A 71,717-nucleotide genomic window follows, 5' to 3' on the forward strand; every position below is an offset into this window, starting at 1 on the left:
CTTGTGGCCGTGGATCCACTCTGGTTTTGCATTCCTGGTTGCGGTGTTGTGCTGGGTGTGACCCCTACTGCCCTATGCTGCTCTGCAGAGACTCTGGCTGTGTCTAGACTGGCCAGTTTTTCCGGAAAATCATCTGATTTTGCGGAAAAACTTGCCAGCTGTCTACACTGGCCGCTTGAATTTCCGCAAAAGCACTGACGATCTCATGTAAGATTGTCAGTGCTTTTGCGGAAATACTATGCTGCTCCCGTTCGGGCAAAAGTCTTTTTCCAAAAAACTTTTGTGCAAAAGGGCCAGTGTAGACAGCAGAGATTTGTTTTCCGCAAAAAAGCCCCAATTGCAAAAATGGCCATCGGGGCTTTTTTTGCGGAAAAGCGTGTCTAGATTGGCCATGGACGCTTTGCCGCAAAAAGTGCTTTTGCGGAAAAGCGTCCTGCCAATCTAGACGCACTTTTCCGAAAATGCTTTTAACAGAAAACTTTTCCATTAAAAGCATTTCTGGAAAATCATGCCAGTCTAGACGTAGCCACTGTGTGTCTGTGTGCAGCGCCCAGTGGGGGAAGGATCCCTGAGGAGAGGCACGTAGAAAATGACCCAGCCTGGGCTAGGTGGAGGAATCTGAACTAAGCCAGGGGCGTGGCCGGCTGGGGGCTGAGGGACCAGTTGCTGGGAGTGTGGGTTAGTCTTGGCTGGATAGGATGCGGAGAGTAGACCGAAAGCAGGAAAGGCAGGTTCAGGGCCAGAGAGCCCCTTTCCCCTGAGAGGAATAAAGCTGTCTGCCCCGGCTCCTGTGTTAACATCGCTCCTGTGCTTCTCTGAGAAGCAATAAAGCTTCTACTGGCCGGCTGAGAGTGACATCTGGCTGCAGATGGGGGTGCAGAGACAGGGGCTCCCCGACGCGCCGTCACACTGAGATGACAGGTTGAACCTCTGTAGATCAGGACTCCCTTGTCTGGCAATATCCATGGTCTAGCAGGATGCTCCAGGACCAGAGAATGCCGGTGGAGCACCGGTGGCTAGAAGGCCTGTCGGCTGGCAGGGCTGTAGCCTGGGGCTGCTCGGTGGGGCTGCCTGGCGCGGTCCAACCGGACTTCCTGGTGGGGTGGAAGCCTCCATCATGGCAGACAAGGTGGGACAGGGACAGGCAGAGCAACGGGGCTTGTGGCCAGTCCAAGGCTGGGAGGGTCAGTAGGAGAGGGGGCAGATATGACCTCTGGTCCAGCAAACTCCCTCATCCAGGACCGGTCCTGAGGGTGCCGCACCAGGGCGGTCTAACCTGTCGTGGTTTTTACTCGTTAGCCCAGCAGAGACTCCAAAAGCTAAGAGAGGGTCCTTTCTTCTCAGCCGGGATCAGTAAGTTCCTATCCGTTCTACCTGTGCCTGTCTATAGGAGGTAACGGGAAACTGGCCCAAATTGCCCTGCAAAAAACGTGATTGCTGGAGAAGAACTGACCCAGTTTGACTCTCGGGAATTTGCAAAGCAGCAGCCTCTCGCATGCAAGCTGAGTCCAAAAGCAGGCCCAGCCCCGCAAGGTCAGATTAAAAAAACATTTCCCCTTTAGAGGCTGGTCGCCCTGCTCCCACCTGCTTTCCGACCTCCTCCTCTCCTGACCCTCTCCGCCCGCTGCCTGGCCTACTCCCCAAGTCATTTTTGCATTCGCCTAGCGACACAAATTGCAGAGCGGCTCCGGCTTGCCCAGTGGCGGGGCACTGCGAGCGTAGTGAGCGCTCCTGACACAGACACCGGCCTGCCGAGCTGTTTGTGTCGTTAAAACAAGCCAAACCCTGCACTGCCAAAGACATCACCAAGTTAAAAACAGATGGGGAATGCTGGCAACAGAGGGCTTTTTTTTTTCCACGAGTGATTCAGAAGGCTGGTAGCAGAATTCTGATGCTGGCATGAACCCAGCGTATCCTGTGAGTCATGGCTCTATCTTAACACATGCGGACGGGCTTGTTGGAACTTGTCGTACGTCCCCGGCTACCAAAATACCCACCTGCTTGACCTATCTCATGTATTGAGCAACATAGCTCAAGAGAGTGAGTGGCTGCAAAAAAAAGAAAGAACGCACATACGGATGTGAGCTGTAAAAATCCCTAGGACTGAAAATTATAAGGAAGGGGAAAAGGGAAAATTGTCCTTCTCTCTTCCCAGTCCTACTTTTCTTACTAGCCACTCAAGGCAAAGAGGTGCCTCAAGGCAAAGAGGCAGACTTTGAAGGTTTCAGCCACCCTACTCAATTAAATGGCTCAAGTTGCATCTGGCTCAGACCATTTTAACAGCTGTTGGGAATATTATCAACAGCCTTCTAACCAGTCTGTTTTCTACCACTGGGTGATACTCTATATCCACAGACAAGATAGGGAATCAGAGAAAACTGTAGGGAAAACGCATCTCCATTTCCTGCAGCATCCTCTGAGGTTCGAGTTAGTGGGTCTAGTAAAGACCCACGAAATCAAATGCTGAGGGTGTCCCCATCTTAGTCCTCGCTGTCATGAGGAGGCAGGGAAGTCAATAGGAGCATTTCTCCCATCCATCTCCTGCTGTGCGGCTGCCTTGAAAAAAATCGATGCAAGACACATCAACGCCAACTACGCAATTCACACAGCTGGAGGGCTGTGTCTAGACTGGCCAGTTTTTCCGGAAAATCAGCCGCTTTTCTGGAAAAAACTTGCCAGCTGTCTACACTGGCCGCTTGAATTTCCGCAAAAGCACTGACGATCTCATGTAAGATTGTCAGTGTTCTTGTGGAAATACTATACTGCTCCCGTTCGGGCAAAAGTCCTTTTGCGCAAAAGTTTTGCGCAAAAGGGCCAGTGTAGACAGCTCAGCTTTGTTTTCCGCAAAAAAGCCCCGATTGCGAAAATGGCGATCGGGACTTTTTTGTGGGAAAGCGCATCTAGATTGGCATGGATGTTTTTCCACAAAAAGTGCTTTTGCGGAAAAGCGTCCGTGCCAATCTAGACACTCTTTTCCGAAAATGCATTTAATGGAAAACTTTTCCGTTAAAAGCATTTCCGGAAAATCGTGCCAGTCTAGACGTAGCCGAGTTGCATATCTTGCATTGATTTTCTCCACCGGTGCAGACCTGGCCTTAGGAAATTTTTCCTAATGTCCAACCTAAACCTTCTTGGCTGCAGTTTAAGCCCATTGCTCCATGTGCTGCTATCAGATGTTAAGGAGAACAATTTTTCTCCCTCTTCTTTGTAATACCTTTTTAGGTACTTGAAAGCTACTATCATGTCTCCTTTCAGTCTCCTCTTTTCCAAACTAAACAAGCCAAGCTCTTTCAGTTTTCCCTCATAGCTCATGTTTTCTAGTTCCTTCATCATTTTTGTTGCTCTTCTCTGGATCTCCTCCAATTTCTCCACCTCTTTCCTGAAATGTGGTCCTCAGAACTAGACACACTACTCCAGTTTTGAGTAGCCTAATCAGCACAGAGTAGAGAGGAAGAATGACTTCCCATGATTTTGATATTTGGAACCAGCTGGCTGCCTTTCTAACCTTTTTCAGGGAGATCTCAGGACTGGCACTGGTCCGTGGATTGTTTGTTAGAAGGTCTACTACAGGTCAGATGAGTCTGGTGGCTTGTTTCAAGTACGTACTGTGTATTATTACGTCACTGTTACATTTCCTCCTCGCTTCTGCTGAGTATGGCAGAAGACATACAGCAGAAAGTATGTCAGAAAGGAAATCCTTTGCATTTCCTGATCTTATGTCATTGGGATAACACCATCTCCTCCAAGACAGATAGATCTCTAGGTCCACAACTGTGCCATCATGTTGAGCTGCCTGCTAAAAAAAGTGCCAAGATCAGACGTGCAAAATGTGTCACACTACCCTCCGTCTCCAGACTGGGGTATTTTGGTAGGATGGTACCACTGTAAAGCACCTGTGGCTGGAAAAAAGATTGTTTGTCTGATCGTTTGGGATCTTTTTCAAGACCCACTTTTACTGGGGACTCCTAGAGTGTATATTGATTAATAGGTGATTAGAGTGTTCCGGGTGATGCGGCTATAATCACCACATAGAGGAGTCCAACTAGAATTTAGCGTTATTTGGTGTCTTTCAGGTTTCCCGGACATCAAAACTTTGAGTGGTAGACCTGATGAAACATTTTCCCTTGAATCTTTTTTTTACTAATGAAAATTTGCTTTAAAAAAAAAAAGGCTCACGGACAAATTTTGTTTCACTAACAATTTTCTAGGATTTTTCCCCCCAATAAAAACAGTTTATTTTTAACCCAAAGCACGATCCCTATTTTCCTAATTTTGGGTTTGGGGTAAAACTCAAAGGGAGTTCTTTTGGGTTTTCAGTGTTGTTTTTAAAACTGTACAGGTTTTTCCCCAAATCAAAAACAGTCGAGTTTTCATTTGTTCTTGGGGGGGAAAAAACAAAAGGTGTTCATGAAAAAATTCCGACGCAAAAGAAATATTTTTGTTTCATTCAGAAATGTCCTCGGAATCTATTTGGCATGGTCTGGCCTGCTCTACTGAGCAATATGTTCATTGCTGAGCGTTGAGTGATCGTAAACCCAACGCAGCCATTAGCTGCTCAGTAATAGTTTAAGCAGAGCTTTTAACTACTGTCCTATTGAGAGCAAGAACACAGCTGAGATAGCAGAATTACAACAAACAGTAGGAATAATGGGTTGAGGTGAGAGTCGCCTTATTCTGCCACATGGAGCTCAGGTCATCTGCTAGTCTGACTGGAGTAAATGGTAGATTCTCTGTAACCGCAAGTCTTCAACTCATGAGACAGGAGTTTGGAAAGGAGAAGATTGAGAGGGGACATAATAGCATCTTTCAAGTACCTAAAAGGGTGTCACAGGGAGGAGGGATAAAAATTGTTCTCCTTGGCCTCCGATGGTAGGACAAGAAGCAAGGGGCTTAAACTGCAGCAAGGGAGGTTTAGGTTGGACATTAGGAAAAACTTCCTACCTGTCAGGGTGGTGAAACACTGGAATCAATTGCCTAGGGGGGGTGTGGAATCTCCATCTCTTAAGTCAAGTATCAGAGGGGTAGCCGTGTTAGTCTGGATCTGCAAAAGCGACAAGGAGTCCTGGACCTTGTACTGCAATACATCTGTTAGTCTATAATGGTATGTCAACACTAGCCACCCTAGTTCGGGCTAGGGTGGCTAATGTAGTCATTCAAACTTGCAAATGAAGCCCGGGATTTAAATATCCCGGGCTTCATTTGCATGTTCCCGGGCGCCGCCATTTTTAAATGCCCAGTAGTTCGAACTGCCTGCCTGCGGCTATACACGGCACGGGCTAGGTAGTTCAAACTAAAGCTCCTAATTCGAACGACCGTTACCCCTCCTGCAATGAGGAGTAACGGTAGTTCGAATTCGGAGCTTTAGTTTGAACTACCTAGCCCATGCCGCATGTAGCCACGGGCAGGTAGTTCGAACTACCGGGCATTTAAAAATGGCGGCGCCCGGGAACATGCAAATGAAGCCCGGGATATTTAAATACCACAGGACTCCTTGTTGCTTTTCCATCACTGGAGATATTTAAGAGCAGGTTGGACAGACACCTGTCAGGGATGGTCTAGACCAGTGGTCCCCAACGCGGTGCCTGCGGGCGCCATGGCGCCTGCTGGGGCATTTATGTGCGCCCGCCGAAACTTCTGGGCTGGCCCCATGTGACGGACCGGGCCGTGTCTGGGCACAGCTGAGGGCGTCCGCTCAGGGCGAATTGCTCAAATCCGGGGTTCCTTACAGCCCCCAGACTGGTGACCTCTCCGAACAGGCCACAAACCAGTTCCACAGAGCGCTTCAGCTGCCTGCCTGAAGCCTCACGAGCAAAACCCCTCCGACACCCCAGCAATATCCGTGCCTCAGATGGCCCCGGGCCTCATACACAGGTGGGGGGGTCCTAGCACCCAATCCCACCTACCGCGAACAAGTTCTGTCCGGTTCCAAGAAACCAGCGACAGATCCCTGGTCAATTTACCCTCTGGACCTTACCCACAAATCACGCTGGGCCAATCCTTTAGAATCTATAGCTAAAGGTTTATTATCACAAGAAAGAAAAGCCTGAGAGTAAGGTTATTAAAGTACAGTACGTTACATGCACCGAATCTCCCAGTCCTCGATGCAGGCTCTAGCAGAGATGTTACAGCTGCTGGTTTAAAAGTCCTTGTTGCACATCCTAGCATCAGGATGGGTTCACAGGTCTTCCGGGCTCTTCGATCCCTGCAGTGCTGCCTCTGGGATGAAGTGCTGAGCTGAGAACAAAATGGCATCGACCACATGGCCTCTTTATACCCCCTTCCTGGCCTCTTCTGGTCTCAGCCAGTCACCTGGTCCTCAGCCTCTCTCTCTGGCAGCTCTTAGGTCTCCACCCTCATTCTTTAGGCGTGTCCGTGGCCCATTGAGAGCCATTGTCCCATAGGGCCTCGCTAATTAGCATGTCCATAGGCCAGGCTCTGCCCAATGCTTAACCACATGCAGAGAAATATTCAGCTTCCACACAGATTACAGATTCCTACCTATACACACAGACATTATACACTCACATAAATAGCGTACACAGGATCAGCAAACAGTAAGCTCCCATTCAACACCCCACATGGCCCCCTTTTATATCATTTTTGGGGCCAGCACCCCCACCTATGGGTGCAGCCATGATCTGGCTGCTTCCCTCAAATTCCAGTAACGTGACACCCCGCTCCTGGCGCACGGCACATGCTCGGTGCCAGCCCTGGGCTCAGGGCGCGTGGGCGGCTTCTACCCCCGGCGCGCGGCACATGCGAAGTGCTGGCGCCGGTCGCAGAGCACGTAGGCGGCCCCTGCCCCGGGCGCGCGGCACATGCTCGGTGCCAGCCCTGGGCTCAGGGCACATGGGCGTCCCCCACCCCCTGGCGCATGGCGCATGCGTGGTCCCACCCCCGGAAGTGCGGCACGTGAGCGGCCCCGCCCCCGGATACCCGGCACATGCGTGGCCCCGCCCCTGAGCTCCTGGCAGCCACAAAAGGTTGGGGACCACTGGTCTAGACAGTACTGGGTCCTGCCATGAGAGCAGGGGACTGGACTCGATGACCTCTCGAGGTCCCTTCCAGTCCTAGTGTTCTGTGATTCTATGATGTGAGGAACTCCATTACTCAGCCAGCAGCTATGGGCCAGTGACGTTCTGTGGTTTGCGATGGGCAGATTAGATACGCACAACGGTCCCTTCTGCCCTTAAGGTCTAAGTCAGAGTTTCAAGTGGCTGATGATGGGTTGTGTTAGGCCTGGAAAATTATTTCCAGGTTACAAGGCCCCAAGCCCTCGACTTAACTCTTTCCAGGCGTCCCGTGAGGGTTGGAAGTTTAAGAACGAAACCGAATTTGCCTCTGGGTGGATGGGGGACTCCGCAGACGAGCAACAGCTCCCTGAGCAGCAGGCAAATGGAAGGAGACTGATGTAGGACGAGCTCACAGGTTCGTTCTTGTTGCAGGAGTGGTACCCCCTCAGGACTTGGCTGTGTTCTGCATGGCGTGTATTTCCTTCCGCCCCACGCACCGAGCCAGCTCAGACTTTGAAGGCTTCCGGTGTGGCTCCCGGCAACAGAGAAGTGTCCGCCTGCCGTGTGCAGGCCTCAGCCTTAGTACCCAGCAAGGAGGTCCCATGACTCCGTCTAAAGGTGCTATGGCAACCTGGTGCCCAAAGTCAAATCTGACTCGTCTTTTCTACTCCGCTGATGCTACCGCTATTCTGGTCCCTCCCTGTCTTTGCTGGGACTCTGAGAGACACCCCATTTTTATCCACATTTCACCCTCTATCTTTCAGGCTTTGAATCCTGCCTAAGAAGGGCCCACAGGCCAGATGCAGTCTGACTGAATTAGCCTCTGGTGGACCCCTACAGCACCGTATTTACCTGCGCCTCCGACGGTACAGGGGTTCACAGTTTCCGTTGGCTGTGGATGGGAGCTGCAGTTGTCCGTACCTGTAGCCGCGCAGGTAAATATAGCGGCAGCGAATCATCACTCTGGGGAACTGCAGCCGTTTTATTTCCCACTCTTGCATTAGACTCTTCCCTCCGAATATCGCTCCTCAAAACAGTCTCATCTGCCCTCCACAGCTCTCCTAGGTCTTGCTGACCTGGAAATCCAGGCTTCAGGGCTGTGGAGCAGGTTGGACTAGTGGTTTGAGCAGGTAACGGCCTGCGTAAACTCTGGGGGGTTGTCTTCCTGCCTGTTGTTACTCATTTGTTTGTGTTGCAGTGGCACCATGAGGGAGGGTCAGTATTAGACCGTGGCCCAACTGTGCTAGAGGCTGTACAAACCAAGTGCTAAAAGAGAGTTCCTTGTCCTGAGAAGCTTAGGGTGTGTGACCCTGGGCAACTCACAGCACCTCTGTTCCTCAGTTTCCCCAACTTGTACCATGCCGATGAGGTTACCTGTGGCCTGAGGAGGCTTTATATTTTCACTGCTGCAAGCTGACAGCTCCCCTCAGGAAACTCCAACATTTCAAAATTTGTTTCTGTGCCTCATCAGGATGCAAATACAGATTTTTTTTCAAGGAATGGGAAGTTCAGAGAATATTTCTAATAGAAAATGTTTCACCCTTCCCTTATCAAACGATTGGGTTTCCATTTCCTGCATGGAATGGAAACGTTTCTTGTCCGTTTTCTTCGGCATGAAGCTGGGGCCTACAGAGCTGCTGCAAAGTCTCATGGGAGGTGTCATTCGGATGCCTTGACTCTTCGTTCTTCTGTATAGATTGGGCTTCCTGGTCAAACTAATTTCCCACAATGCACCTGGGTCATGGAAAGTCCCACAATGCACTGCTTCCATTGAACCTGAGGGAAGAAACGAAGAAGGGGTGGCTTTCCTTGGAAGGTAAATAGGCAGACCAGGGTGCAAGCAAAAAAACCAACTCAGACCCAGTGCAATATTTAAAAAATCCCAAGTTTTTTAAAGCAAAATTTTCCAATTTTGGGGGGGGGGGGGAGAGGGGGAGGGAAAACTCATGTTTGCTCTAGTTTTGTTCTCCTCTGACTAGAACCAAGGTCAAGCTGACGAAAGCTGTGTCTCAGAAATGCAGCCATAATCAATACCAGAAAGATAAGTCGTTGGAGGGAATTCAGTGGAAAGCGCCCAAGATAGAAAAATGGATCGGAGGAAATGACTTCTAAGGATAACATTTAAAAATGAATCATAGAATCTCAGGGCTGGAAGAGCCCTCAGGAGGCAATCGAGTCTAACCCCCTGCCAAAGCAGGACCAACCCCAACTCCATCATCCCAGCAAGGGCTTGGTCAAGGCAAAAATCTCTAGAGATGGTTACTTAACCTCCCGAAGGAACCCATCCCAGGGCTTCCCCACCCTCCTAGGGAAATAATTTTCCTCGTATCCAACCTAGGTCTCCCCCACTGCAACGTGAGTCCATTGCTCCTCATTCTCTCAGCTGTCACCCCTGAGACCAGGCTAGATCTATCCTCTGTGGAACCCCCTTCAGGAAGTTGAAGGCTGCCAGTACTCCAGCCTGGTGTATAAACGTAGGCTTGCGATCAAGGAGGCACGGGCTGGAGTGAAGCAAAGGAAGTTTTCAGCTGAATTATCCGGAGCTATTTCTCAGTGGTGAGTCAACCTGCCAGAGTGTTTCGGGAAAATCTTGGTAACCCAGTCACTTAACACCGGACTGAACAAAGAACTCAGGAATGTACAGTAGGCCACAGCCCAACAAGGGCAGCTGTGGGTATGAACGAGACAAAGGGGTTGTCTACTGGGGTTGCCTTTGACAACCAGCATTTGCTAAAGAGATGCTTTTTTACCGTGGGTCGCTGTAGGGACAGAATCCAAGAACACAAGCATTAAAAGCACAGGCCTTTGTCACTTGAACAAAAAAAGTAACTGCATTATAGGAAGGAATGTAAAATCCCCTTTAAAAAGGTAACTGGTATGTTTAACCAGTTAACCGGGATCCCGTAGCAGCCAGGCCGGGCCATTGGTTAACCAGTTACCCTCATAAGTAAGGCTAATGCTTACCAGGTAACTGGTTAGCCGATTAATCCTTTACATCCCTAATTATTTGTGGCACATTATAGTCTAGTTTCTGGTGGGCTGTAACACTTTGGTCTTATATCAGGTGCTGGGTGGCATTAGTTCAGAGTAGATACTGTTGTGGCCCTAGGAAACTGTGATTACCTGGTAGCAGTAGTAGGCTCTTATCCTCTCCTGTGGAACTACCACTAGGATGGGTGGGCCTATCAAACAAGCTGAGAGTTGAGTGGAGAAGGGGCTTTGCGTTCCATGGAGGCCTTTGATCTTTTGAAATCTGGTTTCTGCCACGGGATGTACTTACACGCCATCGTGGCTCTGAATGGGTTGATATGGGCCTGCCAATTAACCCATCTGGCAGCACAGGGAGGGTGAGCCCGACGTAAGTCTGGATGAAGCCCATCTGAGGAAGGAGCGGAGGGATGTCCATAAAGACAGGGAGGCTGAAGCAGAAGGGGGCTGCCGGGAGAAACTCGGCAAGCTAGAAACTCTGGGACTAGAGCGTGGGGAGACCAACAGAGTCAAGGAGGGAGCTCAGGAGAAGGACTGGTTTTGGCATCTTCTCCAGCAGCCACTGGGGAGGAGCAAGCTCTGGTGCTGAGGAACCTGAAGAGCTCAATAAGGGAAAGAAAGATGGGGACCAACCAGGGCAGAAATTGGGCTATCATGGCACTTTGGGGTTGTGGTTTAGAAGGGGAGCTGTGTGGCTCCCGGCCTTCAGAGAAGGGTGAACCGGGAGAGGCAGGCTGTCGGACTCTGGGTAAGAAGTCGTCCAGGGAGGCAGTAGAAAGGAGTCTGAGGGAGCAGGCCTTGGCTGTTCGTTATGGGGTCACCTAGACCAGAGCCCGGTGTAGTGGGAGAGGCTGGGTTTCCCTATATCCACTGGGAAGCGGGGAAGCCCTGGAAAGTGGCCTGAGATTCTTGAGTGAATGAGTGTATGAACCATAGGGCCCCGATCGAAGAACAGCACCCCAAACAGGGAGTTTGGCCTTCTGGTTTTGTCTGACTTTGTTCCCTCAAAAGGGGGTGGGTCTAAACATGAGCTGGCCATGAGAAGAGGAAGAGACCGGGGGGGACCTGGCTCCGGAGCAATTCAACCTGGCAACCTACCTTGTGGAAAGTCCAGAGGGGGAACCGTGTTAGTCTATAACTGCCAAAACAGCAAGCGGCCCCGTGGCGCCTTAGAGATTAACAGATTTATTAGCACATCAGCTTTCATGGGTAAAACCCACCACTCCCATTCATCTGATGAGGTGGGTTTTACCCAAGCTTATATCCTCGTAAATCTGTTAGTCTCTAAAGTGCCACAGGGCTCGTCGCTGTTTTGACATCCCAGAAGCCCATTCTCCCACCAGCCAGACAAGTGAGCTAGCAGGAAACGAGGAGGATTTCTGTAGGACGTCTCCCCGGCTCCCACTGGAACTTCAGCAACATTAAACCATCTCCACGAAACATCTGAATGTTGCTGACCTGGCAAATACTGACAAAAAACCGTTTCATCAGAATTTTTCCGACAGGGCTCATACCAACTCTTAATCTTGGTATAGTGTGTTAGAAACTCCAGTTTTGGCCGACATTCAGAAAACTGTAATAACTGCGTTGTGTGTTGACAAATGTTGACTATTTATTGGCAGTCATGTTCTAATGTCTATCGTAATACTCCCTTCCCAACTACTGAATTCCTGTGTGATCCGTGACCTACAAAAGGAGAAAGAGAGAAACAATGCTGCCTGTTACATCGATTAAGGGGCAAGACCTTCAGGGGTTTGCAATCCATGCACAAAATAGCCTGGATCATTTAAGTCTGTTTGGATGCTGGCAACCTGCAGTGAAGAAACCCACAAATGAGCTCTTGATGAGCTCGCTCTTAAAAAACGTAGTCTGCTCCTCTGAGATAAATCAGTTGATGTGACAGAACATTGATGGATGTTCCCAACCCTTTGGAACCAGGATATATGTTGACAGCTGCTATTGGATATTACAGGCTATAGTACCTGAGTGAAGAGGAAGAATCTCTTTGAGAAAGACCTAAATAGAATCTCCCTTCACCCACATTCACACCTCTTATTCATTTGTTTGTATAAATGTTAATGCATACATTCCAGACCAGAAGGGAACATGGATCTAGCATCTTGCAGAAGCACATTAATATTTAGAATCATAGAAGACTAGACTGGAAGGGACCTCAAAAGGTCATCAAGTCCAGTCTCCTGCCCTCACAGCAGGACCAAGCTCCATCTAGATCATTGATGTTGATCCAACCTGCTCTTAAATATCTCCAGTGATGGAGATTCCACAACCTCCCGAGGCAAGTTATTCCAGTGTTTCACCACCAAGACAGTTAAGAAGTTTTTCCGGATGTCCAACCTACATCTCCCTTGCTGCAGTTTAAGTCCATTGCTTTTTGTCCTGTCCTCAGAGGCCAAGGAGAACAATTTTTCTCCCTTCTCCTGTGATACCCTTTTAGGTACTTGAAAGCCACTATCCTGTCCCCTCTTGGTCTTCTCTTTTCCAAACTAAACAAGCCCGATTCCTTCAGTCTTCCCTCTGCAACTGAGGCAAGTTGGATTCATCTCATTCACTAAGGATAACGTTTTCTGAAGTGTCTTGATGTTGAAGCCTGAGTCCACTGGTTTCTGGGGAGATGCAGGCACCTCAGTGCTGGCGCGCCACCCCTGATGCTATTCATTTATCCTCACCAATCACCCTGGGAGGTAGGACAAGAGTTTCATTCCCATGCACAGAGACATTTGGCCATCGCTGGCCCCACGTCACACCGGGAATCCATAGCACAACCGGGAACAGAATTCATGTCCTTTGGATCCCACTTTCATCCCCTTTTTTTCCAGAAAGAGAATTCCTCCTTCTGCATAGGCCAGGAATCGAGCCCAACTCTCCTGTCTGGACAGTACAAATCCTATCCCTGAACCCACCAGACTGCTCCAAAGGCCATTTTTGTTAAACTCTTCCTGGGCTTGTGAGCCAGTGGGGTTCATTTCTTCTCTTGTTGCAATCCTTTACCTACCTATTTGGCATTCCCTACTCCTTGCCGACAAATATGTGTGTAGCACCTAGAATTCAGTGAGGGTACGTCTAGTCTACAGTCTTTTGTCGACAGAAGTTTTGTCAACAGATATTGTCGACAAAGCTTCTGTCGACAAAGAGCGTCTAGACGACATCCAGTTCTGTCAACAAAGCAAGTTGCTTTGTCGTCATGACAGAGTAGATGCAATAACCCCTTCTGTCGACAGAACTCTGTCGACAAAAGGTGTTATTCCTCGTAGAATGAGGTTTTCAGCCGTCGACAAAACTGCTGAGTTCTGTCGACGTTATGTCGACAGAACTCAGCGGCAGTGTAGCCGCAGGTATAGTTTTGTCAACAAAAGTAGACTTTTGTCAACAAAACCCTGTAGTCTAGACACACCCCAAGTGAACACCACTTGTTTCTCATTGTGTTTTGTGTTGGCAGAGCACGTGCTGGCATCCCTCCCCCAGCGGATGGGCATGTGCCTACCGTACCCACCGCTGTTAAGCATTCACTTGGCTTTAGCATCCGAGGAGCTGTTTGGCCAGAACACTAGCGTCATTGACAAATAGGTCCTTTCATCGCATCACCCTATGCCCAGTGTGGTGCTCGTGCACCCTTCCTTTTAAGGAACCCCAACATCATACACACCCCAGTGACAATCAGGATGGCAGAGTTATTCACCGGCAGAGAGATCTCTTTCCAGGAACTGTGGGAAGCAAGTCACGCTGCTTGCTTGAGACAGTGGGTGACCTGGCTTTCTTCCCCCGAGCCATTTGATGGTGTGTTACTCAACCATCCAGGCAGGCCAATTTCCTGCGAACTCCCAGGGCAAGTCAGGAAGCTCGGTGGAGAACGTGAGCAAAATGACACTTTTCACATGGTCTCCAGCTGGGGCCCATAAATCTCTCCGAGCGAGAGGAATTTCATCTAAAGCTTGGCCCTGGGCCCACCCGACCCCAAACTTGCTGGATGTGGGTCAGATTTCTGGTTCACATCACAACTGGCTCTCAACCCTACTCTGTAGGTCAGTCGGGCCTGTTAGCTTCTGGCCTACACTGGAGCCGTCCCACAGAGAGGAGCTCCTAGAGGAGCTGAGGGCATGGGGTTGCTACCCTGCTTTCTTTTCTCGCCCCATCCTGCCCCTCCTTTGGGCTGGCTAGCTCCCCAGGGAGTGCTAGCAGGAGCGGTGATCTCAGCACCACCACAACACCCTCAGCAGGGCTCTGGACAACCTGACCCGACAGCAGTAGCCTGCCTCCAAACGCTTGTCCATTGCCACTCGCGGTGTAATCAGTGACCCAGTCATGAAAACCACAAGGACCTAGAAGCCTGTCTTAGGCCATGCTGCGTTCTCACAAGGGGTAGATACAGCCGTTCCTGAGCGGTTCCTCTAAACAGAGGAGAGAGTCTCATTTTGGTGGAGAAGGTGATGTGTCCCCCCACAGAACTGGGTACAACATCCCTTGAGAAGACACTGCAGTCAACTGGACTGCGTGTGTGTCTCTTTCTGCCCTCTCGTGGGAGGGACCAGAATCAGGCGTGTGTGGCAAAAGCCCTACTAGCCGTTGGCGGTTCTTGTTGAACTCGGATGGCGGGGATGCCACTTTTGAATCATAGAATCATACAATCATAGGACTGGAAGGGACCTCGAGAGGTCATCGAGTCCAGCCCCCCGCCCTCAAGGCAGGACCAAGCTCCATCTACACCATCCCTGACAGATGTCTATCCAACCTGTTCTTAAATATCTCCAGAGAGGGAGATTCCACCACCTCCCTTGGCAATTTATTCCAGTATTTGACCACCCTGACAGTCAGGAATTTTTTCCTAATGTCCAATCTAAACCTCCCCTGCTGCACTTTAAGCCCATTACTCCTTGTCCTGTCCTCAGAAACCAAGAGGAACAAATTTTCTCCTTTCTCCTTGACACACCCTTTTAGATATTTGAAAACCGCTGTCATGTCCCCCCTTAATCTTCTTTTTTCCAAACTAAACAAGCCCAGTTCATGAAGCCTGGCTTCATAGGTCATGTTCTCTAGACCTTTCATCATTCTTGTCGCTCTTCTCTGTACCCTTTCCAATTTCTCCACATCTTTCTTGAAATGTGGCGCCCAGAACTGGACACAGTACTCCAGTTGAGGCCTACCATCTCCCCCTTGTGTCCGGGAAATACTCAGCAGGCAGCAGAATGACAACTGTGACGTCCTAGGCAGACCCTTCTTTGGTACAATATTTTTGTCACCATTTGCCTTGACATTGAAATCCAAATCCTCAAGGAATTCATAGACTCATAATCTTTTTTTGCGGGGGGCTCCATTTCAAAATACTGAAGAGCTACACACTACATTTTTTCTCACCCTTAGCACCACTGGGAAGATTTCATGGCCAACCCGTTACCACTTGGGATTTTCACGCTGGACTGCGTGACTGTCATTGGTCGCATTAAGTCACATGGCACTGGGAGAAGCCTTCCTATTGGCTTTGCCTTTGTTGCTACGAGATTCTGCTCCCTCTCTTTGCATCCTTGCCTCATTCCATCCCACTGTCCCGCCCCTGCTAACCTTCCCCACGCCGCTGCCTCCCTCGCTATTTCTGCCTCGTGCCTACCGTGGGCGAACCTCTCTCGGTCTTACATGGACAGTCAGTTTAATCGCCAGCATGAGTCCACAGACACCTTGAGCAACTGCCATTTATGCCCCAAATATGAACCAACGAGGGACAGAATGGAAAGACGCCAGTGGTAACCTGGAAACCCAGCGGGGCTGTTTGTGGCCAGCTGGAGAGACAACAGCAGAAGTGGAGAAGGTACATTTCTGGAAGAGGAGCTTTGGCAAACAGCCATCAGGTCGTCCCTCGGCAGCGTGGGTTTCATCGGAGCCCTTGTAGCGTAGGGTCTCCGTACAGGTCATCCAAAGATTTATTGTGATGCATGTTAACTGTATTGACGTGGAGTCGCGTTGCAAGCGGCTGTTTCAAAGGCAGCTGGGGCAAGCCAGGTAGGGAAGGTCCAGCGGTACCTAAATGTTCGTGCGGCTCCTATGGACCATGAGACCAGAGCCAGAGAGAAAGCCACTGAGGCCTAGGCATGAGGCCTGTGCCAGAGCCTGAGGCGTGTTTGGACCTGAATTGTCATGCTCCAAAACTCCAGACCCCAGCTGGGCAAACCGCCCATCTGTGGTTAGCAGGATTACACCTATGACACACAGCTGGGTGGTCGGAGAGAGCTCTCTTGTCTTAATTCTATAGCCTGGGGAGCACAGGAAGGGGAAGTGACTTGCCCATGGCCAAAAAGTGAGTCAGTGGCAAAGCCAAACACGTTGGCCCGTCATATAGGAGCCCGGAACTTGCACTTTCGCCGCAAACCCGGGGCTGTGAATCAGCTTTGAAGCAGAACTTGGCTTCCAGTTCTTGCAAATTCAGCATTTGGTTTGGATTAAACGGCTCCCAAATTCTCCATCTGTGAGTGACTCTCTTTGTCAGTCAGCTGGGCACTTGTGTCAGGCATGCTGTGTTGTGGCAGGGTCTTTCTGCCAGGATGGGGCTGTTGTCTATGGGTTCCGTCTGGCCACTGTGCCAATAAAAGCCATTAAGGGTGTTTCCAATGCTGGGACATCTCAGTGTCTGATTGATCACCTGTAAAGAGCTCCCTTTGTTCTTTAAGTCTAAGCAGTGGTAGGTCTTAGGAAGACATAGTGTAACCGCCACCAGGCGGGTTTGAACCTGGGACCTTACTATAGGAACCTCTACCCTCTGAGCTAAAAGCTAGCTGGCTCCCAGTCCGTGCTGTAGAGGGTTCTTGATGTTAACTGTTGCTGTAGTCTAGGTGCCACTTGCATTACTCAGTAACCACACTAAGGCTGTGTCTGCATTGGCAAGATTTTGCTGCCTGTCTACACTGGCCGCGAGTATTTGCGCAAGAACACTGACGTTGTAATGTACAAAATCAGTGCTTCTTGCACAAATACTCTGACACTCCCGCTCAGGATTAAGCCCTTTTGTGCAAGTATTCTTGGGCAAGAGGCCAGTGTAGACAGTGTAGATGGCTAAAATGGCCGTCAGAGCTTTCTTGCGCGAGAGAGCATCTACACTGGCACAGATGCTTTTGCGCAAAAGCACATGCCAGTTTAGACGCTCTCTTGTGCAAATACTTGGGACCTTGAGAGGTCATCAAGTCCAGTCCCCTGCCCTCACGGCAGGACCAAGCACCGTCTAGACAAGAGCATCCCCAATAGATGTCTGTCCAACCTGCTCTTCAATATCTCCAGAGATGGAGATTCTACAACCTCCCTGGGCAATTTATTCCAGTGTTTCACCACCCTGACAGGCAGGAAGTTTTTCCTGATGTCCAACATCAACCTCCCTTGCTGCAGTTTCTGGTAGGCCAGCATAATTAGCAGGGTCTGGCCAGGTAATTTTCCATAGAAGGCGGAATATAGAAACAAAGAATTCCCGCCCAACAGGAAGTCTATTTAGGATGCAAAGTTTTCAGGCTCTTTATGTTTGGCTGGCATGAGACACCCAAGAGAATGAACCAGGAACCCCAGGAAGAAAAGATCTTCCTGGCTTGGAGGTTTAGCTGAAATAAATACAGTTTTACGGTGAGTTTGCAATGAGCCTTAATGTGTTAGAACTAGCTGTGGGCTTTCTGTTTATTTTAAATTTGTAATTTACTTGGCTCTGTTTTCACTTGCTACCACTTACATCCTACTGTTTGTGCTTAATAGAGTCACTCTTATTTACACTGGGATGGATAGTAAATAAATGGTTACCTAGGGGAGCCATCAGCATATACACCCCCCTTTCAGTGCTAACGGGGGCTTGCCTGAAGGGTTTATTTGGGGCTCTGATCCCATTTGAGGAGTGGGTTTCCAGACTGCTGTGCCTGAAACTGCATTCTCCTCAGACCTGAAGAGTTTGTGTCTGCATTGTGGACTTCACCTCAGTGCCTTGTCTGGGGGAGGTCAGGAGATCTGGCCCAGCAGGACAGGGTGTTGAGAAGTCCCAGAGAACAAAGTGGCAAGTGTCCTGTAGGGTATAGCACAGCCGGGCCGGAAGACAGCCTCATGGCAGGCTAAGCCTTTCCCAGTGGCCACTTGCCACAGCCAGTGGGGAACATGAGGCCGTCTTCCGGCCTGGGCTGTGCTATTCCCTACAGGGTAGCGCTCCAGATTTTATCCACTCTTGGTTTAGAACTCCCGGTCGAAGCAGCTTCCCTACAGACATTTTCCCTTTCTTTAATTCCATCCTATCGCTCCTTGTTAGAACGCCACGCACCTCACTAAACCAAGTGCATTCCGGCCGCTTTCTCTTGGTCCTGTTGGATATTAGAGCGTCAGCTTCAGGGCAGAAAATGGGGATGGTGTAAAAACAACAGCCTGGGGCACAGGAGATCTGATTTCTATTCCTGGCTGTGCTGCTGCCTGGCCACTCTAGTCACAGCTCCGTGCCTCGGTTTCCCCACCTGTAAAAAGGGGGGCGTGCTACTGACCGAGGTGGCAAAGCACTTTGAGAATGACTGATGAAAGGAACTACGGATTATTAACCTATTCCCATTTCTATTAGAGACTCTGTAGGCCTTGGTTAAGACCCGCTAAATCAAACTCAGAGGGCACCCCACATAGAATCATAGAATACTAGGACTGGAAGGGACCTTGAGGGGTCATCGAGTCCAGTCCCCTGCCCTCATGGAAGGACCAAATACTGTCTAGACCATCCCTGATAGACATTTATCTAACCTACTCTGAAATATCTCCACAGATGGGGATTCCACAACCTCCCTGGGCAATTTATTCCAGTGTTTAACCACCCTGACAGTTAAGAACTTTTTCCTAATGTCCAACCTAAACCTCCCTTGCTGCAGTTTAAGCCCATTGCTTCTTGTTCTATCCTCAGAGGCCAAGATGAAAAATTTTTCTCCCTCCTCCTTATGACATCCTTTTAGATACCTGGAAACGACTATCATGTCCCCTCTCAGTCTTCTCTTTTCTAAATTAAACAAACTCAATTCTTTCAGTCTTCCTTCATAGCTCATGTTCTCTAGACCTTTCATCATTCATGTTGCTCTTCTCTGGACCTTCTCCAATTTCTCCACATCTTTCTTCAAATCCGGTGCCCAGAACTGGACACAACACTCTACAATACATCGGCGGCTGGTACTCCGGCTTCTGTGAAGAGCAAGGGAAGCTGAGGGGAGAGTTTGCGCCTGTTGGTCTCCTTCTGTGGTGACAGTGGGGAAACTCAAAACAAGCTACGTCAACTCCAGCTACATAATTAACACAGTGGGAGTCGTGTATCTTGATTTGACCTTTCCCTTGAGTGTAGACCTGGCCGAAGGACTTGCCCACAAAGATCCTGTGATGGAGACACAATCAGAATCCCACGTCTTCTCAATCCTATCCAAGGCCTTTTCCACAAGCTCATCCTTCTCCTTGCGGCAGAACGGTGTCTCTGCCATGTTAGCTCCCCTGGGAGCACCGTGGTCCTTTGGCCCAAATCCAGCCCTGCCCCGAGAGCAGCTGGGACCACAGGAGTGTCGGCACCGGTCAGCAGAGGTCTGGCTTTCCAGTGGGTAGCCCCGGAGGAGAAAGGAAAGTTTTTCAGGGCCGCATCTGCCGGGTGCCACTTCCCCTGTTCCCTGAGAGCCCAAAAGGGGCACGGAGGGGCTGAGAATCGTAACGTGTGTAGCACCAGCGCAGGCGCTTGGCAACCATGAATGAAACCGTGTCGCACCCAGGAGGAAAGAGAGACCCCTGCTGGCTGCTCTGGGCCACCACTTCCTGCAGCTCCCATTGGCCCGGAATGGCCCAACGACAGCCACCGGGAGCTGCGAGCGGCCAGGCCTGCGGACGCACAGGTGAGCCAAGCCTCTCGCGGCCAGTTAGCGGCTTCCCCCAACGAGCCGTCTGGACACCCCTGCTCTAGATACGGTGGTGCTGGGAGTTCTCTAGATTCCTGGCTGTCTTCTGCCCCCTTGTGGTCAGTCGGGGGGTGCAAAGGGAGTGGAAAGTGCCTGTAGATCCCCGGGGGAGATTCCCCAGCGAACGCAGGCAGGGTCACTGGCTCCTCCCTTTCCTCCAGTCTTCAGCACAGGGTGGAGGCGGGGCCGGCTGGAAGCCTGTAGGGAGAGGGTTTGAATGGAGCACGCTCTGTGTGTGTGGCCCCGTGGGGGCCAACGGCAGCTCATGCACGAGTGCTTGAGGACATCAGTCTGGCAGGGACCTCTGGGGTGGCAGAGTCCACCTTGTGCTTTCCTGTAGGCCACCCCCCCATGTCTTCAGCGCAGCTTGAAATTGCTCCTGGGTCTCGCTCCCGGGGCTTGGGAGGGAAACCTGGTTTGTTGATTAAACCACTGGACTAGGAGTTCAATTCCCTGCACCTCTGCAAACTCCCTCTGTGGCCTAACATATGAACGGCCTGAATGGCTCAGACCAAAGGTCCACCTAGCCCAGTGTTCTGGCTGCCAATTCCGGGTGCCCCAGAGGGAGTGAACAGAACAGGGAATCATCAAGCGATCCCTCTCCTGTCGCCCATTTCCAGCCCCTGACAGAGGCTAGGGGCATCATTCCTACCCATCCTGGCCAATAGCCATTGATGGACTGAACCTCCATGAATTTATCTAGTTCTTTTTTGAACCCTGTTAAAATCCTGGTCTTGACAGCATCCTCTGGCAAGGAGTTCCACAGGTTGGCTGTGGGCTGCATGAAGGAATACTTCTTTTTGTTTTTGTTTTTAAACCTGCTGCTGATTAATTTCATTTGGTGCCTCCACTTCCTGTGTTATGGGAACAAGTACATAACTTTTCCTTATTCACTTTCACCACACCTGTCCTGATTTTATGCCCCTCTATCATTTACCCTCTCATGTCCCCGCCTTGGGCACTTTATTTCATTGCCCGGTGTCTCATTTCCCACTTTGTACAGCGAGAATAATCGCATTGCTCTACCTCGCAGAGAGGCTGGGAGTAGTCCTACCTTAATGCCGCAAAGACCGAGAACCACCTATGTAGGCAGATGTTTCCAGCTATTCAGCCAAATTGTGTCCTTGTTGAATTTCACTCCGTTACCTCTGTCTCTCCTTGCCAGACCACCCTAACCAAATCCCTTGTTTTAAAAGAGCCCTGAGGAACTTTTAATCTCAACCGCTCATCCTTGTTTTGTTTTCATCACCCCGGCGGCTTTTGATTCTGAATCATGTTTTGTTTTATTTGCTGCATGTTTCTTTTAGTGCTCTCCGGGAAGTCGTACTGTTGTTTGCGAAGCAGCCAGACAGCCATAGCCGGTGGGTGCCATAAAAATAAAATGTATTGTTATTACAATCCTATGCTGCCTAAGAATACACTGCTTCGGAATGAAAGCTATGTGGGTTATTTCAGGAATGGGAAGCAAATAAATACACCATGGAATGATTTAACACAACAAAACACAAACACAAAACATGGTGTCGTTTCAAGCAGGCTGTGGACCGGTTGTTAATCACGTGTGTTTGTTTAGATTTGCAGTGTCATCAGATAACGTTCTATTACACGGTTAATTTTCAGTAAGTATGTTTCTAATAATCATCCCGGATATAAACATATGATAACTGTCACGTTAAAGCTCGACGCAGATTTATAAGACAGGGAATTCGCTGTGTGTTGTTTAAAATACCAGATGATTATCAAAAACAGACCGACCCAAGGATTAGCAAGTGCTTTATTGCTTCCCACGCTGTCCTTGTTAATCCTTAATAAATCTGCTTTTAATAATCATTTCTGACTCTGCGATAGTTGTCTTATCGCATCTCAGCTGCAGGCCTCTTTGCGGGAAGCGTTTTCAGAGTGATCGTCGGAGGGCCATGAATTCTCACTTAAATGCTGGGAGATGCCCGTGTAACCCGCACACCAGCTGGCTGGGAGGCACTGTCCCATGTAGTGGCCCTTAGCCCACTTGCAGAAACGCAAAGGAGTTTGCTCTACAGCCTTAGCAGAGCGCCAGCTGGCTTTTAGCTCACGCGATAGAGGCTCCTGCACTAAGCTCCGGAGAGCCCCAGTTCGGTTCTGCCCAGCGGCGTTAGACGCGGCTCCTGTGCCTGGTGCAGCTCTGTGGATTTGGGTGGGCGTTACTGGAGATTCAGTTCCTCACCTCCTGAAAATCATATGCAAAATTGGTGTGGGCACCCTGCCGGGGATGGAAGGCTCATCAACTGGAAACTGGGCCCTAGAGAGGGATATCAGAATGGTGGTTTGGTCCAGGGTTGTGACTTAGAAGATCTGCATTATGGTCCTAGCTCTGCCACTGACCAACTGCGTGACCCTTGGCAAGTCATTCTCCATTCCATGCCGCTGTTTCCCTTGGTCTGTTTTGACTGTTGAGATCGTACGCTCTGCAGGGCAGGAGGTGTCTCTCACCAGGCGAATGTACCTAGTATTTTGGGGCTCCGAGTGCACTGCGGTGCTACGGTGATGGAAATAATGAAAACAACCCTGCGGGTGCACTATGCATGGTGTGGCTTGTAGCAGTGGGTGAGGCTAGATAGATGGGGGCTGGCTGCTCAGAACAGAGCTGGCAAAGATCCCAGGATGGCAGGAACAGACGTTAAAGCAGGGTAGGGCATGTGAACTGTCAGGAAAGAGGTGGAGTGTCTTGTGTCCTGGCTATGGTGCTGATGCAAGAAGCTGGGCCGTGTGTCTGTAACTCACACACCGTGGCTGCGTCTACACTGGCATGATTGTGCACAAATACTTTTAACGGAAAACTTTTTCCGTTAAAAGTATTTGCTCAGAAGAGCGTCTACACTGGCATGGATGCTTTTGTGCAAAAGATTTTTTTGCGCAAAAGCACCCGTGCCCAGTGTAGACACTCTCTTGCGCAAGAAAGCTCCGATCGCCATTTTAGCCATCGGGCTTTCTTGCGCAAGAAATTAACGTGGCTGTCTACACTGGCCCTCTTGCGCAAGAAGTATTTGTGCAAGAACCACTGATTTTGTACATTACAAAGTCAGTGTTCTTGCACAAATACTCGCGGCCAGTGTAGACAGGCGGTAAGTTTTTGTGCAAAATCTTGCCAGTGTAGACGCACCCCTAGGGTGTGTCTAGACTACATGCCTCCGTCAACGGAGGCATGTAGATTAGCCAGATCGGCAGAGGGAAATGAAGCCGCGATTAAAATAATCGCGGCTTCATTTAAATTTAAATGGCTGCCCCGCTCTGCCGATCAGCTGTTTGTCGGCAGATCGGGGCAGTCTGGACGCTCCGCGCCGACAAAGAAGCCTTTCTTGATCGGCACAGGTATGCCTCGTGAAACCAGGTTTACCTGTGCCGATCAAGAAAGGCTTCTTTGTCGGCGCGGCGCGTCCAGACTGCCCCGATCTGCCGACAAACAGCTGATCGGCAGAGCGGGGCAGCCATTTAAATTTAAATGAAGCCGCGATTATTTTAATTGCGGCTTCATTTCCCTCTGCCGATCTGGCTAATCTACATGCCTCCGTCGACGGAGGCATGTAGTTTAGACGTACCCCTAGTGTGGTTACTGAGCAATGCAAGTGGTAACTAGACCACAGCAACAATTAAGACCAAGAGACCTCCACAGCTGGGAGGCAGCTGACTTTTAGCTCAGAGGGTAGAGGCTCCTATACTCCGCTTCAGAGGTCCCAGGTTCAAATCCGCCAGTGGCAGTGTCATGTCCAGACAGCAGAATTTGGAGTAAGCAGAAGAAGGCCATATTAGGCCAGACCAAACATCCATCTAGCCCAGTATTTTGTCTCCCAACACTGGCCAATGCCAGGTGCTCCCAGAAGGAATGAACAGAACTGTGATCCGTCCTCTCTTGCCCATTCCCGCCTCTGACAGAGACGAGGGACACCATTCCTACCCTCCTACCATCGATGGACCTAACCTCCATAAATCTATCTAGCTCTTCTTTGAATTCCGGTATAGTGTAGGCTTTCACAACATCCTCTGGCAAGGAGTTCCACAGGTTGTCAGCATCCTTTTGTTTGTTTTAAACCTGCTGCCTATTAATTTCATTCCGCTGCCCCTAGTTTTTGCATTAAAAGGCGTACATAGCACTCCTTAGCTACTTCCTCTCCACCAACCATGATTTTATAGCTCTCAGTCATATTCCCCCTGTGGCTGTCTCTTTTCCAAGCTGAAAAATATTCCGAGTGCTCTGCCTAGTCAAAATCTCGACTGCCTGGTAAATACTGCCCAGTGTGGTGAGGTGAGCCAGTGAGGGCTGTAAACACAACTCCCCTGTGCCTCCTATCAATGGCTCCTTTGCTGCAGGGAAGTAGCTGTCGACAGGTCCCTGGCCGTTGTCCAGATGCCCTGGGTTTGAAGGCTCAGGCCTGGTCTGAAGGAAGCCAGGATGGGCAGCTAAAATAAACAAGGCGGGGTCTGATCCGGGATTGGGGCCCAGGACAACCCCCCCACACACACACTCCCCGCAGCAGGCCCTGCTCTGCCCCTGCATGCCCCTCCCTCAGGCCACACCCCAACTCCATCCCTGCCCTGCCCCCTTGTTCCCTCCCCTGAGCAATGGGGCCCAGGGGATTACGGGGCCCTGGTGTGGCAGCAAGAGGGGTGGCCCGCCCCACACTCACAACCCAGGCAGGGGGAGCTGGAGCAACCCAGCAGCCTGCTTTGCCCTGCCCCCCGGCCCGCCGTACCCTGCTTCTCCACGGGCAGTGGGAACCAGCGTGCACTGGGGGTGGGACCCCGAGAAGCCAAGTGCCATGGGCCAACGGAGGACAGCCGGCAGGGGGAGGGCAGGCTGCCAGGCCACTCCAGCTCCTGCTGCCCACGTGGGGAGGAGGGAGGCGACCCACACTGCCACCACACCAGGCCCCCCGAGTCCCTCCCATCCATAGGACAGTGGGGGCTGCGGGCCCCCAAAAGTGCAGGGCCTGAGCCCCTACCTGCCAGCCCTTTAACCACCTGTATTGGTCCTTCCCCTATCTGCCAGCCCTTTAACCACCTGTATTGGTTCTTCTCTGATACACAGATACACATTCTGTCTGTCTGTCTCTTCTCCATGGCTTCTGAGGTTCCCAGAGCTACACCAGGCCTTCTAGGGGTGGCCTCACTTCAGATGAATCTATACTACTAGAAAAGGAGAGGTGTCCGTCAATCTGTCTGTCGCAGAGAACACTTGAGAAAACTTGAGATGTTTCTAGGGGGAGGCTAGCCCCCCAGCCACACCGACAGCCCCGCCCCCTCTGCTGAGGCCCCACCCCCACCACGGGCAGGGGAGAGGTAGGGAGAGTGCACTCTGATGTTACTAACAAGAGATGAATCAAAACTCTTGCTGTCTACCTAATTTACCTCCCCCCATCTCCACCGTGTCTAAACTAGGGTGGCAGTTTAGACATACCCTGATGTATTTATCCTCACCATGCCCCACGAGGGAAGGCAGGGCTGTGATCCCCATGTTACAGATGGGGAATCGAGGCAGAGAGAGAGACGCACACAGTCTCTGTGGCAAAGCAGAGGATTGTGGTATGGTTTTCAGAGTCCCAAACCAGTGTCCGAAACGCTGGCCCATCCTTCCTCTCCGTGCATTTCGAAGGTTAGCCTGGAACTTGCACCGTGTTGGCAGGACCAAGCACCATCTAGACCATCCCTGACAGGTGTCTGTCCAACCGGCTCTGAAATCTCTCCAGCGATGGAGATTCCACAACCCCACTGGGCAACTTATTCCAGTGTTTCACCACCCTGACAGGCAGGAAGTTTTTCCTAACGTCCAACCCAGACGTTCGAAACCTAGAACTAGAGGACACCAAATGAAGTTAATGGGTCGCAGGTTTAAAACGAATAAAAGAAAGTTCTTCCTCACACAGCGTGTAGTCAACCTGTGGAACTCCTTGCCAGAGGAGGCTGTGAAAGCTAGGACTATAGCAGAGTTTAAAGAGAAGCTAGATAATTTCATGGAGGTTAGGTCCATAAAAGGCTATTAGCCAGGGGATAAAATGGTGTCCTTGGCCTCTGTCTGTCAGAGGCTGGAGAGGGATGGCAGGAGACAAATCGCTTGATCGTTGTCTTCGGTCCACCCTCTCTGGGGCACCTGGTGCTGGCCACTGTCGGCAGACAGGACACTGGGCTAGATGGACCTTTGGTCTGACCCAGTACGGCCGTTCTTATGTTCAACCTAAACCTCCCTTGCTGCAATTTAAGCCCATTGCGTCTTGTCCAATGAAGTCAGCTGAACTCTTCAGGTGCTTGAAGCTAACGAGCTCAGGAACCATTCTGGGCCCAGCTGCAGATCTGCGGAGTAAAATGTGAGCATCCTTCACAGGTTTTCTTTCACCGGAAAAACAAGGGTTTGGGAGGCAGTGGCTGGGGGGAGAGAAGAGCACAAGGTTTGAATTACAGTGGAAGGAAAGTTGATGATCACACAGTAGCTTTGTGAGATGGGGCGTCTGCCCTGCGCTGGCTGAAGAAGGGTTAAACCCGAGAGAGGACTGGGGCTGTGGACTTAGCAGCTGTGGCAGATATTAGCCAACGAGGCCCCAGATGAGGGCAGTATAAGTAAAGACTCCGGAGAGGACCAGTCTTCTTCCAGCTGGGGAGCAGGAGGGACCTGGCTGCTAGGGAAGCTGGAGGCTGCTAGACACAGAGCAGGGCTGGGGAAAGGCAGGCAGAGCTGGGGAGCTCTGACCAGGCAAATTCCCAGGCTGAAGGCCTAGCTCTCAAGGCCTGAGGATCCTAGGGAAGCAGCCAGGGCAGCAAAAGTCAGCAAGTCCCCACCCCTTGCCAATGCTGAGCGGCCTGTCAGACGGGAGTTTGCCCCTGACTAAGATGACAATCGGGACCCTGAGGCACAGTTAGGGTCACCAGGTAGACCCCCCAAAAAAACCAGACACACTTGATTGTGGGGGCGGGGAGGGGAAAGGGACTGGCCGGGAGGAAGGGGGATGGGAATCAGATCAGGAGGGAGGTCGGGGGCCGTGGGGCTTGCTGGGAGGAAGGGGGGTGGGAAGCAGAGCTGGGGGGGGGTCGGGGGCCGCGGGGCTGACCGGGAGGAAGGGGGGGAGGAAGGGGGGCGGGAAGCAGCGCTGGTGGGGACAGGGGTGCAGCGGCCCTGGCCAGGGGAGATCAAGAAGAGGAACCAGTCGGTGGGAAGCAGAGCTTGGGGCGGGGGGTCGGGGGCTGCGGGACTGGCCAGGAGGAAGGGGGGGTGGGAAGCAGAGCGGAGGTGGTTGGGGGCTGCAGGGCTGGCCAGGAAGAAGGGGGGGCGCGGGAAGCAGAGCTGGCAGGGGTGGGGGTGCAGCGGCGCTGGCTGGGGGAGATGAGGAAGAGGATCCAGCTGGCGGGAAGCAGAGCTGGGGGGCGGTGCAGGGGGGCTGCCGGGGAAGATCAGGAGAAGTTGGGGAGAACCAGCTGGCCAGGAAGGGGGTGGGGTGAGCAAATCGGCCGGCGTGGAGCAGGACTGACCCGGGCACTTGCAGATCCCGGGGCGCTGCCTGTCCCACGCAGGCTCCCGGCGACACACGAGCGAGGAGGGAGGCTTCCCCTCCTCCTCCTTACACTCAACCAACTGAGGGCTCCTGGTGGCAATCGTGGCCGGGACTCCCAGCCACTCCCACGCCCACGCCAGGCTTCCGTCCGGTGCACAACCGGAAAAATCAGGAAATACCGAACATTGCTCGTGTCAGGTATTGTCTGATTTTTCTTTTACCGGACAGAAAGCACAAATACTGGACTGTCTGGTATAATACCGGACACCTGGCAACCCTAGGCACAGTGGGCATAGAGGGTCAGGGGCTCATGGAGGGGGAGGACCCCGGAGCAGGGGGGGGCGCTGTGGCAGGGCAGTTTCCTGAGGGGAGGGCGCTGCGATCTGGGAAGGACGTGAGTCCTCAAACACAGCAGCTAAGAATAACAGGTAACATCTGGGAAGGGGGCGCTCCAGGGCTAAGCAGAGCGAATTCCCGGAGTGGCCAGCAGGAGGCGCCGCAGCGGCGCGTGACTGCTCCGTTACACTTTGCAAACATGTTGCTGCGTCCCACGTTCCCTGAGCCACATCGGGACGTTTTGCTCACGCCAATGAGTGGAGCTTTGGGCCGAGAAGCAAATGACCGAGGACTTCAAGGCTGATCACAAAAGAAGCAGAGAGAAGAATCAAGAAAAAGCTCCAATGACGTGTAGGGCAAGGAGTCCGTCCCCCCCAAAATTTCACGTTTTTCACGTTTCCCCAATTGCAGCCGATTTTCAGGAGCCGCTGACAAAACAATTGCAACGCAAATGGGCGATGAGCCCCAGACTTCAGACGTCACCCTAAGGCAGAGCACTGGGCCTTCAGAAGCGATCAGCGTTCGTGCTCTCCTATCGCTATAGTGCTCTTAGTAGCTGCTGTTCCCAAATGTCAGCGGTACTTCCTACAACGACTCCAGGAAAGGTCAGTGCTTAGCCCCGGTGGGAAACTGCATGTGGCTTATGCCGAGCGTTAACACTGGGGGTTGCATTTAAATGTCCCTGTTTCTGAGGGAAACCGTTTGGGTTTAATACTGCTAGCTTTGAAATACGATTAAATTGTCACGTTCACAGCTCATGGAGGCAAACGGGGAGTTCCTACCTCGGCTGCTGCTCTTGGACCAAATCTTTTGAGCTTCCCTCTTACAAGCAGACTCACTGATTTCAGTGGGACGACCCCAGGGTCAGATTTCTTGCAGTGAGAGCGGGAACGCAAAAAGGGCCTCTCTTCTTTTATGGCCTGGAGCGTTCGCAATCCCAAAACACGCGTGGCCATTTTCTCCACCGCATCCCCGACGGCGAATAGAGCAGAGCGCAGAGAAGAGGAAACGTGGCCCATAAAATGAGCCCGAGGGAAGACGTCATCTTGGATTTGACGGGGAAGGAATAAAACCGCCAATCCGTCATGTGACGGGTCTGAGCATGCTCAGTGAGCATGGTGCGTGAAACTCCGCCTTCTTTGTGACATCCTATAGGGGGCAGGAGAATGAAACCTTTCAGGCTTGGGGTGTTTCAGCAGATGCCCTATTTGCATGAAAAGGAGGGCGTTGCATTTTTCTGAATGGGCTGAACTCAAAAGTCAGCGGAATGGCATTTCCTCAAATTTTCCACACACTGAAAGCACCTTTTGGCTGTGACAAAGCACAGAAAGCTCACTCCCCACAGAGCAAAGATTTCAGAAAGTTCCAAGCTGCAGAAGAAAGAGAATTAGCAAGGAACAAGGGCTCGAGTTCAACCCCAAGTGTGGGGCTTGAGGCAGAAATCGCTGGGCAAGATGTCCCCAGCCTGTTCTGCAGGGGATCACACTAAGTGGTTCTACAGGTTCCTTCTGGCCTCACAATGAAATCATAATGCAGCTTATTCGATTGCTTTTGCTCAGGGCTGGCCTTACCATGAGGCAAACTGAGGCAGCCGCCTCAGGTGCCAGACTGTGGGGGGGCGGGTGGGGAGGTGGTGCCACTAAGACCCACAGTGTAGAAAATTGTGTCTGCTGCAGTTAATTCTCCTTTACTGCGGTAGGTAGCAACGCAGAACCATGAGAGGAGAACAGGAAGAAGGCAGAATTGAGACCTTTCAAAATTTTGGCCCAAGCGACGGGTCATGGGGCGTCATTTGAGCTCCCCGCCTCAGGTGCCAAAATGCTATGGTCCGGCCCTGCTTTTGCTACCTGCAATAAAGGTGTTTCCTTCTGCAACGGGATTCAAAGAGAGGAAGGTTACTTCCTGGGGCTTAGGATAATAACTGGACAATACTCTTTGGCTGCATCTAGACTGGCAAGTTTTTGCGCAAAAGCAGCCGCTTTTCCAGAAAAACTTGCCAGCTGTCTACACTGGCCGCTTGAATTTGCGCAAAACACTGACGATCTAATGTATGATAGTCAGTGCTCTTGCGCAAATACACTGACGCTACCGCTCAGGAAAAAGCCCTCTTACGCAAATGCTTTTGCGCAAGAGGGCCAGTGTAGACAGGTAAGAACTGTTTTGCGCAAAAAAGCCCCGATGGCAAAAATGGCGATCAGGGCTTTCTTGCGCAAAATCGCGTCTAGATTGGCCATGGATGCTTTTGCACAATATCTTCATCAATGATGTAGATATTGGGATAGAGAGTACGCTTATTAAGTTTGCAGATGATACCAAACTGGGTGGGGTTGCAACTTCTTTGGAGGATAGGGACATAATTCAAAATGACCTTAGCAAGTTAGAGAAATGGTCAGAGGTAAACAGGATGAGGTTTAATAAAGAGAAATGCAAAGTGCTCCACTTAGGAAGGAACAATCAGTTCCATACATACAAGATGGGAAGTGACTGTCTAGGAAGGAGCATGGCAGAAAGGGATCTAGGGTCATAGTGGACCACAAGTTGAATATGAGTCAACAGTGTGATGCTGCTGCAAAAAAAGCAAATATGATTCTAGGTTGTATCAACAGGTGTGTTGTAAGCAAAACTCGTGAAGTAATTCTGCCGCTCTACTCTGCACTAGTTAGGCCTCAGCTGGAGTACTGTGTCCAGTTCTGGGCGCCACATTTCAAGAAAGATGTGGAGAAATTGGAAGGGGTACAGAGAAGAGCGATGAGAATGATTAAAGGTCTAGAGAACATGACCTATGAAGCCAGGCTTCATGAACTGGGCTTGTTTAGTTTGGAAAAAAGAAGATTAAGGGGGGACATGATAGCGGTTTTCAAATATCTAAAAGGGTGTCACAAGGAGGAAGGAGAAAATTTGTTCCTCTTGGTTTCTGAGGACAGGACAAGGAGTAATGGGCTTAAAGTGCAGCAGGGGAGGTTTAGATTGGACATTAGGAAAAAATTCCTAACTGTCAGGGTGGTCAAATATTGGAATAAATTGCCAAGGGAGGTGGTGGAATCTCCCTCTCTGGAGATATTTAAGAACAGGTTCGATAGACATCTGTCAGGGATGGTGTAGACGGAGCTTGGTCCTGCCTTGAGGGCGGGGGGCTGGACTCGATGACCTCTCGAGGTCCCTTCCAGTCCTATGATTCTATGAAAAGCACTTTTTGCCCAAAAGCATCCGTGCCAATCTCGACGCTCTTTTCCACAAATGCTTTTAACAGAAAAACTTTTCCATTAAAAGCATTTGCAGAAAATCATGCCAGTCTAGACGCAGCCTTTCAGATGTTCAGGCAGGTTGTGGGAATGACCCAATAAGACACAGATGTCCAGGAGATACCATCGCAGGTACTACACTGACCCCGGTGTGTGGTGGTCCAGGAGTTTAGTCACTGGTGGGTGCCTCATTGTGATCGATAGAGTTCATCGTTTAAATACCTCACAGTCATGTCTCAGGACTTTGATTTAGGGAGCTTCCAATCAGTTGGAACAGAAGCTGCTCTCGCTAAATGAATCAAGCCCCAAACATATGGTAGAACTAGAACCCTTGTTCCTTGAGAACTCTTTTTTTTCTGCAGCTTGGAACTTTCTGAAATCCTTGCTCTGGGAGGAGTGAACTTTCTGTGCGTTGTCGCAGCCGAAAGGTGCTTTCTGTGTGTGGAAAATTTGAGGAAATGCCATTTCGCTGATTTTTTTTACTTTAGCCCGTTTAGAAAAAAATGGATATGGGCGTGTCTGAACCCTAAGGAATTTTATCACCCAGTTACAAAGAACATAAGAACGGCTAGATTGGGTCAGACCAAAAGTCCATCTAGCCTAGTGTCCTGTCTTCCAACAGTGGCCAACGCCAGCTTCCCCAGAGGGAATGAACAAAACAGGAAATCATCAAGCGATCCCCCCTCTGTAGCTCATTTCCAGCCTCTGACAAACAGCAGCTAGGGACACCATTCCTACTCATCATGGCTAATAAGTATTGATTAACCTAACCTCCATGAATTTATCTAGCTCTTTTTGAACCCTGTTAAAGTCCTGGTCTTCGCAACATCCTCTGGCAAGGAGTTCCACAGGTTGGCTGTGCATTGCATGAAAAAAACCCTTCCTTGTGTTTCTTTTAAACCTGAGGGAGACTGCAGAAATGCAATTCATTTACAAATTGGACATGATCGACTTGGGCTTGAATAAAGATCTTAACTGGTCAACCCACTATGAAGGCAACTCTCCCCACCTTTTGATATTCACATTTACACATCGAAAGCAATGAATGGGATGCACCTACCCTGACTCAATTAACATCATTAACACTGATCCTACAATGGACTGGTAACTGCTTTTGCTGTTATATATACTCTAGATTCTGTCATTTCCACTGCAACTCATCTGAGGAAGTGGGTTTTACCCCCAAAAGCTCATGATCAGCTATGTTTGTGAGTATCTAAGACACCACAGGACTGCTCATTGGTTACACTGCAGGGCAAAAGTCAATTAAAATACATAACTTCAGCTATGTCAGTTGTGTAGCTGAACTCAAAATAGCTTAATTTGGCTTTTGGTGCTGTCTACATAGCAAGAAATCGAAGGATGAACACTCTTCCTTCGACTTCCCTTACTCCTCGTGAAATGAGAGTTACAGGAGTCAGAGTAAGAAGTCTGCCATCTCAACATTATTTTGAAATAATGGCCAGCTGTGTAGACGCACACTTTGTTATTTTGGAATAACGTCTATTATTCCGAAATAATGCTGCAATATAGATGTGCCCGTAGTGTGCACGAAGAGCTCCTATTAGCCAAGCCCTAGACTTTGGGGATTTGGCTTTAATTCAGCATCAGCTAATCCACTCTTTGAAAGCAGATTGTTTCACACTGTAACATTGCTACATAGCTACTTACGAGCCTGGGGTAGGGACCCCTTCGGCTTTCATTGGAACTCATAATGGCATAGATGCTGGGGTACGTGCGTTAGCGGGTGGCTGAAAGCCAGCTGAGAAAATGGGCATATTAATCAAATTCAATGAAGCCCATTATCTTGCTACCAATTAATCATCTCCTTCCTCGGGAGAGAAAGCAGAAAGGAAAGACGAGATTTCTTTATAATCCTCATTAATCACAGCACCCGATTTGCAAATGAGCTCTGTCGTGAAGACCTGACCGGGAAGGAAAACGGGGTTTGTAATGGATGTGGATAAGGGAGAAGCCATTCAACACAACTGGCCTGTGCTATGCAGGAGGTCGGGCTACGGGATCGTGACGGTCCCTTCTGGCCTCCAAACTCCGTGCCGCTCTGAAAACACACCCTGTTCCCAGCCACAGCTTCCACACTGCGTCCTGATCTCTGTTTAGCCTTAGTGTATCCCCACTGATTGACTCTCCAATCACAACCACACTTCTCACTGCCCCCAAACTTCACTTCCCTTTGTGTGTGTAAACAGAAGCATCTGTAAGGTTGGCAGCAACCCATTCTGTGCCTCTCTCCCCCATGCCAAAACTTAGATGACACTAAACAGCAAAAAGCTGTGTTTAGTCAATGGGACAGCCAGAGAGCCCGAAAGAACCACGGGGCCTGGCTGCATCCATGCCCCTTCATAAAGAACCCCCTTTGTATTCTTTAATGTGGAGCACCATCTTCTCTGTACAACGAGGGAGAAGCCACAACCTCCAATTCATTAATCTGGAAAGAGAAGTATGTTGCGTCATGTAAAAAGAAAATAGAGGTCCATAAAATCATGGCAGGTGTGGAGAAAATGACTAAGGAAAAGTTATTTACTTGTTCCCATAACATAAGAACGAGGGGTCACAAATGGAATGAATAGGTAGCAGGTTTAAAACAAAGCAAAGGAAGTTTTTCTTTACGCAGTGCACAGTCAACCTGTGGAACTCCTTGCCAGAGGATGCTGTGAAGACCAGGAGTTTACGGGCATGTCTACTAACTCCTCTTATTTCAAAATAACAAGGTGAGCATCCACACAGCAAGCCTGTTATTTCAAAATTATTTAGAAATGACGGGCTTGTTATTTTGAAATAATAACTCCTGTTGTGCTGAGGAACAACACTTATTTCAAAACGGCATTAATGAGGACACTCAGCTGCTGCTATTTCAAAATAACTACTCCCCGGAGTCATTCACAGTACATAAGAACGGCCGTACTGGGTCAGACCAAAGGTCCATCTAGCCCAGTAGCCTGTCTGCCGACAGTGGCCAACACCAGGTGCCCCAGAGAGGGTGGACCAAAGACAATGATCAAGCGATTTGTCTCCTGCCATCCTTCTCCAGCCTCTGACAAACGGAGGCCAAGGACACCATTTTATCCCCTGGCTAATAGCCTTTTATGGACCTAACCCACATGAAATTATCTAGCTTCTCTTTAAACTCTGTTATAGTCCTAGCCTTCACAGCCTCCTCCGGCAAGGAGTTCCACAGGTTGACCACACGCTGTGTGAAGAAGAACTTTCTTTTATTAGTTTTAAACCTGCTACCCATTAATTTCATTTGGTGTCCTCTAGTTCTTCTATTTAGGGAACTAATACATAACTTCTCTTTATCGGGCCTCTCCACACCACTCATGATTTTATATACCTCTATCATAACCTCCCACAGTCTCCTCTCTTCTAAACTGAAAAGTCCCAGTTGTTTTAACCTCTCCTCATATGGGACCCGTTCCAACCCCCTAATCGTTTAAGTTGCCCTTTTCTGAACCCTTTCCAAGGCCAAAATATCTTTTTTGAGGTGAGGAGACCACATCTGTACACAGTATTAAAGATGTGGGCGTCCCATAGTTTTATACAGGGGCAGTAAGATAATCTGGGTCTTATTCTTTCTTAATAATTCCTAGCATCCTATTTGCCTTTTTGACCGCCGCTGCACACTGCGTGGAAGTTTTCAGAGAACTGTCCACAATAACTCCAAGATCTCTTTCCTGTTATGTCGTAGCCAAATTAGCCCCCATCCTACTGTACGTATAGTTGGGGTTATTTTTCCTGATATGTAATTACTCCCCAGTGCTTTCTGGGGTTCTAAGTCGAGATAGCACCATCCACATTAAGGGAGCCTGCCTTGGACTAATTTCAAAGCTTCCCTGTAGTGTGGACCCGCTATTTCAAAATAATGACTCCTGAAATAACTGTTTCGAAATAATCTTGTAGTGTTGACATAGCCTAGAACGAACTAAATCCATGGAGGTTTGGTCCATCGGTGGCTATTTGCCAGGATGGGTAGGTATGGTGTCCCTAGCCTCGGTTTGTCAGAGGCTGGGAATGGGCGAAAGAGGAGGGATCACGTGCGGATTCCCTGTTGTGTTCACTCCCTCTGGGGCATCCCATTTTGGCCAATGTCAGAAGCCAGGACACGGGGTTGGATGGACCTTGGGTCTGACGTAGTGTGGCTGTTCTGATGTTCTTTGGGGTGGAGTTTTCCACCCTTCCACCAAGTAGCACCTTGGCAAAGTGTTGCACGTCAGAGACTGGAGAGGTGTCTCGGGGAATTCCGTGGGCTTTAGGAAAATATGCTGTTGTATAGGACATACCTGGTGCATGCGTCATGCAAAATGCCTCAGGAAAGGGATCACGGGAAACTCTGTAATCCACTGAATATGACTATCCCTCATGGACTCATGTGTCAGTCCTGTATTTGCAGTTAAAAATATGGAGGATAAACCTGTGTCACTAAGGCTGTGTCTAGACTACATGCCTCTGTCGTCAGAGGCATGTAGATTAGACACATAGGCAAAGGTAAATGAAGCCGTGATTTAAATGATCGCGACTTCATTTACATTTACATGGCTGCCGCGCTGAGCCGACAAACAGCTGATCAGCTGTTTGTCCGCTCAGCGCGCTAGTCTGGACGCTCCCCTGCCGACATCAAAGCCCTTTGTCGGCAGCCCCGTTATTCCTCGTGGGATGAGGTTTACCGAGGTTGCCGACAAAGGGCTTTGATGTCGGCAGGGGAGCGTCCAGACTAGCGCGCGAACCGACAAACAGCTGATCAGCTGTTTGTCGGCTCAGCGCGGCAGCCATGTAAATGTAAATGAAGCCGCGATCATTTAAATTGCGGCTTCATTTACCTTTGCCAAAACAACAAATCTACATGGCTCCGTCGACGGAGCCATGTAGTTTAGACGTACCCTAAGGTAGCCGTGCTAAATGAGGGCCATTCGTGGCACGTCAGGATCTTGAGAGCTCATTGGCAGGAAAACGATGAACTGTAAATGGATTTGTTTGTCCTGTGAGCCTGGCAGGTAGGGCTAGGGTTGGTCCAATCAAGCCACGTGGCCTTAATTTTTGATGCTGGAATTAGGGATGTAAAATCCTGTTTACTCAGTTAACTGGTTCAACATGACACAGTTAACTGGTTAGCTACTTAAATGGGGGTGGGCAGGCTGAAGCTGTCCCCCACCACCACAAGTGGGAGCTGCTCTGACTAGGCTGGAGTGTGCTCCACCCGTGGCAAGCCCCACAGGGCCGCTCCAGCCCACACTGGTTAACCACAACTGGTAAGCATCACCTGGTAAGGATGATGTTAACTGGTTAACGGGTTAACCATTCACACCCCTCGCTGGGACCCATCTTGGAGGCTGTAAAGTGAGAAAAAGTTGAAACTGAAGCCAATTGATTCCCTCCGTTGGCAAAATGTCTATAAAGGTAGGAAGCCAAACCAGAGGGGCTGCTACCAGTCGTCAGGACAACCCTGCTTACCAGCCAAGATAGCTGCTGGGAACATCTAAAATGGAACAGGGGGAAGGATCCAGCCCAGACTGTGAAAGAATATTATCAGAATAGCGGTGGGCGAGAGATTACAAGTAAGCAGTTTCTTCGTGTATGAGGCTTAGCTGGCATGTTTTGTTTTATTGTGTTCAGTAACCTACATAGTTCTGTCTGCTATCTCTTATGGGCTAGCTGGACCTTTGGTCTGACCCAGCATGGCCGTTCTTACGTAGCGTTCATGGCCCATGTAGAAGTGTGTGGATGAGGAAAGGACGGGGGCACACTGGGATTTCGAGGTAGCTCTCCTCTTTGGGGAAGCATGGAAGTAGGTGCTGCGGCCATAAGGAAAGGTGACTGGAAATGAAACCAGAGGTGCAAGCCCTGGCCAAGCAGCCTTGCGGCCTGCCAAGCCAGGACAATTCATGCTCCGCCAGGCAAGCGGGGACCAGTGGAGGAAAGTGAGGAGGAGGAGGAGGATGTGACAGGGAGATTGTTGGAGCGGCTCCATTCCAGGTGGCATGGAAAGGAGCAGTGGGGAGTATGGGAAAGGATGGACAAAGGCAGTAGTCCTTGAGGCACAAAGGAGGGGACTGACTGCTGAGGAATGAAGCAGCCATGTTGGTGATGGCTAAGGGTCCCAGTGTTGTGAGCAGGAATGGTGAGGAGGATGGTCGGGCTGTGAGGGACGACAGAGGAGGGCAGAAACTGAGGTTCCCCTGTATTTAACTTGAGCTGCTGGCAGGCCCTTCTACAAATTACAGGTCCAAGCCGGCTCCATTAAAGGAAAACTGAGGCTGAGAAGTTCTGTGTGAAGTTTTTCGGTTTGCTGGCTGAACCAAAAAATGGAAAGAAAAAAAAACAGGTTGGGGTCAAACGACATATTAAGGTTTTGAGTTATCTGAGAGGGTTTTTTACATATTTTAAAAAATAAAACCAAAGTAAAACCTGAAATGAAAGTTTGTTTCAAGTTGAAAAACTGAAACATTTAAATGTGGAGGGATTGTTTTAGTTCAGTTTGGTTTTGACTAACACAATGTAGTGACGCTACCATGGATTCATGAAGGCTGTGTCTAGACTGGCAAGTTTTTCCGTAAAATCATCTGATTTTGCGGAAAAACTTGCCAGCTGTCTACACTGGCCGCTTGAATTTCCGGAAAAGCACTGACGATCTCATGTAAAATGAGTGCTTTTCCGGAAATACTATGCTGCTCCAGTTCGGGCAAAAGTCTTTTTCCAAAAGACTTTTGCACAAAAGGGCCAGTGTAGACAGCATAGTACTGTTTTCCGCAAAAAAGCCCCGATCGCAAAAATGGCGATCAGGGCTTTTTTGCGGAAAACTGCGTCTAGATTGGCCACAGACAGTTTTCCGGAAAAAGTGCTTTTGCAGAAAAGCATCCTGCCAATCTAGACTTGCTTTTCCAAAAATGCTTTTAACAGAAAACTTTTCCGTTTAAAGCATTTTTGGAAAATCATGCCAGTGTAGACGTAGACGAACTGTTTCAGGCCAGGTCCATACTATGGCAAAGATCGGCTTAAGGTATGCAATTCCAGCTACATAAAAAACATAGCTGGAGTCAATGTACCTTAAGCTGAGCTTTGGGGCCATCCTCACAGTGGGAGGTTGACGGGAGAAACACTCTCTCCGACTTCCCTTGTTCCTTGCAAGGAGGAGTTTCAGCATTCAATTTAGTGTGCCTTTACTAGACCAACTAAATCAAGCACCAGAAGATTAACCTGCATCGATCTTCCTGCAAGTGGAGACATAGCCTCAGTCAACTCACATCAGTATTTTCCAGGGAGGGAAAATATGTTGTCTGAAAACTTTTGCCCATTTCTGGTCCTTTCGCTAAGGCCCTGCACTGGGGGATATAGGGGTTTCCTTTGTCTCAAAACTCTTTGGGCTTGGGCTGCTGTGTATGGACAGGGCCCAGTCTCTGTTGGAATCTCTAGTGGCTTCTGGAATCTATCTATCAATGTTCATGTTTGCCTTTAACCTTCTGTTGTGATCTTCACTGGACTGGTTTATTAAGAGGTGAAAGTTTTTATTCTTAAGCCAACAATAGAAAAGGATTGGGGTAGGGGGATGGTATTCTCTACTAGCAGGTGAGACCTGTCATCAACTAGGCAAAGTCATTTAACATAGATTACACTTATAAGAAAGTTCAGGAAATTAAATATATGTAATAGAATTTTGTATTAATGTGCTTACAAGAAGAAAGTAAAAGAACAGTTTTAAATGTGTAGGATTTCAACTTCAAATATTATTCATTTTATTGAATAATTACCTTACGTAGTAAATTTGAATCAGAATCTCGTAAAGCTTCTGTTACTTTTTCCATAACTAATTGAACTTAGTTTGTGATTTGTAGCAGCAAAAATTTTCTCTGCACTAAAATGGCAGTTGAATAGGCAACTCGGTTTTAATTTCGTTAGCAAATATTTTTGTGAACTCTAGTCAGCATAGTCCTGACGTTTTTTCCCCGTGAAAAACAAAAATAATTATTTAAACCTTTCGCCCAGCATAGTCTGGTGTAAAAAGAAGTGCTTCCCCCTAATTTAAGTGGCAGGATTGTTTATGTGAAATTTGGTCTGTAGGATGACTTTATTTTGCCCAAACCAATCCACAAACAAACTCTTCAAAATATATAATAGATTTGATCATTGCTTTCTCGGTCAGTTTCTAGATTAAGCATATGTGTCTGGTCCTCAGTTAGCTTCTGAGATCATAAAACTTGATGGTGACGGAACACAGAAGTACCTGCTTTTCCCAGTGCTGCCGTTCGCCATGAATCTAAGTAACATAATGCAGGTGGAGGAAGGCCCAGGAGTTCTCATCACGGATCTGCGTCGTATAATTCACACCGAACGGACAGATTTATGCCAGTTTTGAAACAAAGGTTTATTTCCATTGTGGAGGGATTGGTGGGGACACAACCAACGGAACGGACCTGGGAGGTGACAGTCGGAGCAAGCAGCATGAAGACTAATTGCTGTTAACCCCCGATTTCATCACTCAAGTGTTTGGTTGCAGGAAAGTTATCTTTCCCGGGGGCTCTCACACTTAGGCATTGAACAATAGCGATGGGAAATCCAATCTGTCATGCGCTGCTTAGGCGGTAAAACAATCCCGCCAGTGAGGGGCAGGTGGCAGGACTGGCGCTAGCTTTCTTCTTCCCCATCGTTTGTCTTGTTCGTGTCTTTCACTTGCGGGTGAGCGTGAAGTTCAGACAAGCGCTGGTCTGCACCAGGAGCCAAGCATGAGAACGCAGCGGACGCTTTCTTTTCATGCCTTGCTATGGCACCCTGTTGGATGGATGTAGCTGGGCTAGTTGAGTCAACGGTATTTGTGTAACCCAATCTCTGGGCAACCTTACGCAGTGTGAAACCAAGCTCAGGGGTTTGCACACACCTCCCCCGGCTTAGCACCAAGGCAAACACGCCAATCTAAGTCCTTTTGACCTTCTGTTAACGATGAAGAAGGAAAACCAGGTAAAGCATTCGGAAGTAAAGCATTAGGGCTAGGTGATAGACAGACCCAGAGAGAGAGACAGGGCCTGCCTAAAGAGCTAGCAGGCTAGCTAAACAGCAGGTGGGAGACCAAGAGGAGTATGATGCCCATCCAGTAGAAACACAGAGGCTGTGTCTAGACTGGCCAGTTTTTCCGGAAAATCAGCCGCTTTTCCGGAAAAACTTGCTAGCTGTCTACACTGGCCGCTTGAATTTCCGCAAAAGCACTGACTTCCTACTGTAAGAAATCGGAGCTTCTTGCGGAAATACTATTCTGCTCCCGTTCAGGCAAAAGTCCCTTTTGCGCAAAAGGGCCAGTGTAGACAGTTCAGATTTGTTTTCCACAAAAAAGCCCTGATCGCGAAAATGGCGATTGGGGCTTTTTTGCGGAAAAGCACGTCTAGATTGACACGGATGCTTTTCCGCAAAAAGTGCTTTTGCGGAAAAGCGTCCGTGCCAATCTAGATGCTCTGTTCCGAAAATGCTTTTAACGGAAAACTTTTCCGTTAAAAGCATTTCCGGAAAATCATGCCAGTCTAGACGCAGCCAGAGTGCAGGGAATTCAGGGCTGGACCAGCAATCAGATCGAGCTCTCACCATGTCCCAACGTCCTGCGTTAGCCACAAGACTTTCCGTTCCCTCCTCTCGCTGCGATGTCTCCCGTTTTGGCCAGCCCGCTGGGGATCGAACCGGTGACCTCCAGAGTTATAAAAGCCAAAATGACTACAACCTGACCCACCTGTTGGCCTAAAGCGCTAACAGGCTGCTACAGGAGATTCACAGTCAACTGGGCCCAGGCACAATGGGGGACTGTGACGGGGGACTCGCGCCCCGCACTGAGAGTGCGCCGGGAGGCGCCGGGCGGTGGGACGGGGCACTCGCGCCCCGCACTGAGAATGCGCCGGGAGGCGCCGGGCAGCCACACCAGGGGGCGGGGAACACGGCCCAGCCGTGATGACGTCACGGGGGAAGGACGGCCAGGAGGCGTCGCAGGGGAAGTGACGCAAGGGGGGAACGGAGCCGGCGGGGGATTTAAACCCGGGGCTGGCACGGTGCAGGGAAGCGCGGTGGATGGAGCAAGGCGGGGAGAAACGGAGGGAGAGGTGAGACAGGAGAGGTCAAGGGAAGCGGGCCGGGAGGCCTGGTGGAGTAGGAAGCGGCCCAGGGCGGGGTCGTGGAGCCCGTGAGCGGGTGTGTTTTGGGGCGTTCCCCCATCCGCGAGGGAGGGACCACGGGTCCCTGCCTTTAGGGCCCTGGGCCGGGGTTCGGAGAGGGGGCGGGCCCGAACCCCCCTACTCCGCCAACAGGCCGATCCGGCTCGGGTGTAAATGCGAACGTGCGTAATAAAACGGGCCACCGGCTTTAATGGTGACTACTCAGGCTTAACTCTCTGTACCAAGATTAGCTCGTAGTGGACTCTGAGGGACGAACTAGTTTACAGGGACATATAACACACGCTGATCGTGGGACACACACCGAGCCCCACACGTCCAGATGGAGTGATCGCTCAGTGCATTTCACCCCCACACTAACATTTTCCTGTGTACTCGGTGAAGAGGCAGGCGTATGTCACTGTACCATGACGGTAGCTGGAAAGTCTCAGCAGAGATGACATGTTGGCACACCCCAGCTGGTTCCCCCAGACAGCGTCCCTTGAAACTCCTGGATTAAGATCACACACAGGCACGGCTCCATCTTTCTCTCCCACCCCTGCCCATGTGGGTTCAGGGCCCCTGAGTCCTGGAGTCGTAGGAAACCAAAAGCAAAAGTAATTCCCAACGGAAAGCCCGTTCTCCCCCACCTTCCCCTACCAGGGCCCAGGAGTGAGGGTGGGCATTCCCCAGCCAGAAGCAAAGTGAGGTGAGTAGGAGTCCTTCAACCAAGGCCAAAGTCAATAGAGGTTTTCCCCAGCTAAGTCCCTGCACACGGTGAAGCCAGGTCCTGACTCACATCCTGGGCAGTACGGCTCCCCCATGCTTTCCTAGCACTTCTGGCTGGGTTGTTCTTCCCAGGAAGGCTCCTCTGAAAATGCCCTGAGCCTGGGAGAAAGAGGGTTGGCTTGTCTCCATTACTAAAATGGCTGGCTCAGAGCTCCCTTCTTGTGGTGAAGGCCAGGACTTCAACAGGGTTCAGAAAAGAGCTAGATACATTCCTGGAGGGGAGGTCTGTGGATGGGCAGGGAGGGTGTCCCTAGTCTCTGTTTGCCACAGGCTGGGAATGGGCGACAGGGGAGGAATCACTGGATGATTCCCGGTTCTGTTCCCTCCCTCTGGGGCACCTGGTGCTGGCCACCGTGGGCAGACAGGACCCTGGGTTAGAAGGACCTTTGGTCTGACCCAGTGTGGCCGTGCTGATGTTCTCCCCATCAGCTTGTACTACAGGCCTTTGAATTCAGTGGAAAAACTCCCATTGGCTTCAATGTCCTTTGGACTAGGCCTCACTCTTTCTCCTTTTTCAGAAACCCCACTTGAAGGGTGCCCTACTGGTTGAGTAGCAAAGGTAATTTCTCCTCTCCTTCATGCCCTCTCCTAGAGTTGTCCCTGTTCTCGGTCAGGCTGGGCGTATCCACCAACCTGCTGCTGCCCTGTTTCTGTCACACAGCTGCTGTGTTCTGATATGGACATGGCATGGACTTCTTTCTGTATGGTTTCTCTGTTCAGCGCCTGGCCCCTTTCGACCGTGATTTTGAGATTCTTGCAATACGTAGAAATAAGAACTTCATTGGGATTGGTCCTCCTTGGGCACAGGCCTGGATTTGATGATCTCCTAAGTCCTCTTCCAGCTCTAGGGGTGCATCTAGATTGGCATGATTTTCTGGAAATGCTTTTAACCGAAAAGTTTTCCGTTAAAAGCATTTTCGGAACAGAGCGTCTAGATTGGCACAGACGCTTTTCCGCAAAACCACTTTTTGCGGAAATGCATCCATGCCAATCTAGACGCGCTTTTCCGCAAAAAAGCCCCGATCGCCATTTTCGCGATCGGGGCTTTTTTGCGGAAAACATATCTCAGCTGTCTACACTGGCCCTTTTGCGCAAAAGCTATGCGCAAAAGGGACTTTTGCCTGAACGGGAGCAGAATAGTATTTCCGCAAGAAGCACTGATTTCTTACAGTAGGAAGTCAGTGCTTTTGTGGAAATTCAAGCGGCCAGTGTAGACAACTGGCAAGTTTTTCCGGAAAAGCGTCTGATTTTCCAGAAAAACTGGCCAGTCTAGACACAGCATAGGATTCTAAGATGAAGACTAAACACCCTCTCCAGCTAAAAGGAAAGGGAATAAAAGGAATATTTCAAAGAACATAAGAACATAAGGGTCAGTCCTGGGACCAATCCTGTTCAACTTATTCATAAATGATCTGGAAAAAGGGGTTAGCAGTGAGGTGTTAAAGTTTGCGGATGATACGAAACTATTCAAGATAGTCAAGACAGAAGCAGACTGTGAAGAACTTCAAAAAGATCTCACCAAACTGAGTGACTGGGCAACAAAATGGCAAATGAAATTTAATGTGGATAAGTGTAAAGTAATGCACATCGGGAAAAATAACCCCAACTATACGTACAGTAGGATGGGGGCTAATTTGGCTACGACAAATCACGAAAGAGATTTTGGAGTTATCGTGGATAGTTCTCTGAAAATTTCCACACAGTGTGCAGCGGCCGTCAAAAAGGCAAATAGGATGTTAGGCATTATTAAGAAAGGGATAGAAAATAAGACCCAGAATATCTTACTGCCCCTGTATAAAACTAGGGTATGCCCACATCTGGAATACTGTGTACAGATGTGGTCTCCTCACCTCATAAAAGATATTTTGGCCTTGGAAAGGGTTCAGAAAAGGGCAACTAAAATGATCAGGGGTTTGGAATGGGTCCCATATGAAGAGAAGCTAAAGCGACTGGGACATTTCAGTTTAGAAAAGAGGAGACTGAGGGGGGATATGATAGAGGTCTATAAAATCATGAGTGGTGTGGAGATGGTGGATAAAGAAAAGTTATTTATTAGTTCCCATAATAGAAGAACTAGAGGATGCCAAATGAAATTAATGGGTAGCAGGTTTAAAACTAATAAAAGAAAGTTCTTCATGACACAGTGCAAAGTCAACCTGTGGAACTCCTTGCCAGAGGAGGCTGTGAAGGCTAGGACTATAAGGGTATGTCTACACTAGCCCCCTAGTTCGAACTAGGGAGGCTAATGTAGGCATTCAAACTTGCAAATGAAAACTGGGATTTAAATATCCCCGGCTTCATTTGTATGTTCCCGGGCGGGCACCATAGTTAAATCCCCTTAGTCCGAACTGACTGCCCACGGCTACATGCGGAAGTCACAAGTTAATCCGAACTAAATCCTCAGTTCAGATTAACTGTTACACCTCATTCCACGAGGAGTAACAGTTAATCCGAAATGAGGATTTAGTTCAGATTAACTTCTGACTGCCGCGTGTAGCCGCAGGCAGTCAGTTCGAACTAAAGGGATTTAAAAATGGCGCCCGCCTGGAAACATGCAAATGAATCCCGGGATATTTAAATCCCAGGTTTCATTTGCAAGTTTGAATGCCTACATTAGCCACCCTAGTTCCAACTAGGGGGCTAATGTAGACGTACCCTAACAGAGTTTAAAGAGAAGCTAGATAAATTCATGGAGGTTAGGTCCATAAAAGGCTATTAGCCAGGGGATAAAATGGTGTCCCTGGCCTCTGTTTGTCAGAGGCTGGAGAGGGATGGCACGAGACCAATCGCTTGATCATTGTCTTTAGTCCACCCTGGGGCACCTGGTGCTGGCCACTGTCGGCAGACAGGATACTGGGCTAGATGGACCTTTGGTCTGACCCAGTACGGACGTTCTTATGTTCTTATGTTCTTAGCCCAAAGAAGCTCTGATCTTAGGACATCTGGCTGCTTGTGTAAAACAGATCATAGAACACTAGAACAGGAAAGAACCTCAAGTAGGATTGCCAGATAGTTTCACAAAAAATACCAAAAATGGCAGGAAAAAAATTGGTTGAGGAGTTGTTGAGAAAAACAAAGTAAAGCATAGGGCTAAAGTTGTTTAGGGGAATTTTTTACCGGACAGACGCCGCAAATACTGGACTGTCCGGGCCAGTACCGGACACTTGGCAACCCTAACCTTGAGAGAGCATCAAGTCCAGTCCCCTGCCCTCTCGGCAGGACCAAGCTCCATCTAGACCATCCCTGACAGGTGCCTATCTAACCTGCTCTGAAATATCTCCAGTGATGGAGATTCTACAACCTCCCTGGGCAATTTATTCCAGTGTTTAACCACCCTGACAGGTAGGAAGTTTTCCCTCATGTCCAACCTAAACCTCTTGCTGCAATTTAAGCCCATTGCTTTGCAGTAAAGAGCCCCATGGAGGAGACTTTACCACTGGAAGGCTCTCCACTGACCACGTGCTTGCTAAGAGCTCCACACCAAGAGGTCTTGGAGAGGGGTGAAGTTCTAGGAAGCTCTTGCAACACTAATGAATTCTATGGGGCAGGGTCCCAATGGCAAAGCTGTTGCGGGTGCTGAGAAATTCTGCAGGGTGGGACCCATCGGTGCCGCTAAGTCCTACAGGATGGAGCAGGCCAGGCTGAGGCAAGTCTTGGATCAACCTGCCCAAGGCGGAGACGCCAGGTAATGGGAAGAAAGGATAGACACCGAGATGGAGGCGCAGCCACAAAGCAGAGATCCAGCTTGAGTTTTTGGACACCCCAAAAGCATAGAAACGCTCAGTGCAGGGATTTGGTTTGGCCCATTCGAGAAAGACAGAAGGGGCCAACTTCCCAACTCGGTCCGGATACTGGCCAGCCGTGCGGGGTGTTTGATCTTGCGTTTGAGTTCAGCCTGCTGGTGCGGCCTGATTCTCATCCGCCGTCTCCGAGAATGTCGTCTTCCACAGATCCCAACATGAGCAGCTTTCCGGAAGGGAGACGTGGCAGGGTTTGGGTGGGCCGGCATGTAAAAACCAAGCAGGGTTAGCCCAGGTAGCGAAACTTAGTTGGCCCGGGAGAAGGCGACCCTTCCAGCTTTGCAAAGCTAGAGTCTGAGAGCGCACACAGGGGACTCTAGTGGGAAATTTGCCTGTGGTCGACGTCTGGCAAGGGTTTTACCAACCAGCCAAACACTTATATATTAAAACCTTTCAACTGGAAGGCTCCAGGCTTGTTCTGTTGGAGGAAACCTTGCCTGTCAAATAAACCTCAAGAACAATTATCAGACCATCAGCTTTTTAATGTATTTGGGGAGAGAAATCCAAGCGAGATGAACAGATTTGGACTGTGCCTGGCACTTGTTTAAGGCAACGTTACAGCCTGTGGAACAGAGACTCCATTGTAAACCTCTCTACGCACCGACACCGGCCCGGTAGCCAAAAGCAACAAACAGCCTTGTCATGAAATGAATGTGTAAAGGAAGCAATCAAAATTGGAGCGAGAGGGAGCAAAAAAAAAGTGAACTTTTTGTTCAGGAAACAGCAAAAAAAAACCCATCGCTTTTGGCCTGGTTCGGAGCGGCTCCGAGAAGATCGAGCGCTGCCATGTGGGCCACAGCTATGTGCTTTGTGCTTTTGAAAACAAAAGCCCCCGCAGCGTAATCAGAACCACCGCGTTGGAGCCAGGGAGGCCATCCGGTAGGGCAGTGCCGTGGCTATAAATACCCTCGCTGAGGTTTATCCAGGGGGCTCTCTCTGTTCTTCCGATGACACACTCGGAGAGGCTGACTCAGGGAGCATTGGAGGCAGAAGAGCCGGCTCATGCAGTGGGAGGGGTCGAAGAAACAAATCAAGTCTTGCCTATGCTTAGTTCCAGTGGGGGAGGTCTAGGCTGGACATTGGGAAAAGCGATTTCCCTAGGCGGGTGGGGAAGCACTGGGCTGAGTTCCCTAGGGAGGGGGTGGAATCTCCATTCCTAGGGGTGTTTAAGTCTTGGCTGGACCAAGCCCTTGCTGGGTTGATTGAGTTGGGTTGGTCCTGCTTTGGGTCGGGGGCTGGACTCGATGCCTCCTGAGGTCTCTGCCAGCCCCGGGATTCTATGATGCACCTGCCCTAGACCAACCCTTCACTTCTAGTGAGGAAAGGGGTGATTTGCACCCTGCTTAAAACTGGCCAAATCTCTGGGGACTGTAATCCTTAAAGGGCAGGGAGCATATTTCTGGGTGCCTTAAAGGGCCTCTGCATTCGGGCATGGTCCTGCCATGAGGGCAGGGGACTGGACTCGATGACCTCTCGAGGTCCCTTCCAGTCCTAGTACTCTATGATTCTATGATAGAAATCTGTTGGGGGGCGGAGCATCAGCCACAGCTGTCTTGGGTACCTCTGCATCATCGTAGCTAAGACAGGGACAGACAATAACATGGTGGCGGTTTGCCAGGGTTAGCCCGTTAGGCCGCTGTATTTACCTGCGCCTCTGCAAGTACCAGTGCTTGCAGCTCCCTATTGGCCATGGATTGCCATTCTTGGCCAATGAGAAAGGTGGGAAGCAGCATGGACCAGCTCACGACTTCCCGCAGCTCCCATTGGCTAGCAATGGTGATCCGCAGCCAATAGGAGCTATGATTGCCTGTACCTGTGGGGAGACAGGTAAATATAATGGTGGGGGCCCACCAGGGGCTAATCCTGCCAGACTGGATCCGGCCCATGGGCCGGTATTTGCCCACCCTTGAGCCCAGGGCTGCATTGCCATAGGGGTATCAGCGCAATTGATCAATAGACCGTGAACTCAGAGGATGGCATGGGATGCAGAGGGACGCTTCCCTCTTTGAACAGCAGTGGCTGGTCACGACTGGGGTAGCCGCCCACTTCGGGTCATTGGTGGAAAGGTACATTCCACGCCGTGCTCAGCCCAGGGTCGGAGCTCAACAACTCCAAATTGCTCCTTTCGTTGTCAACGGCCACGCCTGGCACCGGTCGTTGGCCACTGATTGGCTGAATCGGGGCTAATCCCAAGTGCAGCACGCAATGTCCAAATGAGGCCGCACCACTGATTTAGAGAAGGGCATTATAAGACTCTCTGTATTATGCTCCATCCCATTCCTTATGCAGCCGACCGACTTGTTTGTTCTTCTTGGCCGCAGTGGCACACTGAGCGTTGGCCAACATTGAACTGTCTACAATGATGCTCAACTCCCTCACCTGAACTCAGAGGCTGCGTCTAGACTGGCATGATTTTGCAGAAATACTTTTAGAGGAAAAGTTTTTCCGTTAAAAGTATTTCTGCAAAAGCGCGTCTAGATTGGCACGGATGCTTTTGCGCAAAAAAGTGCTTTTGCGCAAAAGCATCCATGGCCAGTCTAGATGCGATTTTGCGCAAGAAAGTCCCGATCGCCATTTTAGCCATCAGGGCTTTTTTGCGCAAAACAGTACTTCCCTGTCTAGACTGGTCCTCTTGTGTAAGTATTCTTGAGCAAGAGGGCTTTTCCCCGAGCGGGAGTGTGAAAGTATTTGCGCGAGAAGCACTGATTTTGTACATTACAAAGTCAGTGTTCTTGCGCAAATTCAAGCGGCCAGTGTAGACAGCTGGCAAGGTTTTGCCAGTCTAGATGCACCCAGCAAGTTGATTTAGGACCCTGTAAGGTGTACAGGGAATTAGACCTATTCCTTCCAGTTCATCTTAAGAACATCACAAGGGCTAGACTGGGTCAGACCAAAGGTCCATCTAGTCTTCCAACAGCGACCAGTGCCAGATGCCTCAGAGGGAGGGGACACAACAGGTAATCCCCACATGATCCCTCCCCTGTCACCCACTTCCAGACAAACAGAGTCTAGGGACACCATTCCTACCCATCCTGGCTAATAGCCATTGATGGACCTAACCTTCATGAATCTATCTAGCTCTTTTTGTTTGTCTGTTTGTTTTACTTAGAATCGGTTGACAAATGCCCTGTTTATGAATTGATTCCCAGGTCCACTCACTTCCCTAGAGGACATCCTGAAGGCATGAGGAGGCCTTGAGATTACATCTGATAGAACATGTCCACATTTTTTCCAAATTTTGATTTTTTTAGTTTTTTAGTTTAAAATTTTTTTGATTTTTTTTTTTTTAGTTTAGCCAGAGCCCTCATAGGGTTGCCAGATGGTTTAACAAAAATACCAACCCCCGCACCCCCCAAAAAGGGAAAAAATTCTTTTTTCTGTTGAGAAAAGGGGGAGTCCAAAGTTGTTGAGAAAAAAAGATTAAAAATGGGCGCTGTGCCTTTAAACGGCCCCGCGCGCCTCACTCCCCCACCCCCGACAGACGTGGCAAGGGAAAATTGTCCCTGCTGGGCTTCCATCCGAGGGAAACAGGAAATACCAGACATTTCACATATCCGGTATTTTCCGTTTTTTTTTACCGGACGGGGGACCCGAATAACGGACGATCCGGGCGAAAACTGGACCCCTGGCAACCCTAAGCCCTCACCCCCCTCACACCCCAATAGCCTGCCCTAGCCCAGTGACAGTGACTGACTCAGTGAGTTAGGAGGGGTGCTCTTTTTTTATCCGGAGACGCACCTTGTCCTTGTCCTACTGAAATAATTGAAGGGGAATGTCACATCTCTGCATCACCACAAGGTGGCAGCATTTTGGAGCGAAAACAATCTCTAGCAGGCAAGAGTGGCTTTTGTGCCCTTATATGGGGTCGAGGTCAGCAATGAGGCTGTGACGTCAGAGGGTGGGCGGAGCTGTAAAGAGTGGGGCTATAAAAGGGCGGCAGCACACCCGCCAGCCCGTGTGACTGCCCAAGGAGCTTGTTCCTGGCTCTGCTAGTGATTTGCCCAGTGCCCGCCGGTAAGTCATGTTCCTGCTCCGTGCCTCAGTTTCCCCACATTACCTGCTTCCTGGGATCTTCTGGTAGAGGATGAGAAAGGTGAAGCTTTAAACACAGAGCACCTCCTTTCTTAGCAACAGCTGTGGCATGAAAAGTGGGCCTCGCAGGAATATTTCATGCTGGATGGAGCACAGGGCTGAAATCGCTAGTGAGGATGGAGTCTCGCAGAGCTCTGCAAAGGTGCTGCGTGCTGAGTGCCAACCATCGTAACAATCAGGTGGGAGGGATAATACCGTGAATTACATCTCAACTCCATCATAGTCCCCTTGCCCCACTGCTGCAGTTGGTCAGGGTCTTGGCCTGCACCCATGTTCTGAGAGCCCAGCCGTGTCTCCGGGCTGCCATGGGAAGGGAGCCAGTGGCCAGCCAGAGCCTGTGAGTTTCTGGTTGCTACGCAGGGAGGGGGATCATGCTGCAGAGTCTCTTCCCTTCAGGGACTGGAGGCCTCAGCCCCTGCCTGGTCTCCAGCTGCCTTCTCTGGCCCCCTTCTGTGGCTTTCTCTGCCCTACCAGAGCAGTATCCGGAGTGACTCCGAATCGTCTCTCCTGGCTGACCCCGGTCAAAGGGAAGCCCCACATCACCAACCCCTTCCCTGAAGTGAGCCTAACAAAATAGTAACCGGCTGCACACAGCCTTTCCAGGACTCTCCAGTTCCAGCTTTGTTACAGTTGTTCACCAGGTACCACATCCTTTTGGGAATTCTCCAAGCCTACACAGAGACATCTAGTGGCTAAATATATAACTGCAAGTGCATATCCAGAGGGCATCGAGTCCAGTCCCCTGCCCTCATGGCAGGATCAAGTGTCATCTCTACTGGGCGGATTTGAACCTGGGGCTTAGTGCAAGAGCCAGTACAGCTTGAGAGACAAAGCCAGCCGGCTCTCAGCTTAGGCTGTGGAGCTCCCTTGTTCTTATCTCTCGCTGTAAGTCCACTGCATGGGACAGCGAACCACACTAAGTATTTGGCTTACACAAGCACCATCTAGATCAGTGGTCCCCAACCATTTGGGGTTGCCGGGTGCCAGGGGGCGTGGCCGTTCGCCCGCCGGGCGCCCGGAGGGGCGGGGCCCCCCCCGAGCGGGGCCCCCCCCCATAGCCGCATTCCCGGGGCCGGCGCTGGCGCTCTCTCCCTCCCCTCCCCCATGCACCGCGGGGGGGTCAATCCGCGGCGCCCCCGGGGCCGGTGCTCACCATGCGCCACGCGCCCGGGGCCGGCTCCGGCACAGCGCATGCACCACGTGCCCGGGGCCAGGCCAGCCCTGAGCACTTGGCAGGCGCAGACAAATGCCCCCGTGGGCGCCATGGCGCCCGCGGGCACTGTGTTGGGGACCACGGATCTAGATCATCCCTGATAGATGTCTAGCCAACCTGATCTTGAATATCTTCAGTGACAGAGACCAGAAGCTTCAGGATCTCTACCAAGCATTTATAAATCTCAACTACCCACCCAGAGAAATAAAAAAGCAAATTGAAAGAGCCAGACGAATACCTAGAAACCATCTACTTCAAGACAGACCCAAGAAAACCAACAATAGAACACCACTTGTCATCACCTACAGCCCCCAACTTAAACCTGTCCAACACATTATCAATAAACTACAGCCTATATTGGAACAGGATACCATACTCAAAGAGGCTCTGGGAGACAGACCCATAGTCTCCTATAGACAACCACCTAACCTCAAGATGATTCTTACCAACCACCACAGGACATACCACACTAATACCAACCCTGGTACCTTCCCTTGCAACAAACCCCGTTGCCAGCTTTGTCCACATATTCATTCTGCTGATACCATTATTGGACCTAACCAAGTGAGTTATAAGATCAAGAACACATATTCCTGCGCATCCAGAAATATAATCTATGCTATCATGTGCCGAAAGTGTCCGTCTGCTATGTACATTGGACAAACATCTCAGACACTTCGCCAAAGGATTAATGCCCACAAAACAGATATCAGACAAGATCACAAAGAGAAAGCAGTTTCTTGCCATTTTAACCAGAAAGGACACTCTCTCAATGACTTGACCACCTGCATTCTGCTACAAAGACCTTTTACATCTGCACTTGAAAGGGAATCCTCTGAACTGTCATTCATGTTAAAATTCGACACTTTCCAACAAGGACTTAACAAACATTTGAACTATCTCACCCATTACCAAGATAGTTTCTCCAATTATCACCTCTAATACCATTAACTCACAAACATCCCACTCTCCCTACCTCTAATATCATCAATTCACAGACACTTACCTTCCTTCCTCCCCCCCCACCCGCATCCCCCTCCTGTTCTGCAATGTGATTTGTCCTTTTCATATGTGTTCATTTTTTTTAATTGTATACTTTGGTATATATGGTTGTGACTATTTTCTTCCACTATTTGATCTGAGGAAGTGGGTCTGGCCCATGAAAGCTCATCACCTAATAAACCATCTTGTTAGTCTTTAAAGTGCTACATTGTCCTGCATTTTGCTTCATCTTCAGTGATGGCGATTCTACCACCTCCTTTCTGAGAGGTGTGGCAAAGGCATTGTGTTGGATCAATCCGTCAGCCCTGAGAAGGGAGTTTGATGCTCTGATCCCAGCCTTGCTGGTGTGTTGGGATGCCCCTGGGGGCAGGAAATCACATGACAGATGCCATGGAGTCACTGGTGAGCTGTAGGGGGCACTGCAAAGCAGGGCAACACACCTTTGACACAAGAACATAAGAACAGCCAGACAGGATCAGACCAAAGGTCCATCTAGCCCGGTGTCCTGCTTCTGACAGTGGCCAACGCCAGGTGCCCCAGAGGCAGTGAACAGAACAGGGAATCATCCAGTGATCCCTCTCCTGTCACTCTTTTCTAGCTTCTGACAAATAGGCTAGGGACACTATTCCTACCCATCCTGGCTAATAGCCATTGATGGACCTAACCTCTAGTCCTTTTTTGAAGCCTGTGTAAGTCCTGGCCTTCACAACATCCTCTGGCAAGGAGTTCCACAGGTTGACTGTGCGCTGCATGAAAAAAAAACCTTCCTTTCGTCTGTTTTAAAACTGCTGCCTATGAATAGGTGAACAAGTATTTGTAACTGTGTTATGTTAGTGAACACTGGCGACTGCACCCACTTTTAAGGGCTGAGCCACCCGTCCTGCGAAGCTTTGGTTGTTATCCGCAATGAGTTGAAGCCAGCTTGCTTGAGAGATGGCCCCGCAGCACAATGTGCTCAGTTGAGCAATCCTGCATCCTGCCCCTAGAGGGCAGCGGGATGTGAACCTCCCCCCTCGTCGGGTCACACGGGCATTCGTGCCTCTGTGTGAAATTTCACCCGGCCTGGGTACAGATAATCCAGCCCTCAGACTGTCGCTTTACAGCCAAACGGCTTTTGTGCATCGCACGCCAGACGCCAAATCGGATCCGAATGGATGTTTATTGTTTCAGCAGTGTTATTCTAGGAAGAGTGAGCTCGTTACCGATATAAGCTGTGCCGGGACCAGGGCGCACATTAATTTGGATAAAATCCCAGCTGTCCTCTCTTCATAGGATCCTATCAGAGAACAAACTGGATTAGACTTTAGCCTGAGGAATGCAAATAGCCTTGAGTAGTCGCTTTATTGGAACCAGTGACAATCATGCACTGTTGTCCCAACCGTTATCGTGTGTCTGCAAATTGGCAGCTTAGAGGGAGACAGAATAAATGCATCTGCTAGCCCGCGGGCCAGCAGCATTAAAGTGCAGTCAGTGGAGCTGCTAGGCTAGCGGATGCATTTATTCTAAAGCACATGAAGAAATAAATACTGCCTCCCTCTAAGCTGCCAATTTGCAGATGCAAGTTGCAACGCAGAAGAGGCCACTGCGAGCCAGGCCCCCTTGAGGCTGAGCACAAGTGCAACGAGCTGGCCGGACTCAGCTAGGCTCCATTGGCAGTGGCTGGGCTCCGGAGAAATGCTTGGCTGACAGGAGAGGATGTGACCCGTCAGGCCTACAGATGCATGATGGGATAGGAGCGGGGGGGAGGGGGTGGCTCATGGTGCCGTTCGCTCCTTGAGTCTCCGTGTGCTGAACGGAACCCAACATCGTGCATTTTTGAAAAGCATCCGAAGCATGTAGGTGGGAGGGAGGGGGGGCGGGGAGGATCCCCTCCACAGATAGACCGCGAGCCAAGGAGTCCCCTCCAAAGCGTCTGTTGTTGCTGCTGCTGGCGCCACTCCAGCCCAGAGGCAAGCCGGGCAGGAAAACATTCAATTGCTTTAATTTCCTTCAGGGGCCGGCCAGAGAAGAGCAAGAATCCCAGAATGCTTTGCTTCCCCGTGGCACTTCAAGCGCTCGGGCGTTGCAGAGCCCGCCAGGGCGACGGGCATGTCCGCTTCAGTCTGCCCAAAGGAGCCGGCTCAGTGGTGGCCCGCAGGCGTCCGATCTCCTTGTCTGTCTGTCTGGGCGGGGAATTAATTTGCTCGCCTTTTCGGGTGGCTGTTGCTCATGCTCAGCTCCTCCGAAGGCGGCAGCCCGCTGAGCACGCGCCATGTCTCAAGCCGAGCAAGTTGCACCCACCTTTGGGTACTCAGCCCAAGGGTGGACGATCATTTGGCACGAATTTTAGTCTGTGGTCGTGAGCCAGAAGGGGCGGGGCCTCAGGCAGAGGGGCGGTTCCCTGTAGGCGCCACACGTCCCTGACAGGCAGAGGGAGCCGTCAGCTGCTTTGAACAGCAAATGACCTTGTGCTTTCCCCCGCCCGCAGCTCTTGATTGGCCTGGGGGCGGGGAAGCAGCAAGGCAGGCTGCAGGCCAGATGGAACAGCTTGGTGGGCCGGATATGGCCCACAGGCCGGATATTGCCCACCCCTGACTTAGCCCATTGGAAATAGGGATCTGTGTACATTGGTGTGGCTATGGTGTATCTCTGTAGTAAAAGCTGATGGGTTGGCTCCAGATTTACACCAGGCCGGTTTATTTAAATAGGCCCTGAGAAGTGCATAGCCCAATGAAGCAAGACGGACACTCACCGAACCTGGATAATTGTTAGAGGAGGGGGTAAATCATGTGTTGAGAAGCAAGGGGACCATGAGTGGAGAAAAGCAAGTGATGAGGACAGCGGTAGGGACCGATGGGAAGGGAGATCAAAGAGCTGCAAGTAGAGTTGCCAGGTGGTTTAACAAAAATACCGAACACCCTTCCCTTCCAAAAAATACAGGAAAAAATTCTGTCGAGCAAAAAAAAAAGCAGGGGGAGAAACCAAAGTTGTTGGGGGAAAAAAAGAGCCTGTGTCTTTAAATGGCTCTGTGCTCTTCACTCCCTCACGCCCACCAAGACGTGGCTGGGGAAAATTGTCCCCATTGGGCTTCCGTCCGAGGGAAGCGTGAAATACTGGATGTTTCACATGTCCGGTATTTTCTGGTTTTTTTTACTGGACGGGGGACCCGAATAACGGACAGTCCGGGTGAAAACCGGACACCTGGCAACCCTAGCCGCACGATTAGGGATCTAGTTGATTGATTTTTTTCCCTACATTTTTTTTAATCATTTCAACCTTTTGACACTTTCCAGTTTTTTTTCAACCGAAAAAAAAAAGGGACCTAAACAAAAAAACTGTTCGGCGTTTTGGATTGGTTGGCATTTTTAAAAGACCCTTTCTTGTTATTTCAGAAAACCGGAATACTTTTGTCCGAACTTTGGTTTTTCCACACGGAAAGGTTGTTGACGGTTTTCTTTGAGAAGCTGGAAAATTTTCAAAGGAAACTCAAAATTCACACTTTCCAACACAAAATCCTAGACGTTTTTTCAAGCCCCTCTAATTATGTAGGCCCTGGGGATCCAGCAAGGGCTGCAGTATAAGAACTAGTGTAGAATTAGACCCTAGTAGGGGCCTTGTATTGGGAGGCAATAAGAAACAGGAAGCCAGGAGAGGCCGATGATGTTAGCCGAGGCGTGAGGCAGGCTGTTTGCCGGCTGCATCCTGAAGCTGATCAAAATGGCTCCCTCTGTGTGCCCTTGGTAGTAGGGAGAGAGACTTTGCCCGCTCCCCCCACCCCCAGGCCAAACATCGCAGCTCCTATTGGCCGCCGGCGCGCCTTCCTGCATCCCTCCCCCAGGCCAGGATCCTCTCCTGAACCCCTACTCACCCCCCCGACCCTGTACCCCAAGTCTCTGCTCCAAGTCACAACCCCCTCCTTCAACCAAACTCCCTCTCAGACCCCAAGCTCCCTCCTGCATCCAGCGTCCGTCCCAGTCCCTGCACCCTCTCCAGGGAAAAGTGCAGCCCCTGACCACTTACCAAAATCTTGGCGTGACCCCCGCCCCCATCAAAAACTATCACCCACCCCTGCGTTAGCCACACCCTATGGACGGATTGAACAGGAAGGCCGCAGTAATTGAGGGGAGAGTTCATTTTAGTCAATGGGAAAGATAACCTTAGTGGGGGACCAAGGATTTAGACAGAGGGATTTGAGGCACAAGCAGACTGGGGTGATGCTCAAGACAAGGCACCATGAGAAGCTTACAAGTGACAGAAAGAAGCAGACGTCAAGGCCGTGGGCCTGGAGGGACTAGAAGAAGCAAATCTGTGGGATGACACGGTGCTCTGTCAATAACTGTGGTGACCCTGTGTCCCAGTGCAGAAAGAGTTGAAGCCCCCGCCCTCAGCACATTTAGGGGAAAAGGCAGTGGGATATGTGAGTCACTTGAAATGATTCCTCTCAGGGCAGGGTTTGCGCCATAAATCTTGGCTCCCCTGCTTCTCCAGCGGCGCCTGGGTCACCCGAGAGGAAACTTATTGAAAAAATATGGAAAAAATGAAGCAAATAAAACCACGACTGAAAATTCCCAGGGGCCAGCGAGAGGGGATGAGTCCAGCAACTTTTCCTAAGTTCCAAGATGGCTGCCGCTATCCGTGTTGGGGCTCTGTGGCTGTCTGGGGAGGTCACATGGCCCTCAGAGCGAAGGCATGTCAAAGTGGAGGATGAGTGGAAGGAGAGAGAGGAAGACTGGCCCACCGACAACGGTATTAGTCCGAGAGACTAGGTTCAAATCCATATTTTTGCACAGCTTCCCTGTGTGACCTCCGGCCAGCCGGTCACTCTCCCTGTACCTCAGTTCCCCACCTATAAATCAGGGATAACAGCATTGCTCTGCTTCCCAACAGTGTGGCGAGGATAAATGCACGAAAGGTCGCAAAGTGGTCAGATACTATGGCAGTGTGGGCCAGATAAATTCCTAAGATAGACAAGTGAACACGTTAAGACACAAAGTTGTGGTGGAGAAGGTGAGATGACAAGGTGAGGGAAGTAGTGGAGTCTCCATCCCTAGAGGTATTTAAGTCTCGGCTTGACAAAGCCCTGGCTGGGTTGATTTAGTTGGGATTGGTCCTGCCTAGAGCAGGGGGCTGGACTTGATGACTCCTGAGGTCTCTTCCAGCTCTACAGTTCTATGATTCTATTCTGAGAGCCCAGTTCTTGACTGGGGAAAACTAAGCCAACATGGAACCAGGGCTAAATCCACGTAGAAGAAGAGTTATGGGAACTGAAGGTTTGAAATAACCCATTATAACTTTGATCCTCCTGAAATGGTCATGCATGAAGGACTGACGTCCGTAGAGACCCATCCTGCGTGTTCAGAAGTCAGCGTGAGCTGCCCGACTCTGAAATATGCCTGTGCCTACTGAAACACAGAATATTTCCAAGGCTTCAAAGCCAATTATGTGTTTACCACAATGAGGGCTAAAGAAATTCTGCCCAGTAGATGAATCCACTAACGCTGCAGGGCTAGTTTTGCCAGAGTGACTGAAATTGCTCCTTGTGAGGAATCGCTCTGAGGTTGAATGACTCTCTTCCTGAATGCTGGGAGATTTGGACTGTCTTCAAAGTGGTGTGAACCAAAGCCCACCGAAATCAAGGGAAAGTCCTTGGATCCCAAATGCTCTAGCAGAAGACTGTCAGATTATGGAGTTGATCTTCCTTTGATCTTCCTTTTTACTGCTTACGGTTTCTGGCTGAAATGGGTTTATTAGAATTTGGTCGTGCGTGTTTAGCATTCTTGCTTCTGTGTCTCATAGACAGTCCAAATCCCATTCTCCCACGCTGGCATAAATCCAGTATACCTCCAAAGAGCTGAGTTGACTTGCTTCAGATTTACATCACTGTAACTGAAAGAACTTGGAGCTATGTTTCAGAAAGTTTAGGACCCAAAGGGACCATATGATCATCTAATCTAATCACCCCGTAAGGCACAGGCCATTACATTTCACCCAGTTCTCCCAGTGCTGAGCCCAGTAACTTGTGTTAGGTTAAAATCTACCTTTCCAGGATGCATCCAGTCTTGATTTGAAGACATCTGGTGCTAGAAAATCCACCACTTCCCTGGGTAGTGTGTGCCCATGGTTAATTGTCCTCACTGTTAACAAAGAAGGCTTTTTGCCTAGTTGCTAAGTATCCTGGGTGGTGGAAGGTCAATTTTTTGGTTTTCCCACCACAAAAAAACCCCACCTTTCTTTTCTTTTGAAGGGTAAACTTTAGCGTACTTAATTGATCACCGTGTCAGTTTCCTCTAGCGTGTGTTTCGTTTGTCAAGCAGTTGCTCGGTAAATATTAAAACTGTTCCCAAAGAATTAGCATTTGCCTAATTGCCACACCAGAAATATTGTGATGATGTCGGAAGGTTTGACTGGCTTGAGTTGCATAGTGGGTGTTATCAAGAGATAGTCCTACCTGTGTAAAATAGCCTATTTCTCCTTGTCTGGGGAAAAGTTCTCTGCCAGGCTTCTCCCGTTTCTGACACACACTCACATACTTGTTTCAAGGTGGAACACGTGTCTGACACAGAGACCCCTGCATCCCGGGAGTTTGCTTCCTGGATTTAGGCTAAGGGCCAGGGTTCAAGCTAAGGGTAAACCATATATGTGTCAGAATGAGCAATGTCTTTTGGGGTCACATATACTTTTGACTTTAGCACTGCTTTATGTAGGCTGTAAAATTAATAGGTGGGAACTAGATTTATTCATCCCCCCGGCCTGTTAGTTGCTTGTTAGGTTAAACTCATTGATTTCCTGGTACAAAAGTGCTTGTTAAATAATCTCCCAGAAAATATTCCTCCGGGACGACTCTATCTTCTGGAATCAAAAGTCACAAATTTTAAAACGTGCCGAAGGTGCAACAACAGCATTTAAACCCCCAGCTCCTGCGCTATTTGTCAAAAGCAAGAACAACGCCCTCGCAGAAACCGGCACGGGGTAGTGCACGCTATTTCGGGTGCAGTTGAACAAACACACCTCCATCGGTTTTGCAGAAAGGCCCACTTGCTTTCGTTTCCTTCACTGGCCCGGATGCTGCACGCTCATATGTGGACACCAGGTTGGCGGGGTCCTTGAGGGATTCGGGACCTACTCCAAAGCCCTCCGAAGGCAATGCACCAACTTCAAGAGGTAATTCCCAGTGTGACCAGCAGGAGGTGCTGCAGCAGCGAGTCCCACGGCCACTATCCCTTCAAAAAAAAACAGCCCAGCGGCAACGAGGCTCAGAGTCGGGGTCCGCAGACGGGGCTTGGGTTCTGGCATCGAAATCCACCATGGAGGGGTTCTCAGGCTGGAGCGTGGCCTCGCAGACCCACCAGGAGAACACAAAGGAGCCAGAGACTTGCCTGGCGGGAAGGCCGTCTCCCCCTGAGCCCTCCCTTTATGTCCGACAGCCGGTGGAAAGGGAGGTGGGGTGCAGGCGTTTCGGTTCATGGGGCGGGCTGACGTAGTCCAGGCTGGGTATCTCTTGTCCCAGGCGAGACCATGTCAGTCCTCCTCAGTTCTGGCCAAGTAGCCTCCCCCCTCTCCCAGCTCTGGCGATGCCTCTCTGTCCCAACCTGCAGCCCCCTCCTGCTACTGCTGGTCTCTGGCTCCTCTCCTGAGCAGACTGTCCCTCTCGTGTTGGTAGCCAGCCCCTCCCTCTCAATCTCACTCTCCGTCGCCCCCCGCCTCTCCCCGGGTGTGCCCCTCAAATTCAATAAAGCCCTCTCCAGTAGAAGGGAAAGGCGAGATTTCGTGGGAGAGCTAAAGATGGAGGCCTGGCAAGTGGGCATCATTCCGGCTAGTGGGGCCCGAACGCCAGAGACGCTGAGGGGCATGAGGACGTGCCAGGCGCTTGGGTGCGAAGGGAGCATCCCAGACGTCACCGAGCAAAAGGTGAGGGTGAGGCAGAGGGCCCAGGCATTCTCCAGGGGGTACTTGTCTTTACTTGGCAGCTAAAACAGAGGAGCTGGATCGAGCTATCCAGAAGTTACCTCAGATGTGGGACCCCTCCGCTTGTCTCTCCTCAGCCGTGGGACCCCTCCGCTTGGCTCTCCTCAGCCGTGGGACCCCTCCGCTTGTCTCTCCTCAGCCGTGGGACCCCTCCGCTTGGCTCTCCTCAGCCGTGGGACCCCTCCGCTTGCCTCTCCTCAGCTGAGACCCATCCACTTGTCTCTCCTCAGCCGTGGGACCCCTCCGCTTGCCTCTCCTCAGCTGAGAACCATCCACTTGCCTCTCCTCAGCTGAGAACCATCCACTTGCCTCTCCTCAGCCATGGGACCCCTCCGCTTGCCTCTCCTCAGCTGAGACCCATCCGCTTGGCTCTCCTCAGCCGTGGGACCCCTCCGCTTGCCTCTCCTCAGCTGAGAACCATCCACTTGCCTCTCCTCAGCCATGGGACCCCTCTGCTTGACTCTCCTCAGCCGTGGGACCCCTCCGCTTGTCTCTCCTCAGCTGAGAACCATCCACTTGCCTCTCCTCAGCCATGGGACCCCTCCGCTTGGCTCTCCTCAGCCATGGGACCCCTCCGCTTGGCTCTCCTCAGCCATGGGACCCCTCCGCTTGGCTCTCCTCAGCTGAGAACCATCCACTTGTCTCTCCTCAGCCATGGGACCCCTCTGCTTGACTCTCCTCAGCCGTGGGACCCCTCCGCTTGGCTCTCCTCAGCCATGGGACCCCTCCGCTTGTCTCTCCTCAGCCGTGGGACCCCTCCGCTTACCTCTCCTCAGCTGAGACCCATCCACTTGTCTCTCCTCAGCCGTGGGACCCCTCTGCTTGGCTCTCCTCAGCCGTGGGACCCCTCCACTTGCCTCTCCTCAGCCATGGGACCCCTCCGCTTGGCTCTCCTCAGCCGTGGGACCCCACTGCTTGACTCTCCTCAGCTGTAGGACCCCTCCGCTTGGCTCTCCTCAGCCGTGGGACCCCACTGCTTGACTCTCCTCAGCAGTGGGACCCCTCCGCTTGCCTCTCCTCAGCTGTAGGACCCCTCCGCTTGCCTCTCCTCAGCAGTGGGACCCCTCCGCTTGCCTCTCCTCGGCTGTAGGACCCCTCCGCTTGGCTCTCCTGAGGAGCTCTTTCCTCCACAGCAGGTTTGCTCCTTCACTCTGGGCTCACAGCCCCATGAAGCACAGTTGTGAGTCATTTTCTTAGCCTCCAGGGAAAGGCCAAACTATTCGGATCCCGTTTCCAACCTCCTGGCCGCTTTATTTGTACGATAGTGTTACTGAGTCTGAGATCAGGCCCTGCCTTGCCAGGCACGGCACAAACCCTGGATGAAAGCTTCTCTACCCCAAAGACTTTGCAGTTTAACCCGAGCAAGGAGGAGGCCCAGGACGACTGCACCCCCACAGAGTGCTGCATTGTCCACTTCGGGGTGGGTTTTTCTATTTCCCCTTGAAACACCATCTCCTGCCATCTTGTGTTGAATCTCCTTTTGCGGGGTCCTTTTTTAAGGGACATTTCTAGCCCTTACGGTTGCGGATTACAGATTCAACAGTGTGACCCGAATGCATCCGGAAGGATTCAAACTCTGGAAGGCAAAGAAAACGAGTCCCCAAATGGCTCGTTTTTGTATAAATCTCGTGGGCTTTTTTTTTTTTTAAGCCCGTCTATTACTTTTTCAGGGCCTGATTCCTGGGCAGCGTTGTGGCGCTTTCCCCCACCGGCCGGCTGTCCTCTCTGCCGAATAGAACAAAATAACGACCCGCTTGGACAGCCCCTCGTAAGCATCAGTATTGGGAAGGCAGCTTTTTTGCAGGTTTTCCCCTACTGCAGAAAACCCAACGGCGCTTTCGTTCCGCCACAAGCCAAGTGAAGGGCTGCATGTGTTCCCTTCCCCGAAAAAGAGTGGAATCCAAACTTTTCACCTCAACACATGGGCTCTGCTTCGGGAAGAACCAGTTGGCGGGCCGAGGCCAGGCGCTGACCCGAAGCACAGTGCGTTTGACTGGAACCCAACCCCAACGCAGACCTTCCAATCTGTTCGGCTTGGGCTGCGTCCATTTTGCTCCCACGTCCAAGCCGCAGTTCGGAAAGGTTTGCCTGTGGCACTTTGTAGCAACATCTGTTTACTGCAGCCGCAGCGGCTCTATATCCAAACAACTCCTGATTACTTTCATATTTCCTTGAAACTCTCTCTCTCTCTCTCTCATCCTCTCGCCTCAGCCGTCCTGGTATTAAGGTTCCCAGAACATCCTCCTCCAAAGGCAGCATTTGGAGGTCATTTTGTGGAAGGCTGTGAGTGTAAACAGCTTTCTGGACGTGCTGAACTAAACAAAGGTCCCTTATTGAAACCACGCCTGCCAGACAATGCTGTTTGTCAGGGATGGACCGCAGCACCGCCGGGTCCTTCTCCCTTACATAATCCTCTGAGGACGTGAGCCAGGCTATGTGGAAGCAAACCTCCAGGCCTGCCTGTCTTGGCTGAGTGGACCCCGGTCTCTGTACCGTGATGGCGATTGTGAGCACTGCCTAGTAGGTATCAGCCTTTGGTGCAGGGCTGAGGAATCTACGGCCCCGGGGCCAAATCCGGCCCCCGGCTTGCCTGGATCTCGCCCCCGAGACTCAAGGTTCTCCCTCCCACCCAGCATCAAGGAGCCAGTGCTGGCTATTCAGCCTGGTGGTCCCCACCCCACTCTTGCACCCCCCCTTCTGCTCCTGCACCCCCTACCTCCCGCCCAACCCCTACCTCACTTCCTGCAGCCCCCTCCCACACGCTGAGCTGCTAAATTTTGGCCTCACCTGAGAGCCAAGGGAGGGGGCCACAAAATCGACCAGCCCAGCCCCCCACCTCCACCCCCAGGCTCTGGTGTTTGAGGTGAAATGTGGGGACTGTCTTTCTGCTTCTCAGTGAGGTGGGGGGGATCATTGAGGGGGGGTCCTTCTCACTTTTCTGTGGCCCCTGACTGATTGTCTGAGAGTCACTGGCTCTAGAACTTGAGCTAAACACTGGCTCCTTGAATTCCAATTCTGAATCCCTTTGACAAGCGGCGCCTAAGTCCCCTAGCCACCAGCGGTAGCAAGCAAACTAACTTGTCACGATGCCCAGCAAGAACGCCGGAAGACGCCCCAAGACGGTGCCAATGCACATAACTGCATCGCGAGTCCCAGGAGGTACGGGGCTTGTTCTTAGCATTTCAGCTGCTGCTTGTGTGATCTCTCGCCTGTCAAATCTCAGCTTGCGTCTCCGCAGGGAAGTTTCTAGCCCTCGTGGTTTCAGAGAACAGCTTGAAAACATGAAGCGACAGCCCCGTTAAAGGCTCCAAATCTGGAAGGCAAAGGAAAGGACCCTGCTACGCTTATTGGGGCCAATGGTTTTTAGGCTGGCTGCATTCAGACATGCATCTGGCTTCCAAGAATCATGAGATTGGCTTCATCGCCTTGAGGTCGTTGGATGGTGGAATCAGTGACAGCACAAGCTTTTTTTTTTTCTTTTCAGGCTTTTCATCAGCAGCTCTCAAAACACATCACCCAAGAGGGCAGTGGCACACTCCCCATTTCACAGCGGAAGGAAACGGAGAGAAAGTGACTCGCCACCAGACCACGGCATTAGCTACCTCACAGCTCTCCCATATCTGTCACACTGCCCATCCAGAAAGCTCCTTGCTACAAAATCTGAGCAGCCTGCAATCCACAAACAAGGGCTCTGTGTAAGACCCTATTCATGGGAGCCCTCTCTAGGCATAGGAAACACTGCACGTCTTACTGGAATGCAGCCACCTCTGGGGTGTAACACCAGCATGCAGCTGCACTGCACAATCATTTGGGACAAGAAACATAGAAACCTAGGGCTGGAAGAGACCTCTGGAGTCATCGAGTCCAGCCCCCTGCCCACAGCAAGACCAGCCCCAACTCAATCAACCCAGCCAGGGCTTGGTCAAGTCGGGACTTAAACACCTCTAGGGATGGAGATTCCACCCCCTCCCTCGGGAACCCACCCTCCTAGGGAAATAGATTTTCCTAATATCCAACCTAGACCTCCCCCACTGCAACTTGAGACCATTGCTCCTCGTTCTGCATCTGCCCCCACTGAGAACAGCCTCTCTCCAGCCTCTTTGGAACCCCCCTTCAGGGAGTTGAAGGCTGCTCTCAAATCCCCCCTCACTCTTCTCTTCTGCAGACTAAACAGACCCAACTCCCTCAGCCTCTCCTTGTAGGTCATGTGTTCTAGCCCCCTAATCATTTTGCTTGCCCTCCACTGGACTTTCTCCAATGCGTCCACCTCCTTTCTGTAGTGGGGGCCCAGAACTGGACACAATCCTCCAGATGTGGCCTCACCAGAGCCAAATAAAGGGGAATAATCACTTCCTTAGATCTGCTGGCAACGCTCCTCCTAATGCCCCCAATATGCCATTAGCCTTCTTGGCTACAAGGGCGCCCTGTTGACTCATTTCCAGCTTCTCCTCCACTCTCATCCCCAGGTTCTTTTCTGCCGAACTGCTGCGTAGCCCGTCGGTCCCCAGCCTGTAACAATGCCTGGGATTCTTCCGGGATGAAGTGTGGTCTCCTAAATGAATGACGGGGAGTTTAGAAAGACGGGGTGTAATGAGCAAGAGATGGGAGTCCTCATCAATCCGACTTTAGTTTTGTGAAACCAAAAGCGATGGGAGTTTCCTGATTCAGTTTTGATGGGAAACGCAAAGATGGGAGTTGGGAAAGTCTGAAGGACACATTATGGCCCCACGGATGTGTACTGGATTGATGCCGGGGACCTTCATCTGGGCAAGGTGTCAGATAATATGAAGAAGGGCTCTGTAGAAACACCGGGATGGTGCTGGTAAGTCTGAGCAAATCCCCCGTGCTTGTAAAAAGCCAGTCCGGAGTTCTGTCGTGGCAATGGACACAGAGAGCCTAGGGTTTTATTGCATTGGAGACAGGACCTCTGCAGGAACCAGCTGTCCTGGGCAGGGATTAAAATGCAGTCACAAGGCATTGTGGGTTATGTAGGACTTTGAACATGGAAAGCTGCTGCTGTTTGGGCGGATGCTACAGCAGGTGGCGCTCTTCCCTTGGGTCAGAGCTGGCAATTAGCAAACGAGCTGCCGTCAGCCTGTCCACCGGCTGTGTGCGCTTGTAGCCTATGGCCGTTGGCTCTGGGGATCAAGCGTGTTGCCGTGCGCCGCTCTGTGCTGATTGGCTGGGAATGGCCGCTGGGCGGGGACATGCTCCGTCCCCCGCTGGCCGGGGCTTGCCCGAGACACAGGAGCACCAGGCGCGAGGCCAAAGCGAGGCCACCTGTTGGGTAGCGCTACGCCTTCAAACAACATGTGACAGCTGGACAGCCACGGTGCTTCAGGCACAACCGGAAGGCGCTCAGATCAGACAGCAGTGAGCGTGGTACGGACATAAGAAGAGCCAGACTGGGTCAGGCCAAAGGTCCATCGAACCCAGTGTCCTGGTTTCTGACAGTAGCCAATGCCAGGTCCCCCAGAGGGAGTGAACACAACAAGGAATCCTCACGTCATCCCTCCCCTGTCATCCATTTCCAGACAAACAGAGGCTAGGCACACCATCCCCACCCATCGTGGCCATTGATGGACCTACCCTCCGTGAATGTACCTAGCTCTTTTTTAAACTCTGTTAAAGCCCTGGTCTTCACTACATCCTCTGGCAAGGAGTTCCACAGGTTGGCTGTGCACTGCATGAAGAAAAACTTCCTTTGGTTTGTTTTAAACCCTCTACCTATTCATTTTATTCGGTGACCCCTAGTTCTTATGTTATGGCGACAAGTAAATGACTTTTCCTTATTCACTTTCTCCACATCAGTCATGATTTTGTAGATCTCTATCCTATCCCTCCTCGCCCCCCCCCCCATTAGCCTCCTCTTTTCTAAGCTGAAAAGTCTTTTGAATCTCTCTTTATATCTATCACACACACACACACACACACACACACACACACACCATAGACCGGAGCACAACTCTTTGACCCACACCTCAAAGCTATTTAAGTGCCTAACTCCCATAGAAATCCATGGGGTAAGGCCCCATTGAGGAGCTGAGCCTCTGTTTCCCGTCTCTATCTGGGAGATGCCAATATTTACCTCCCTGGGGTGTCGTGAGGCTTGATGAAAGTTCCCAAAGTGCTTGGAAATCCCCCAAAGTGATCTGAGAGGGCCAGGGCCTATCCGTCTTCCTCCCTCAGCACTTCAAGGCCAGGCCTACCCTGTCTTGCCCTTAATTGAGATGAACTCTGCTTGCCCTGCCGGCACGCCCTTAACTTTGTAAACTAATTAAGCCGGGAAAGCACAGCCATTATGTAAATCACAGAGAGCCGTGCGCACAGAGCATGCCTGGGAGCTCAGGCTTCTGGTTTTGCTCAACCTTCAGACTAAACCAGCAACAGCAACAGGCGCTCTGGAAACTCCTGCCATGGTTTGGGCGGCCATGTTAGACAGTGCTGCCTCCTTATCCGGGAGGAGGCGGGAGTGGGTCAGGCCTGTGAGTTCAGGGCTCCCCCTCTTCTGTTCAGGGCTAAACAATGAGGTCCCCCCCTTATTGCTTATATTACTGAGGCGCCTCGAGCCATAATCTTGGCCTAGGGCCCCATTGTGCTAGGAGCTGTACAAACACAGGACAGACACTCCCTGCCCCATGTCGAGGATGGGTAGAGATGCTGTCCCTACCATAGGCAACTAGTATCTGGGGAAGACAGTTGCAGTGAGGACCATCCAGAGTAACTGGGAGGGGTCATGTGGAGGAAACCCATTTAGCAATTAAGTTTTTGATGGGGCACCTCCTGAGAGCTACCACAAGTCACCTATGCTAGCCTCTGTTTGCTAGAAGATGTGAATAGGTGACAAGGAAGTTTTTCTTCATTCAGTGCACAGTCAACCTGTGGAACTCCTTGCCAGAGGATGTGGTGAAGACCAGGACTTTAACAGGTTCAAAAAGGAACTAGATAAATTCATGGAGGTTAGGTCATCTGTTTATCTGGGAACGGGTGAGAGGGGAGGAATCACTTGATGATCCCCTGTTCTGTTCACTCCCTCTTGGGCATCTGGTATTGGCCACTGTTGGAAGACAGGATGTTAGGCAAGGTGGACCTTTGGTCTGACCCAGTGTGGCTGTCCTGATGTTCTTCAAGGGATGAGTGATTCTGGGTTCTGCGAATGTGGGTTGCCCAATTGGCGGCATCGTAAACAAGTTGGGGTCTTCTGTCTTCAATCTGGCTGGATTTCATTGGATTAGTCCTGTTTGAGCAGAGGGTTGGACTAGCTGACCTCTTCATGTGTCTTCCTACCCTAAACTGTTGTGATTCCAGAAGGTGTTTCCCTTTGAAAATCAGGCCCTTTAAGGAGACTTTTTTCTTCACTCAGTGCACAGTCAACCTGTGGAACTCCTTGCCAGAGGATGTGGTGAAGACCAGGACTTGAACAGGGTTCAAAAAAGAGCTAGATACATTCATGGAGGTTAGGTCCATCAATGGCTATTAGCAGGATGAGCAGGAATGGTGTCCCTAGCCTCTGTTGGTCTGGAAATGGGTGACAGGGGAGGGATCACGTGAGGATTCCCTGTTCTGTTCCCTCCCTCTGGGGCATCTGGTATTGTCCATTGTCAGCAGACTAGACACTGAGCTGGATGGACCATTGGTCTGACCTGGTATGGCCGTTCTTATGTTCTACTTGACTTCGGCACTGTAACCCCCAGTTTGCTCTGCAAATCCTGGCCGTAAAGGATCGCCTAACAGAAGAGACTATCCACCATATTTTCAGAGAGAAATTAGCCCAGATGGGAATGCGGACGGTGGGAAAGAAGAGGAAGATAAATTCAGAGCTGAAATTATTCCACATACCCAGAGAGCTATAAAATAAATTAGCCAAGTCCTCATTCCGATAAATCCATTTTAAAAAACAACAACCGGTAGCAAGAGTAAATTTATGGCCCCTTGAAAAAGTCCAGCTGAAAACAGATGGAATCTCTTGGTTGGGTAATAAATCAGCTTCCGTTAATGTAACCGGGCTGTATATCGCACCCATTGGGTGAACTCAGATACTCATTATTCAGGGCAAAGGAAGAGCGGTGTGTGGGGGGGGGGGAGGTTGCTGTGAGTAACATTTATGAAGCCCTTGTTATGAGAAATCGACACAGACTATTCACACACAGATACGGGGCTCAACTTGTGATACTCGAAAACCCACTGAGCGGGAGTAAATTTCCGGTATCCCCATTAACCAGAACTCACTCTGGTTAATGTCTTCCTTCTAATTCAGGTCTCTGGCGCGGGCCTGAGGATGAGTGGGAAGGCCTGTGAGTTACATTGTGCCAGTCCTCTGGACACAGCACATGGCTTATTGCAGGTGGCCGTTTGCACACCATGAGCCATGGAAAAGGGCAGGGTCCCAGCTAGCCTCCATGCCATGCAGCTCTCAGGAAGCAGCCGGCACATCCTCCCTCTGGCTCCTGCGTGTAAGGCAGCTGGGGATTGCGAGAACGGCACCCACACTAAGTCCCGGCCCTGCAGCTCCGATTGGCCAGCAATGAGGGCCAATGGGAGCTGTAGGGGAGGTGCCTAAGGACGGGGAAGCATGCAAAGTCATCTGACCGCACCTCCACGTAGGAGCCGAAATGGGAACATGTCGTTGCTTCTCGAACCTGCTTGAGGTAAGCACCCTCTGGAGGCCTCTCCACACCCGAACCCCTGTCCCAGCCCTGATCCCTCATCCGCCCTCCAAACCTCTTGGTCCCAGCCCAGAGCCCCTTCCAGCACCTCAAGCCCCTCATCCCTGGCCCCACACCAGAGTTAGCACCCCCAGCAAGAGCCCTAATCCTCACCCCTGCACTCAGACTCCTGAGCCAGCCCTGTGAAAAGGAGAGGGGGGCAGTGGAGAGTGAGTAACCTAAGAACGGCCACACTGGGTCAGACCAAAATTCCATCTAGTCCAGTGTCCTCTCTGCTGACAGTGGCCAACGCCAGATGCCCAGAGGGAATCATCCAGTGATCCCTCCCCTGTCACCCATTCCAAGACAAACAGAGGCTAGGGACACCATTCCTACCCATCCTGGCTAATAGCCATTGATGGTCCTAACCCCCATGAATGTATCTAGCTATTTTTTGAACCCTGTTAAAGCCTTGGCTTTCACAACATCCTCTGGCAAGGAGTTCCACAGGTAGCCTGTGGACTATTAAGAAGAGAAAGGCCTGAAGATTACACTTCACAGTGCAAAAATTAAATCATTGCTCTCTGACAGGTGACTGTGGGACAGGTTCTGCGCAGGGTTGGAGTTGATTGCCCCTGCCCCGAGCCGCGCCTCATTCGCTCAGGCTGGACTTTGGGCTTTGGAGGGCCCCCGGTCAGTTCCTGGTGCAGCTGCCCACATGGCACCCTCACAATCACAGTGTCGTGACATGTCTGCCTTTGTGTAATTACTACTGACTACGCGCAAGAGGAGGTGGACTGAGCGCCGGAGACTGATTAAGGGCCTGCCCGCCACAAGATGTGAGATGCCCCCTGCTCCCTAGACGGACTCTACCTGGGCAAAAGGCAGCTGGAGTGGCTCTGGGTGTTGCTGCTGGGCGGGGCTGGCGTTGGCGAGGGTAGGAGCCCTGTGTAGTTTCTTAGGGGCCTGGGTGGCTTGGCTGGAGAGCAGCGAAGGCGTAACGAGAGGAGCTACAACTCAGGTGTGTGCTGTATGGGCATCCAAGCAGGCTGGAGAGTGGCAGTCCCGGGCAGGGGGGAAGCAAAGAGCAGCGCCGGGAGAGGCGTTCCACGTCCTGGGCAGTGTCTCGGCGTGGATCTGCGCTTGGTGTGGATCCAGCCCCGCGCCCTGCGACCCGGCAGGCAAACGCTGCCGTTATCGGACACAGCCATCCTGAGAGAGAGCTCCTCCGCATCTCAGCTCCAGCGGTTAATGTGTTTCTCCAAAGAGGGGCGAGCCCTCTACAGCCCGAGTCACAGGGCTGCTGGGGGAGGAAAGTGCAGGATGAACAATCTGCCAACATACAAGCCACATGGGCACGGGAGTCAGACCAAAGGTCCATCCAGCCCAGTGTCCTGTCTGCCCACAGTGGCCAATGCCAGATGCCCCAGAGAGGGTGAACACAACAGGGAATCCTCACGTGATCCCTCCCCTGTCACCCATTTCCAGACAAACAAAGGCTAGGAACACCCTTTCTACCCGTCCTGGCTAATAGCCATTGATGGACCTAACCTCCATGAATTTATCTAGCTCTTCTTTGTTAAAGTCCTGGTCTTCACCACATCCTCTGGCGAGGAGTTCCACAGGTTGGCCATGCGCTGTGTGAAGAAAAACTTGGTTTCCTTTTAAACCTGCTACCTATTAATTTCATTTGGTGACCCCCCTAGTTCTCACATTGTGGGAACAAGTAAATAACTTTTCCTTATTCATCTTTTCCATACCTGCCATGATTTTATAGACCTCCATCTTATCCCCAAGTCTTGTTAATCGCTCCTCATATGGCAGCCGTTCCAAACCTCTCCTCATTTTTGTTGCCCTTCCCTGAACCTTTTCCACTGCTCAGATCCCTTTTTTGAGGTGAGGCGACCACGTCTGTACGACGTGTTCAAGATGTGGGTGTTGCATGGGTTTATATGAAACCTCTCTTCATCCCCAATTCCCCCCTTCACTGGGAATTTAGTATGTAACCCTAGAGCAGCAGGAATCCGGCCCACCCAGGTATTGATCTGGTTCACGGCCCACCCTGCCATTACCCCACGCCCAGGACAATTGAGACCTGAGGGAGGGGAGCGTGTGACGTCTCCTCCCACCACGAGTGGGGCACTCCACCTACAGGGAGCTGTCAGCTGTTCAAAAGGGCTGGTTGTTCCCTCTAGGCACTACACACCCCTGGCAGCAGGGAGGGGGGGGAGGTGAGACTTCGCACTCCCCCACCTCCACCCCCTGATTGGCCATGGGGCAGGAAGCGCATGAAGTCTCCTCCCACTCCTGGAACCGCCCTTTCTGGCTGAGGCCCCGCCCCATCCACCTGAGGCCCCACCCCTTCTGGGGACCAGTGCTGGCCCATGACCACAACCAAAATTGGTGAAGTTCCTCCCCCCCCAAAAAAAATTATTGCCCTTGAGAATAGTGACCTAAGACTTTTTAATGGCAGTCTCTAGCTCTTATCTTCTCTTATGTAGCCCAAAGCACAGTACAAAGGGGGAAACTGAGGCACGGAGCCATAATGTGACATGCCCAAGGCCACAAAGGAAGCCAGTATCAGAGCCAGGACTAGTTACTTGCCAGTCTCACTCAAGTGCCACAACCAGAAGCCTCTGCTCTCCAGGCGTTATTTCCCTAGGTGGCTTCCCTAAGCTGGTCTTGGCTCTTTCAGAGCCTGGAGCACTCCCTGGGGCGGGCAGTGGAGGGGCTAGGGTCAAAGGATGCTGAGAAAGGCCGTGCTGTCACCAGCAAGATAGTCACTTAGTGGTTCTCATGATCCAGGGAGGCCGAAGGATTCTTAGCTGGCTCCGGTGGGAGATGTTGCAAGTGGGTTGGAGGGGCTGGGCTGAAGCAGAGGGGTGGAAGGAGGCAGGGTGAAGTGAATTCACTAGTGCAAGAGAAATGGGAGAAGTGCAAGCACAGGAGACCAGATGCACGAGAATCACCGGGGCTGTGGAGGAGGGTTTAGGGCCTGTCCGTTATTACGGCTTTTTGCTAAGCTGCTCTCGTCTCTTGCGATTGCAAGCTCTTTGAGATGGGGCAGTGTCTTG

Source organism: Pelodiscus sinensis, chromosome 4 (genome assembly GCF_052426305.1).
Source record: "Pelodiscus sinensis isolate ZL-2025 chromosome 4, ASM5242630v1, whole genome shotgun sequence".
Lineage (NCBI taxonomy): Eukaryota > Metazoa > Chordata > Testudines > Trionychidae > Pelodiscus > Pelodiscus sinensis.